Source organism: Humulus lupulus, chromosome 6, assembly GCF_963169125.1.
Source record: "Humulus lupulus chromosome 6, drHumLupu1.1, whole genome shotgun sequence".
Taxonomy (NCBI): Eukaryota; Viridiplantae; Streptophyta; class Magnoliopsida; order Rosales; family Cannabaceae; genus Humulus; species Humulus lupulus.
In genome coordinates, this window is record NC_084798.1 from 209,316,882 (window position 1) to 209,388,970 (window position 72,089).

Sequence of the window (72,089 nt, forward strand, 5' to 3'; positions counted from 1 at the left end):
TCCTAGGAGGCCAAGGAGAATGCATCCTAGGAGAGCTAAGGAGAGTGCCTCCTAGGAGAGCTAAGGAGAGTGCATCCGAGGAGAACTCAAGAGAGTGGTCCTAGGAGACCCCAAGAGACCAAGGGACCTTGGACCGAGGAGAAGTCCAAGGAGATTGCCTCGGACCTATCCGAGGTGAGATGCCAAGGAGGTTGCCTCGAATCTATCCGAGGTGAGATGCCAAGGAGGTTGCCTCGGACCACCTTGGTCCGAGGAGAGCCATGCATGCATAACCTTGAGCCAAGGAAAGCCTAGAGGAGTGCATGTCCTACCACCATGCATGTCCTACCACCATGCACGTCCGACCAACAAATGTTTGTCCTACCACCATGCACATGTTCGACCAGCACTTGCATGGGTGGTTAGTAGGAGATGGATCAACTAGCTAGAGGAGACTAAGTCAAGATCCCCAGAGACAACTTCAACAAGATATGCGGGAATCTCTCATTCTTCCCACAAATGGGGGGTTTGTTACATTTTGAATTTTGAATGTTTCTTTGTAATTTAAATGTAATAAATATAATAAAATATCCCGATTCTAAGGGATATCAGTTGTATGACCCTAAGCCTATAAATAGAGAGCTTATGGGATGAGAGAGGGGCTTCTTCTGCTTCTTCTTTCTAGAGAGAGAAATTTGGGTCTGTGTATTCTAGAGAGAGAAAGTGCTGGCATTTGAGAAAATTCTTGTATTTTTGCAATCTGTACTGAAGAAACTCAGTTGGCTCAGTCCATCTAATCTTGAGTACGGATCTATAAATCACAACTCTAAGTGGATTAGGCTATTACCGACAATCGGGGCTGAACCACTATAAAAATCTTGTGTGTTCTTTATTTTCTTTATTAAAACTGTCTGTTGTCGTTTACATTCTCTTGAAGGCTTGTCGTTATTGACGTTCTCACGTCGTTGGCTAAAAACGTAGTCAACAATAACAAATGATCATTATGCATGCTAGAGTTCTTAAATAAACAAAAGATAGAACTCATTCACAAGTAAGAACAATCTATTAAGCATTATAACAAAATACTTGAATTTACTATCTAGAGGATAGACAAATTGTGGTTCATAAAATTCAATAGATTTTCTTCACCATATTAAGCATCCTTACCAAATAATTATTATCGATAGGATAATTAATTACTCATATGGACCTTAATGTAACTTTGGAGGAAAAAATACAAAATTTAAATAAATAATTATTTAAATGTTCCTCTTCACTAAACAATTTACATGCTTATTCTTACGACAAGCAAGAAAATAAGCAATAATTGTTGACAATATATAATTAGATTTATGCCACAAAAGGTTAAATATAAATACAATTATGAATAAAAATTCATGGATTAATCTTGTGCATAATTATATACAAAATAGGGTATTAAAAGTTGAGTGAAATTGTAAAAATTAGCCCAAAGAGGACCAATCACGCGCTCCCACACACCCAAAATGGTCTCTGTTTTTTTTTTTTACATTTTTTTAATGTCCATACGACATGTCGTTTGTTGAAAACGACAGCCCATTATATTGAAGAAACGACACGTCATTTTTTGTCTGAAAGAGACAAAACGACATGTCATTTGTGCCATCCTTGTCCTCCAAACGGGTCACGATTGACCTGGTTCAATCCGCGGGTCCGATTCGCCTGAAACCATCGTCTCCGGCCATCATTTTGGCTCCGTCACTTGGGTTTTCTTTCCCTCTCCGTCGCCGCCGACCCTAGCATCTCCTATCCACGCATCTCCCATCCAAAAAGGTCAAAATAACATGAAACTCGAAATGGGTTTCCTCTATTTTTGAGCTTCAAAAAACTCGGTTTTCACAACAGCATACATGAAATTTTTTTTGCTCAAAAAATAGTTAAAACCCAATACTCATTATCAAACCCGATTTCCTACATTAACATAGCATGATTTCGAAAAATTTGTGAAAAAGATCAGATTTTGAAAAATTGGGTTTATGTCAAAATATCAAGCCCTAAAATCAAATGAACCTAGCTCTTGATACCAATTGTTAGATTGTAAACATAATGTAAGCATCATTAATGCTCAAAACAGATTTCACAATCAATTAATGCTTACAATCAATCCAAGAACACATTTTATTTAGGGCATTGATTGGGAATCACTACAAGAAATTCCAGTATTAGCGGCGGGGGACTCTGCCGCTAATAATGTCGATATCCGCCGCTAATACGCCGCGCCTAAAAAGTTGTCGCTAATAATGATTATTAGCGGCGGAACCCGCTGCTAATACCTATGTCCGAGGCATTATTATTAGCCGCGGGGTTCGCCGCTAATATTGTTTTTATAATTCTTTTTAAATTAAATTTTAAATAAATTAATATTTATTAAATTTAATTATTTTTAAAAATAATTTATAATATAATTTAACAAAAATAAACATTTAATTAATTTAAACATAACTAACATTAAAATTAATATAAATAGTTTTAATATTTATCAACCTAGTAAATATCACTATAGTCATTAAAAATAAATAAAGTATTAATTCAGTCCAAATATATAAACTAGTAACTAAAGAAAGTCATTAAGATTAATATTAAAATTGTCCTCATCTTCAACATTTTGGTTTGGCTGTGAGGACGACGGCTGTGACAGTGGCGGTGGCGGTGGCTGTGGCGGTGAAGGAATATAAGGTGGTTGTGATGATCGTCCGAGCGTGAGGTCCCCAAACAGATCTCGAGGCTGTGGTTGTGGCTGCGACCCGCCTCTAACCTCCCAATATCTAACATTAGGTGGCAGAGGCTGCATCGATCCTCCTGGAAAAACGGTAAAACTAAAATATTGTGGAGGAGACTGGGAAGAGGGTCCAAAAGTGTATTGGTTTTGATACTGAGGAGGTTGTTGCAATGACACATGTGGCGGATACATTGGGTGAGGCTGGTACATCTGATATGGCGGATACTGTGAAGGAGGTTGGAACTGCTGCTGTGAAGGAGGTCGGTGCTGCTGTTGTGGCGGTGTATGAAGGTCAGGATTGGCAGTGTTACTCTGAGAAGACGAACCACCTTCGGATTGTGGTGGCAAATGCCTCTGCAGAAAACTGTCAAACATTGGGTCATACAGTTTACTGGGATGCACAGTTGTCGAAGTCTCAAACGTCTCACGAATTGCCTTCATCAGCAAAGCCATAACTCTCATATCTTCATTAGGCGAAGCAGCAGTATTTGCTTGGGACTGACTTCGATCTGCAGAGCTAGAGGATGTCTTTTTTGCCTTCCCTTTCGCCCTATAACCCACTCCTCTTTGGTAGTCAGATCTCTCCACGAGTACTTTACTTAGTATCTCGTATTGATCGACCGGGGACGAATCAACACCAGATACATTTAGAGATGCCTCACTTTGCTGTTGACTTTGCCTCTCATGCTGTGACCTCTCAACCTCAACCGCCATTTTTTCCTGTATAAAGATAACATTATAAACAAAAATTAGAAACATTAGAAACATTATAAACATTAGAAACAAGAAAACAATACTATTAACTTAAATAATCTTGTTGAGCTGCCTCATTGACAAAAGGTTTTGTCGATTTTCTCATATGAGCATCCCTCCAAGTATCAACAACATGCGCATACGGGTTCTCCTATACAAATGTAAACAAAATGTTTCAGAATGTGTTATTTTATAAAATTAAATTAACATCTTCACTTACATATTGGTGACGCTTAGCTGCCAACGACTTTGTGCCTTGTGTTGTTACATACTTCATTTGTCTTCTGTTTGCTTGATTTTTAGCGGAACGAGCCAAAAATCCTTCGCTCAAGAACATTTCACAAATAAGCTGCCAAGCCTCCTTAGTGCATTGGTCAGGTGGCTTAGAGAGGACATTCTCCAAATCTTCTGGTCCAGCATAATGATTTTTGAAGTGTCTATGTCTATAGTTCTTTTTCTCGCAATATCTTTCCCCTATCTCCTTGTCGAGAGTTGCCAGAACTGACTCACGTTGTGGATGACCGTCTATATTATAGTAATACTGCATTAAGAAAAAAATATATTAGATAACTTGTAAATAATGGAATTAAATAATGAAAAGTACAAGATTTGTAATTTTTTTACCTTCATACGATCAAGCACTTGATCCTTAAACTGTTGAGGTACATCAGCAAAATCCAAATACTGCCCCGGACACAAAATGGAAACTAGAGTGCCCAACATGCGAATAAAAGCTTGATCCTCCTACCCAACCACTTTGTTGGTCACAGGATCAAGCTCTAGATCCAATGGTTTCCCAGCTTTTTTCCTTCGTTCTTCAAGAACATTATTACTAGCAGGGCCACGACCTTTTCTTCTCGTCGGCGGGGCTTTAAAATTTATTAACAATAATCAGTATTAGTATTGATGTTATATTTATCTAACAATATAATTTCTAAAAATAATTTTGATATGCAATATTTAACCTGACTCGCAAGATGTTGGTACCCTAGAAGGATCAGGCGGGTCTTGACCCCCACCATCTCCGCCGTGATAAGTAGCTATATTAGCTGACATTATTCTTCAGTTTAAAATTTATTAGTTAGTAATTAGCATTAAAATAGAAGTATATTACATTGAATTCATAATAATAATAATTACAAAATAAAACTTTATTATATTTAAATATATAGTTCTGTTACACAAATAGAAAAAACTAAACAGAATAATCACTATCATTTCCATCAGTAATCGGAGATACATTTTCATCTTCACAAAACTCAAATATCTTATATTATAATTACAAAAAAAAAAAACTTCATTATATTTAAATACATAGTTCTGTCACACAAATAGAAAAAACTAAACAGAATAATCACTATCATTTCCATCAGTAATCGGAGATACATTTTCATCTTCACAAAGCTCAAATATCTTATATTATAATTACAAAAAAAAACTTCATTATATTTAAATACATAGTTCTTTCACACAAATAGAAAAAACTAAACAGAATAATCACTATCATTTCCATCAGTAATCGGAGATACATTTTCATCTTCACAAAGCTCAAATATCTTATATTATAATTACAAAAAAAAACTTCATTATATTTAAATACATAGTTCTGTCACACAAATAGAAAAAACTAAACAGAGTAATCACTATCATTTCCATCAGTAATTGGAGACACATTTTCATCTTCACAAAGCTCTACAACCAATTCATCTTCTGCATCTGCAACGTCCTCATGTTCTGACATATCAATTTCGTCGTCACCATCTTCATCAGCTCCAACATATGCAGCAAGTTGATCAGACTGCATAATCAACTCTCCGAGGTCCACAGTCAACACAAAATTTGATGAACTTGTTTCATGTACAACATCAATAACATCATTAACATCATCAGAATTGTCCTTAATGTCCTAAATCTGTCGATGATTCACATCTTCTACAACTTTCCAATCACGACCTCTAAGTAAATCATCGAGATAGAAAACTTGCTTAGCTTGAGTAGCAAGTATGTACGGCTCATCTTTGTACCATTCACCATTGACGTTTATACTGATGATATTATTTTCAATGACTGTTTTCTTCATTCTTGGATTTGTATTAAACCATTTGCACCGAAATAATGCCACTGAATATGCACCAGTGAAAGAAAGTATTACTACTTCTTCAAGCGTGTCGTAATAATTAAAATCTTCTGTTCCGGCAACAGACACTCCACTATTCTGTGTGGTGTGCTTTTTGTCTCGATCGTGTGCAATAAATCGAACACCATTGACTATACAACCTTGGTAAAAGGTTGACAAATGATCTGACCCAGATGCTAAAGCTAACAGTTCATCACCGTTTTCCAAAGACCCAAGCTTGTGCAAGTCATATATCTAAATACATAGAATGATATTAGATTCACAAAATATATCATTAATAAAATCACTGTTCAAAGTTCAAAGTTCAAAGCTACCTTTTTATGAAACCACGAACGAAAATTTTTCCTATGCAAACGAACGTGATCACCATCTGGGTATTTTTGTTTAATCTCTTGTAGGTGTTCACTGTTAATTAGAATAGTGTTACGATTCTTGATAACAAAAAACTGATAATAACCACACATGTTCTAATTTATAAGAGAATAAACTTACTCTAAATAAGGCTCAATTTCAGAAGAATTCTCAAGTATGAACCACTCAGCTATTTCACGAGTATTATGATCGAGAGTCTTCAAAGTTCCCTTTGTGAGTGGACGACATTGAGATTGGAAAACTGCAAGATTTCGTGGGATATAAGTTGCATCTTCATTTCGATCAAGACGGTTAAATCTTGTTTCAATGCCTTTGAAATACATTGAACAAAAGGTCAAAGCCTCCTCTGCAACATAGCCTTCGACGATCGACCCTTCAGGGTGAGCTTTATTTCCCACATAATTCTTTAATTTTTTCATGTATCTTTCAAAAGGATACATCCACCTCATAAATACCGGGCCACCCAATATTGCTTCTTCTGGCAAATGTAATACCAAATGAATCATTATGTCAAAAAAAGCTGGAGGAAAAATCAACTCCATCTTGCACAATATCTGAATAAGATCATTTTGTACTTCCTCCATATCTTTAACATTTAAAGTCCTCGAACATATTTTCCTGAAGAAATAGCACAATTCTGCAATAGTGGTCGATATAGATTTTGGAAGAAACTTGCGAACACCGAGAGAAAGTAATCGTTGCATTATCACATGACAATCGTGTGACTTCAACCCAAGAATATTTGTATCATTCTCGGAGACTTTCTTCTTCAAATTTGAACAAAATCCATATGGAAATCTAACTCCTTTTATAAACTGACAAAACTGTTGCCTTTGCGCCGGAGTTAACACATAAGGAGCGTGCGGCTTCATCAGCTTCCCATTCTCATCTTCATAAATCCACAATGATTCTCTCACACCCATCTTTTTCAAATCATGTCTGGCATTAGTGGTGTCCTTAGATTTATCACTGTCTAAGATGGTGCCAAGGAGACTATCACACACATTCTTCTCAACATGCATGACATCTATATTGTGTTTTAATTTGTTTGTACACCAATACTCAAGCTCATAAAAAATACTTTTTTTCCTCCAATTACCTTCATCTAATCCTCTTTTACGTTTCACACCCCCAAACTGGACATGTTTTCCTGGAACTTGCGCTGCAAGAGCATTAACTTGTTCTAGTATATCCTCACAAGTAAACCGTCTTGGAGGACGTCTTCTCTCAACTTCTCCATCGAACTCTTTGTCTCTTCTCATTCGACGAGTACTTGGCAAGAATCTTCTGTGACCAACGTAAGATGTCTTACCGATCATTCAGATGGAAGTTGTGTCCTCATTACACGTAGGACAAGCTTTGTATCCCTGACCACTCCATCCAGACAAACTACTGCGAGCTGGAAAATTGTTCACTGTCCACAAAAGGGCTGCTCGCATCTTGAACATCCTGTTGGCCGTACTATCTTTTGTATCAACTCCGTTAACCCACAGATCCTTCAACTCATCCACCAATGGTCTTAGAAATACATCCATGTCCTTACCGGGTGATTTTGGCCCAGGAATAAGGAGGGTCAACATGAAATAATTGTCTTTCATGCACAACCAAGGTGGCAGATTATAGTTTTCCAATACCACAGGCCACATGCTGTATGCAAGGTTCATGTTGCCAAATGGATTAAATCCATCAACAGCTAAGCCCAGACGAACATTTCTGGGATCCCTTGAAAAATCAGGATGCTTAGCATCAAAGTCCTTCCACGCAGAGCCGTCCACCGGGTATCGCATCTATTATAATTTAATATAATGTTTGATTGATTAAATAAGTGTTACAAAAAGTGATTATTTAATCTAGTGGGGGAATGTTATATTATTTCATATAATATAATATTAGATTAAATAATGTGACAAAATGTGATTTGTCACACCTTGTAACATATTATTGAGAGTCACAAAATTGGACTAATGTGTGTGCCCAAATGTGACATATTTTAGAGTTACAAAATCAGTTACAAATTTGTAACTCCCAAATATTACCCAATAATGTGTATATTATATGTTACACATTTGAGATTGGATTTCATAAAGTCATGATGATATATGACTGTTGGAGTCATGTTTTTAACTCCCAATAGGTGTTTGGAGGTTACAAAATCATGTGGGAAAGGATTTGGGACGTTTGGAAAAATGAATTTTTTGTGTTGAAAATGGCTTGTGGCCGCGGCCTAGGGGAGAGAAGCCAGTGGCCGTGGCCACTGAAAAGTCTTGGCCGCAGCCAGTGAGGCTGACAGCCCATGTGAATTTTCAGTTTTTTCCAAATTGAACGGTTCTAACATCCCAAATAACTCCTAAATCTCCATTTTAATTCCATAAACATCTAATTAAACATTGGTAACAACCATGAGGGTTGGTGGAATTTGAAATTCAAAGGGGTATCTCAAACTCTATAAATAGGAGCCTAATGCTCACTTGTAAGACACCATTTTTTCATCCACAAAGCACTTGGCTGAAAAATACACCATAGAGGCTTGATAATTCCAGAGAGCTATTTCCTTGAGAGATCCCTTAGTGCTTAGAGAATAGGGGGAAATAAGCTTTTGGACAAAGGTCTTGAACCTTGTTCAAGTTGGTGATCCCCACTACTCTACACTTTGGTTGTGTGAGAGTTTGTGTTTTCATTCTTTTGTTCTTCTTATTTACTTGTATTATTATAGTATTGAGTTTGTAATCTTCTTCTTCTACATCTTTTTATTTACTTGTATTATTATAGTATTGAGTTTGTAATCTTCTTCTTCTACATCTTTCTATTTACTTGTATTTTGAGCAATTGAGTTGTAATATTTATTTAATCAATTATCTTGTCCATTGTATCTTTGCATAGAGTTGTATTTTTTATTTTTCCATATTTCCATTGAGCAATTATAATATATATTCTCTAACAGCATCACCCCTTCATCTTTTGATTTCCCGGAGTGATGCCATATCATGTGTTTTGCTGTAATCCTTGAACTGTATAATCTTTTCAACCGAGGGGTCAACGGAAAGTAACGCATCACCTTGTGTGGCACTTTTTTTCCTTTCGTCATTTCGGAAGTAATCCATCTACTACTTCCGCATACTGGACATGTCTCTTTAGATGCATGCTCATTGTAAAATAAGCAGCAATCATACTGACACACATGAACGGACTCGTATCCCAACCCTAATTTTTTCAATCTCTTTTTAGCCTCGTAGTACGATCCGGGGATTTTGTTTTCCTTAGGAAATGCAAGCTTCAACAACTTTAGCAATTCATCAAATATGTTGTTAGGCATCTTCCCTCTAACTTTTAGATGCAATAACTTTGCTAAAAAGTTCAGGGATGAAATCCAATCACATCCAGGATACAACTCCGCTTCAATCTCCTCAAATAACTCGTCATAATACTGACTCCCACCGGGATCCCTTTCTACTTCCTCAATTGTCGGTAAAAGGAAGTCTTCCACAACGTGAATCATCTCATCGTCTTCATTCTCATCAACCACCTCATTAGCAACAATTTCTTCCACCTCACCATGAAAAATCCACTTATCATAAGCTTGATGAAAACCCCTATCGAATACGTGTGCCCGAACTACATCCAAAGATTCAAATCTATTATTATTGGATCTCACACACGGGCACCTAATTCTTTCATCAGAATCTTTATGTTCCGACGCCATCCTCAAAAAAGCTTGCAAACCATTCCAATATTCTTGACAACCACGATTTTTCAATGTTGTCCAAGTCTTGTCAATCGCCATCTAAAGTGTTATAAGAGTGTGAGTTTTAGTAATGTGAATAGAAATGGATAACAAAGGAGATTTGTTATCATTTTTGAAATCTTATGCAATATTATAATATCTTATGCTATTTTATGATGTTTTATTAGATAATGTTATTTAATTAATTAAATTATTAAAAATTAATAAAAAATAAATTATTATTTTTATAATTATTTATTCTTAATTTTTTAAACTTTTATGAAATATAATTATCAATTTCTATATTCATGTAATTTATAACTATTTAATATTAGATAATGTTATTCAATAAACAAATTAAATTAAATTATTTAGTTAGATAATATTATATCAAACTTTTATTATTTAATTAATTAAATTAATAAAAAATAATTAAAAAGAAATTATTATTTATTCATAATTTTTTAAAATTTTATTAAATATAATTATCAATTTCTATATTCATGTAATTAATATTAGATAATGTTATTCAATAAACAAATTAAATTAATTCATTTAATTAGATAATATTATATCAAACTTTTATTATTTAATTAATTAAATTAATAAAAAATAATCAAAAATAAATTATTATGTATTCATAATTTTTTAAAATTTTATTAAATATAATTATCAATTTCTATATTCATGTAATTAATATTAGATAATGTTATTCAATAAACAAATTAAATTAAATTATTTAATTAGATAATATTATATCAAACTTTTATTTTTTAATTAATCAAATTAATAAAAAACAATTAAAAATAAATTATTATTTATTCATAATTTTTTAAAATTTTATTAAATATAATTATCAATTTCTATATTCATGTAATTTATATTAAACAATGTTATTCAATAAAAAAATTAAATTAAATTATTTAATTAAATAATATTATATCAAACTTTTATTATTTAATTAATTAAACTATTAAAAATTAATAAAAAAATAAATTATTATTTATATAATGATTTATTCTTAATTTTTAAAATTTTTATTAAATATAATTATCAATTTCTATATTCATGTAATTTATATTAAATAATGTTATTCAATAAAAAAATTAAATTAAATTATTTAATTAGACAATATTATATCAAACTTTTATTATTTATTTAACTAAATTAATAAAAAATAATTAAAAATAAATTATTATTTATTCATAATTTTTTAAAATTTTATTAAATATAATTATCAATTTCTATATTCATGTAATTAATATTAGATAATGTTATTCAATAAACAAATTAAATTAAATTATTTAATTAGATAATATTATATCAAACTTTTATTATTTAATTAATTAAATTAATAAAAAATAATAAAAAATAAATTATTATGTATTCATAATTTTTTTAAAATTTTATTAAATATAATTATCAATTTCTATATTCATGTAATTAATATTAGATAATGTTATTCAATAAACAAATTAAATTAATTTATTTAATTAGATAATATTATATCAAACTTTTATTATTTAATTAATTAAATTAATAAAAAATAATAAAAAATAAATTATTATGTATTCATAATTTTTTTAAAATTTTATTAAATATAATTATCAATTTCTATATTCATGTAATTAATATTAGATAATGTTATTCAATAAACAAATTAAATTAATTTATTTAGTTAGATAATATTATATCAAACTTTTATTTTTTAATTAATCAAATTAATAAAAAACAATTAAAAATAAATTATTATTTATTCATAATTTTTTAAAATTTTATTAAATATAATTATCAATTTCTATATTCATGTAATTTATATTAAACAATGTTATTCAATAAAAAAATTAAATTAAATTATTTAATTAAATAATATTATATCAAACTTTTATTATTTAATTAATTAAACTATTAAAAATTAATAAAAAAATAAATTATTATTTATATAATGATTTATTCTTAATTTTTAAAATTTTTATTAAATATAATTATCAATTTCTATATTCATGTAATTTATATTAAATAATGTTATTCAATAAAAAAATTAAATTAAATTATTTAATTAGACAATATTATATCAAACTTTTATTATTTATTTAATTAAATTAATAAAAAATAATTAAAAATAAATTATTATTTATTCATAATTTTTTAAAATTTTATTAAATATAATTATCAATTTCTATATTCATGTAATTTATATTAAACAATGTTATTCCATAAACAAATTAAATTAAATTATTTAATTAAATAATATTATATCAAACTTTTATTATTTAATTAATTAAATTAATAAAAAATAATTAAAAATAAATTATTATTTATTCATAATTTTTTAATTTGTAATAATAATAATAATTTTACAAATTAATTATTATTTGACTTAAAAACTAATTTATTTTTTTAAATAATTAGATAAATTTTATTAATCTTTATCATTCATTATTTTATTAATAATATTTTAAACTTATCATTTCTGTGCCGATATCCCTGTAATTGATGGTTGTAGTCAACAACCATTAATCACAAGTATACCGGGACATAGAAAATAAATTAACCAAAATAATCCTATAGTTATTTATATATTCCTATATATTTTAATTTTCATCTCTCTTACTAATTTTCACTCCATGGACAAGAAAAATAGCAGGAAAGAAAGCAATTAAAAAATAAAGTAAGAACAAATATATATCTTAATGATAAATGTCAAGATTTACATACCAATGATACTAATTAAAGGACTTAAAACTCAAATATTGTGCACTATACAAATACAAAATAAATTATTCAGAAAAACATGTCCAGATAAAGGAAATATTAAATACAAAAAATATGTCCAAACCTGTCGAGGGTGTGCCAAGGTCGTGTGTGTGTCGGGATCGTGGGTGTGTCGCTGTCCTGATAAAGAAAAAAATTAAGACCAAAAGATACACGAAAAAAAATTCAAACCAAAATAATATAAAACTAAGTATAAAAAAAATGCAATGTATTGGTTAGGCATTACATTGCAAATAAGTATAAAATACACCATTATTCACCATTGAAGATGATTAAAGCAGAGAGCATAATTAGAAAATTTTAGCCAATTGTTATATCAGTAAATCTTAACAATATTAACTCAATGCTCGATTCTCTAAAGGAACGAACCAACACATTTGTGTGTATAAAACTGGAAAATTTTGCTCCACAAAGCAAATCATATCATTCTTGAAGCATAAACATAAACAGTAGAAAAAAATGGAACAATGGATAATTCAAAGATTAAAACTTACGCCTGAGAGGTGTGGGTCAGTGGTAGAGGTGGCCAATCAGCGTGGGTCACTAGTTTTCGTTGCCTGAAAGAAGTATAAAAACATTATAAGAATGACAACTATTACTCTAAATTGTAAAGAAAGGAGCATATATCTCTGTTACAAAAGAACTCATCAAATAAGCTTAGGCTGTTACAAAAGGGTTCAAAATGCACTAATAAAAATCACATATCTCTAAATTTGGTATCTCTGCCTATCCCATCTTCCCATATGACAAATTATTTTATTTCTGACTATTAATATTTTTATTTATTTAAAAATAAAAATTTAAGATGTCATTCAAAAAAAAAAAAATAGAACAATCCAACCGAGTACAAACAAAACAGAGTTCTCTGATTAAAACACAAACAAATGACAACAACATTCAATAAAATTGGTGGCTAAACATATGATAATTAAAGATTCTCGCATTAGCAAAATCCAAAACATTAACCAAAAATCCAAACAAACAATATAATATCTTTTATTTTTATCACTCTAGTTTCGATTTGATAATTTAACTGAAAATTGGTTTTTTGTTTTTGTTTGAAGCAACTGAAAGTCGGTTATTATTTTTAGTAAATATAACAAAAAATAGTACATTTAAAAAAAGAAGTACTTTTAAGAATTGAAAATATAAAAAGAAAAAGAAAAAAATTCTCAATAAACACATCCTGAATCATCGAAACAACCAATTAACTGAGCCTCACAATTTCCAAAATACTTAAAAAGATCCATAAATGACGATCAATATGTATAACAGTATAAGAATATCAATATGTATAAGAATATGGATCATCCTTCTGGAGAGAACACATTCTGCTTATTATAAATATCATAAGGCCAATAGAGAGAAAACGAATTATCAAACGATTTTGGCACAAGAAAAAGACTCAGAACAAAAAATAGAAATAAAAAAGATTCAGAAAAATACAGCAATTTGGAGTCAGCCGCGGGTGGGTTGTGCAGGTGACTGGCTGGGTGGCTCAAGTGGAGTTGGTGTGGCTGGGGTAGGGAACCGATCGACGAACTTGGTCGGTGTCACTGAGAAAGAAGAGACCTTGAACTTGGCAGAGTGGTGTATGGTGATATGTTATGCGAGAGAGTGGTTTGTTATGAGAGAATAGAAGAGAAGAACAAAATTTAGTTGTGAAAATTATAAACGCTAAATGTATTAGCGACGGGCCCCCCTGCTATTTAATATGGTCTGCGGCTAATAATTTTATTAGCGGCGGGTAGTCTGCGGCTAATAAAAGAGATTACCCGCCGCTACTAGTATTACCGGTGGGTTGTCCACTGCTAATACAGGTAATTGCCCGCCGCTAATAAAAGTTAAAAACTTTTCCCGGGCTTTTAATTTATTATATTAGCGGCGGAAGCTCCACGGCTAATAGTGGTAAGGTCTGCTGCTAGTATATATTTTTTAAAAACTCACTTATTATTAGTGGTGGACCCCCAAGTCCACCGCTAATATACTGAACAATACAGGCGGACTTAGTCCGCCGCTAATAGCCTTTATTCTTGTAGTGAATGTAGAGAACATATCTCCCATATTGCTCATCATATCTTGAGCCGTTTGCACACTCCAAAATCTGCCAAAATCACATAATAAACAAGATCAAGTGCAATGGTTATAGAAGAACAATGGAGAGCAACCCTTACCAAGATACCACCACATTCACATACTTACAACTGTATATGCCATCTTCCCTTAAGGGGTATTAGTGGGTTAATTGGGTTTATAATGATAGTGGTGTTTGGGCTATAGTTTAATGGGCCAACATATAATCATTAGGGTGCCACCATGTACCTCTAATGCAATTAATATATGTGAACCATCCCATTATGATTTATGGTAATTAATAAGTACTTTAATTAATGATTGTGATTATGAAATAATATTTATGATATTAGTCCATAATAATAATTCCAACATCTATATCATATCAAAATACATTTGACTTTTATCTTAAATTCCTATTCTAATCCATTGACAGCTCCGTGATATTGGGAATTTTATTAAAAACATTACTTCTTTTGTTAGAATTTTGGTTATGTGCTTAGGGTTATCCTAAAATTATTTAAAATAATTAGAATTAATCTTATATCCAAATTCGATATAGAATTACAAAGTAAATTAACATTTTTTTTTGGATTAATAATAATTTTTTGGTCTCTTGAATTATTTATTCTCCCGACTTTTTACAAATTAGTGTCTCCCTTAATAATTGTTAACTTATGAAAAGTACACATTTTAAAATAAGAACAAAAGTTATGACAAAACGATTTGAGTATCTTTATACTAAACTTATTTAATAAAAAGTAAATAAAAAAATCCATCCTATAGTAAACATATGTTTCATTTAGATAAATAACTAGTTTATTAGTCTCTCAAATTATTGAATGATCCGACTTTTGCTCTCTATTGTTTTTATTTTATTTTATTTTATTTTTGTGTTGCTAATATCTCTCTCAAGAAATTTCAATTGTTGAAAATACTTTCATCCAAAATAAAAAACATAACTATCACGTGTTACAAAACATAAATGCAAATGATAAAAGTTGAATCAATAATTGGAAGAAAAGAAACAATTAACCATCAAGTCACAATTTTGTTTATATATCTTTATTTTTTTGGAAAGAAAACTCATAGTTATAAGGGTGATGATACTTTTCTTTAATATATATACATATTAGAAAGATATGTTTAGCGTGAAAATAAAATAGTAAAACGTAGCGTAATAATCTAAAAATTTGCAAATCTTCATAATAATATATAAAAATAACTTAAAGTTTGCCTATTGGACTTGGCCACATGCAGAAGCTATAGAAAATAAATAATCAATTTTTAACATATATGTCAGGGTGTGTTTGTTATTGCAAAACAAGAGAAAAAAAATAGCATGCTATATAGTTTAATATAAATATTAAGAAAAAGTTAATCAACGGTAATTAATTTTGGACAAACCCAACAAACTCAACTTGTATTTGATTTTGAGAAAGACATGTGACACGTTAATTGCCACCTCAAATTTAGTATAATTACTATTTCTTTATTATATAAATAAGATTCCTATCTTTTTTAAATTGAATGAAACACAGTTATTAAATTAGGGTTACTCAATTTAATCAAATTCTACATATTCAATTTGATTTGGAGTGTCAGCAAAATTATGACCTATTTAACAATATTTGAAGGAAATAATTATCAACTTAAATTAGCCTTACTAATTCTTTCGAAGGTTTTTGAATGAAGTGTCGTTAAGTTAGGGGTGAGGCATTTATTTAATAAGTCAAAGTATTTTGTTGAGGATTGATTAATTAGCAATAACTTAATATTGTATATACTATATATATATATATCACAACAATTCACAACCAAGCAATATTATATTATGCCATCTAAATAATAATTGGCATACCATGCAAATTATTCTCCTATTTTTACCAAATAAAATCAGTCAACACGCATCTCACCACACAATCAAATCAAGTACCATGCATACAAAAATCATCCCAAACACACCTATATATATCATTAGGACACTAATATTTCAATATTGTCTCTCGATCACAATCCCACAATCCCCAAAAAAAAAAAAAAAAAAAAATAATGGCGAAACCCCATTTCGTATCAATGTTGTTGCTCTTCATTCTGTGCACAATAAAATACTCCAATTCTCTTGACCTGCCCAAACCAGGTAAAATATTGGATAGTCTTAAAAATACGACAAATGGGGTTTCGAACAAAACATGCTTGCATTGCATTGGTGAATCGTCAAAGTTTTTTGCTGCGCATAATTTGGCTCGAGCCAAGAAAGGGTTGCTACCTCTCTTGTGGGACTCTAAGCTCGCCAAGTACGCGCGAGGTTGGGCCTTGCAAAGGAAAGCTGACTGTGCACCAAAGCATTCTTTCTCGGATGGTCAGTTCACGCTCGGTGAGAACATATTTTGGGGCAATGGCTCTGATTGGACGCCAACCGACATTGTTAACATATGGATGGAAGAGGAAAAGAACTACTCGTACGAGAGTAATAGTTGTGTCGAGGGAAAAATGTGCGGCCACTACACACAAATTGTGTGGCGGAGTACCAAGAAAGTGGGTTGTGCTAGGGTTGTTTGTGACAATAAAGACACATTTATGATTTGTAACTATGATCCACCGGGTAATGCTTTCGGTGAGAAACCGTACTGATCTTCTTGAATTAACTAAGTGTGTCATGGTACATGTATTAATTACATGTAACGATTAGTAAGGCAAATGTTGGAGTAGTTTCCAAGTCATGCTACCGAGTTGATCAAGTAGTAATTTTTTTTATTGAATATTTTATTTATTTTTCCTATACAAATTTGATAATCTATTATCGATATTTTGTTAAATATTTTATTTATTTCCCTATACAAATTTGATAATCTATTATCAATTTTTTGTTGTAAATGGGAATAACTGTGGCCAGAAGAAACGTTGCTAAGAAATATTATATATTAACTCGAGAATATATATTTCTTCCCATTCCTTTGGAGGAGTAGGCAGTTTATTTGAAATGAGAAATTTGAGGAACTACCATTAAAAATGATATCTTTCACTTAAACACATTTATAAAGTATATTTTTTAACAGTTTAAAAATCTCATTAAGCTTAATACAAGCATAACTGGCTTTCTCAATATTATAGGGCAACTTAAGTTTTCGGGAACTTAGGGAAAATCTAAGGCATTTTTTTAACAAAGAAAACTCAAAATTTGTAACATTAATATATCATCCAAAATTAAGCTAAAACTTTACATCCATTTGATTAACTTGAGAAATCTCAGAGAGAGAAAACAAGAGAAAAGAGAGAAAATAGACTATGAACTGTTTGAGAAAAGTATGAACTAATGCTATGTATTGATGATGAGCATTAGGCAATGTATTGAGTATTTATAGAGTGTTACAGACCTAGAATAGTTGTTACAAATGGTTGTTACAAGAATTCAACTATCTAACTAGAATCTGTTACAACTGAAATAACTAACACTTAATCACAACTGTCATAACAAACAATTGTTTTATTATTCTCAATATCTCCCCTCAAGCTGAGTGGGATCTCATCCAAAGTCAGCTTGTTGCACAAAAAATTGAACTTTGGTAGTGTCAGTGGTTTGGTGAGAATATCAGCTGGTTGCAGCTCCGTGGGAATGTAGTTGACTTGAAGTCGATTGTTGGGGACAAGTTCACGGATGTAGTGAACATCAACCTCAATATGTTTGGTCCTCGAGTGAAAAACTGGGTTGGAGGCTAACATTTGAGCACTTTGGTTGTCACACCATATAACAGGGATGAGAGGAAGCTTAATGCCCAGCTCAGTAAGCAAAGAGTGAACCCAAACAACCTCTGTAGCAGTGGTAGATAAGGATCTATACTCAGATTCTGTACTAGACCGTGCCACTGCCTTCTACTTCCTAGATGCCCAAGAAATTAAATTGCCACCAAGTTTTACATAGAAGCCAGTAGTAGACTTCATATCATCAAGACTGCAGGCCCAATCTGCATATGAAAACCCCTCCAAAGGATAGGAGGCTGGTGTAAATACTAGGCCACGGTTGAGAGTATCCGAACATATCTTAGAACCCTTTTGCAAGCACACCAATGTGCAATTGTTGGTGCTTGCATAAACTGACTAAGTTTATTGACAACATAGGAGAGGTCAGGCCTAGTAAGGGTCAAGTACTGTAATGCTCCAATGGTACTTCTGTAGAGGGTAGGATCAGTCATTAGCTCACTATCTTGATTGAATAGCTCGTAGCCAGGTCACATGGGAGTGGCACAAGGCTTAGAGTCTGTCATCTTTGTACGAGCTAGGATGTCCTAAGAATATTTTGTTTGTGTTAGAAACAACTTGTTAGTAGTTCGTAGTGCCTCAAATCCAAGAAAGTAGCTGACAGTACCTAGAGTTTTCAATGCGAACTGCTGATGTAGAGCATCAATAACCATCTTGATATCTGAGGAGTAAGTCCCTGTTAATAGAATATCATCTACATAAACTAAAACCAACATGAAATGACCATTGTGATTTCTAAAAAATAGAGAGGTATCCGAGATTGAGTTCTGAAATCCCCATGACAAGAGAGCTTGTTTGAGCTTATCAAACCAAGCTCGAGGAGCTTGCTTCAATCCATATAGGGCCTTGTGTAACTTACACACATGTGTAGGAAACTGAGCACTTTCAAACTAAGCTCAAGGCTTGTGTTAGAGACATGTCTGATTATGGGAGTTATTGGTTATTCATTGATTTTCATTGGGGTTTTGATTGTAGTTTCTGAGATTTTGATTTTGAGATCATATAGTTAATTAATCTAATTTGTTGTTTGGTTTGGAATCATTAAATCTGGGTGGAATTGGATGTGAACTTGAACTTGATAAACACATTTGAAAATTCCGGGGTTGAAAAACTCAAAAACAGAATTACATCTTAATTGACTTGGTTAAATCATTAGATAGTTAATCTTAATTAATACAAATATATGAATACGATTATTGGGGCATATATGAAGAGTGGTGATTATTTTTTATTTAGGGGTTTTGATTTGTTTTTATCTTTACTAATATTTTTTTTGTTTTAATTCTAATAAGATTAAGGTTTAACATTTATTTTTTTAAAATAGATTTCTAAATGATTTATTATAATATTAATGTTTAAATTAATATTAATTTTTTTTGATATTTTAATGAATTTTTTAAAGTAATTAAATGTGGATCAATTGCAATGTAGGTGCTTATTTGACACTTACTTAATGTCAGGTACCTAGGTTGTCAAGAAATGTTGATGGAAGATATTTATACCGTAAACAAAAGACTAAGATATTTAAGTGCTATTTTTGAAAAAAACTTAAATATTTTCAACGTGAATTATTCTATTATTTAATATATTTTACAACTGTTTTTATATGAATATACATGAGTACTAAATTTATAAACAATACTTACGTTGTGTTTACCCAATATAATTATGACATATTTTATCTAAAAATAATTAACAATATATTAAGGAAATAAATAACTTAAATTAGCCTAACTAATTCTTTTGGCTTAATTAGTCATTACCTTATTCCATATATATCAATACAACCAAGCAATGTGCCATCTAAGTTATAACCGACAACATACCAACCAAATTCTCCTATTTTCACCAATAAAAAATCAGTCAACACATTACAACAACCAATTTAGTCACTCGATTACCTAAAATAGAACTTATATATAATTAGGGCACTAATTAAACTATTTCAATATTGTCTCACGATCACAATCTCACAAACCCTCAAAAAAAGAAAATTATAATTAATAATGACAAAACCCCATTTTGTATCACTGTTGTTATTCGTCATTCTCTGCCCAATCAAATACTCCCAACAAACTTTTGATTATAATTCCCTTAACTTGCCCAAACCTAGTCAACTATTAGATTACCTTAATGATACGACATATGGAGTTTCGCACAAAAAACTATGCTGGCGTTGCATTGGTGATTCGTCGCGGTTTTTGACTGCGCATAACTTGGCTCGGGCCAAGAAAGGGGAGCTACCGCTCTTGTGGGACTCTAAGCTTGCTAGACACGCGCGGCGTTGGGCCTCACAAAGGAGAGCCGACTGTGCCCTAGAGCATTCCTTTCAGGATGGCCAGTTTACGCTTGGAGAGAACATATTTTGGGGTGGTGGCTCTGATTGGACTCCAACCGATGCTGTTAAAATATGGATGGAAGAGGAAAAGAATTACTCATACAAGAGTAATAGTTGTGCCAATGGCAAAATGTGTGGCCACTATACGCAGATTGTGTGGCAAAGTACCAAGAAAGTAGGTTGTGCTAGAGTTATTTGTGACAATAAAGATACCTTTATGATTTGTAACTATGATCCACCAGGTAATTTTGTAGGTGAGAAACCATATTGATCTTAATCTTTTTAATTAATTAATTAATTTACATATGTATTAATTATATTTAAGTAGTTTCTTATGCTACCGAATTAAGGCAGTAATTGCATATTGAATATTTTATTTATTTTCTTAAACAAATAAATGTGATTGTCTATTATCTATATATATTGTTGTAAAGAGGAACTACAAATTGTGGCATACTTTTATTTTTTATTATTTTTATTATTATTAAAAAAACAACAACAAAGAACAAACAAAACAAAAATTAGGGAAAGAAGAAAGTTATTGTGAAATATTAAAAGTTATCTTGATTTCTTCCCATTCTTTTTGAAGAATAGGCAGTTTATTGAGAAATTTGAGGAACTACTTTATAATGATATAAATATTAATATTTATATATTTATCACATTTAAAATATATACATCCATTTTTAAACATTTAGAAAGTATACTTTTGAGATTTAAAATAACATAAGTATCATTCAACTTAAGAACGCACAAATGGCTTTCTCTCCATTTCATTGTCATTTGTTTACTGCAAGAAAAAAATAAAATGATTCTATCATGTTGCATTCTTTGGACTAATAATATAGTTGTTTTATAATACAAGAGTTTAATGTAAATATGCTAATTTGTGTTTTCTTTCTAGGCATAAGAACTTTTTTGTTATATTTTTAGAATTTTTATATAATTGTTTTTTCTTATATGAACGACCGATTTGATGTTGTTTGACGCTTATAGATAGGAATTTTAAATATATTTATCTTATTTATAAATACAAGAGTATTGTTAATTATAGGCCACCTGTGGTGTCCAATATACCTTATGTTGATTGGTGCAATTTCATATCAAGTCTTACATATTCTATTGTAAATTAATATATATATATATGAGACTCGGTAATAAATTATACCAACAATAGTATATTATATAATATGGTATTGGACACCATTAATACTCATAGAAATAATTATAATACAATGATGATAGTTCTAGGAAAATCATTTAGCATATGCATGATCTTGCATTAACGTTATCAAATGAGTTTGTGATCTTATATATTGTGAGATTACTTATGCCAAATCCTAAAAAAGTGGTTCAACTTTTGTCTAATTGAACCCAGATATGCTTAGACAAACTTAATTAGGGATGGCAATATAACTCTTGGTTACTAGTATCTATAATTAAAATTGAAATATGTAGGACTCAATACTAAATCACACCAATGACGATATGTCATGTTCTAAGGTGTTGGGCACCCTAGGGTGCTGCTGGGATATATGCCCTTAAAGCATATTTTAGTATGAATGTTTAGTGTTATTTAAATAAAGTTAATATTTTACACTTGTATTTATTTTTAATTATGCATGCCATTTATTATGAAGATTAAATATAATTAATGTGGTATTGAATTAAGTATATGTATATTGGTATATATATATATATAAAAGATGATTTGATTCAAGATAATAATATAAAATTATCTATTTTCTCTTTAAGACAGAGGAGTTTATAAAAAATGTTGAGTGCAGTGACACAAAAATATAGAGGTGTCGTATAAAATACAAATTTTATAAGACTGGGACATGATAAAAGAAAGAACTTCTGATAATCTCCATTAGAACATAGAAGTTCAACATTCATTAAACAATGGTTATTTAAGACTTGACTTCAATCCTAAAGTGAGTAATGGACTCCTATTTGTGTGTTATGGCTTTTGACTTATCGGGTAAAGCCCTACGGTCGAATTCCTAATATCTTAGAGTTATAGAAATACAAGCTGATGGGAACATACTTTAGAGATATGGAATCCGCTCAGATTAGTTGTTCTTTTTAGTGTGCATTCAGGGCTTGAACATAGAGCGATATTTCTGTTAGAGAATGAGAATTTCATTATGCAATTAGACTTATAGAATAATGTTCATTAGAGGATCAATGGAAGTAATTGATAAAAGCATAATTAGAGAGGTTATTAGACATTATGACCTAGCTCTAATTATGAACAATTAGCGGAGGATCATAACTCATGCAATGACTTAATCAATGGACACCTTTATAATTATACCTTCTAATAATATAAGACTATAGTTTTGAGAGTTCAACTATGAATTTCGATCTAGTGAAGTAAGTTAATAAATTAATTAATGGAACTAAGAGTTAATAAAATTAATTAAATTATTGGAGCTTAGAACTATGAGTCCATATAGTTCCGTATACTAGCTCAATAACACATAGGTAAGATTTTGATATTAAAATGAAATAATTAAAAATAATAAAGTATTATTTTTTATCTCACACAATAATATTATTTAAGGAATAATATTTAAAATATTATTTATGAAATGATATTTACTGGAAAATAAAATTATATTGATAATTTTGTTAAATTAATTTGATTATATTTAAATTTGCAGTATAATTTTATATAACATATAGTAATATGATAAACACGTAACAAATAACATTTTATAAAGATAAAATACTAAAGGGCCCAAAGTCTTCCAATTGGCGCCAGGCTCACACATAAGCCTAATGGAATTAGGGATTAGATCTTCTTTTGGTTGATCTATAATTAGAACATAACACCAAGGAGAGAAGACATATACTTTTCACGTTATTAATTTGCCAAAAGAGAAAAATAAAGAACTTTGTTCACTTTATTTTTTGAGAATAAAACTCTTTCATGTGTTGAGATTTAAAGTGTTTTCTTGAGTATCCTACCAAATACCAAATAAGAGACTAAGACGTCATTTGATCTATATATGTTCTACATCTAAAAAATGTAATTGTAATTTTCTATTTTAATAAGATTCATGTCGCATGAGAAATACCTCATTCTAGTTATGGTTCTTAGAGTGATTCGTTCTTATGCTTTCATTAATAATTGTTGTTATCGCATATACATGTTATCCTATGCTTTTGCTGCACTATCAATTATATGATTAAAAACCATCGGGTGTCTTGTAGCAATGCTTATAGTAAGTCGATCACTACTACAAAAAGGGTTTTTTAGGACTAGCATTGCGAGTCCTAAAAATTTTTTTAGGACTCGCGGGGCGCGAGTCCTCTATTTGAGAGCCTTAAAAACTAAGGTTTTTTAGGACTCGCAAAACGAGTCATAAAAAACTGTTTTAGGACTCGCAACGCGAGTCCTAAATAATCTGGTTGAGTGCCTTTAATTAAGTTTTTAGGACTCGCTTTGCGAGTCCTAAAATAATGTTTTTAGGACTCGAAATGCGAGTCCTAAAAAATCTGGTTGAGTGTCTTTAATTAACTTTTTAGGACTCGCTTTGTGAGTCCTAAAATAATGTTTTTAGGACTCGCATTGCGAGTCCTAAAAAATCTGATTGAGTGCCTTTAAGTAACTTTTTAGGATTCGCAACGCGAGTCCTAAAAAATCGGGTTGAGTGCCTTTAAGTACTTTTTTAGGACTCGCTTTGCATGACCTTAAAAGTAATTTTTAAAAAAAAATAATACAGCTACAATTTTAATTTTGATTTAAAAAAATATATATCCATTTGAGTGTCGAATATCTATCAAAAGAAATTTGAAAAGAAAATACTAAAAAAATGGCAAAAATTTTTTACGAAATATAAATTTAAAATTTCTAAACATGTATTGTAATTAGCTAGCTATAACATCATTCATTTTGCTCTAACCAATTGTAAAAATGACATTGCCCATTCTTCTCTAACTTCATCAATTTCTTGAGTAGTATATGGTTTGTCGGAGGTGAACTGAAAAAAAAAACAAAAATTTAATTATAATTATGTTAGTGGTAATAAATTCAAAGCATATATAAAAATTGTACTAGATTAATACTATGTAGTTGTATATTGTTTATTACCTGTTTCGACAAGAAATGTTTGATATGAGGGGCATTGATAAGTACATTCTTCATCATCCTCATAACGTAATATCCGCAGTCGATATTGTTTGGTTGTTTACGACACTATATAAAGATTGGTAATACATGTACAATCTTAGTATTAAATATCTTACTAGCCTAGCCATCTGTCCCAATCAACACCAATATGTCAAACATGTACAATTCTTAGTATTAAATATCTATAGAAAATCGGGCAGCATATCCCCTAATTTACTAGCCTAGTCATCTGTCCCAATCAACACCAATATATCAAACAAATCAAACAGCACACAGGTTTTCATCCATATATCATCGCAGCACACAAAATTCTCAGAACCTACTTCACTAAGACATGCAAGTTCTCAATCTTCCGTTATCACCACAGCACACAGAATTCCCAGAACCTACTTCACTACGGATGAATATCTAAGATATTCAAACTCCACTAAAGTAGTACAGTTATCATTCAAAATTGTAAAATATTGAATTTTTTAAAAACTAAATCAAATGCAACATACCTCTTGCAATTAGCTACCAATCCAATGCTTTAAAACCATTCAAAATATTAACCTATTCATTTTAATCAACATTATAAAACAAGAAAAAGGTCAGATGTTGACATGCTCTTTTAAAAAAGTTAAAATCAACACAACAAATATATGCATACATACTTGTATATTCTTTTACAAGTCACACTTGTATCAACAGCTATTACTTTGGAACCAACTGGATTATCAGTGTTTCTTGCAATGTTGAGCCCTGAAGTAAAGAAATCATCCGCATTGACTTCCTTTGGATCCTTGCAAAACTTCCCATTCACAAACACTGCTCAAAATGAGTAATGTTCATTAGTAACAGATAGAGGCTAGTAATTAAAAATAGTTACAAATGAAAATTATATAAAAGTGCTGTGCTAGCAGGTAATGTAAAAAAAAGAATGTATACATACAAGCTTTGTGGGGTTCATCTACTGCCACACAGAAGTCTTGAAGAGGACTAGGATCATAGGCAGAGGCAATGGAAGATGCCAAAGTAAATATGGCAAGTGTGAGAAGGAAATGAGCACTCTTCATTTTTTTTTTTGGTAAACTGGTTAATCTCTCTTTAATCTAATCGTTTCTGTAGTCACAAGTGAGAGCTATTGTAATTTAAACTGGCATGAAACCAAGTCTATTTATAGTGTGATTCTCTCTAACCTGAACCTAACTAGTCCATGTTTTCTAATCGAAGCAGCGAGTAAGACTTGGAAAAATGTAGTCTTTGGTTGTTATCTATTTAATAATGAAACAAAGAATCATTCTTCAACCACTGCGAAGAAGTTTATTTCATTTAATTTGAACATCAATTTTTTTTTGCTTCATTCAATGACCAATTGCAAGGAAGTGGTCATCTTTCTCTCTAGTAGTATTACTTAGCTTTAAGTGCATTTTTAGCCACTTGTTTGATTTTAATTAGAGCTGAGAATCTATTTGATTTTATTTGTAATAAATAAGATATCACCTGCCTTTAGAATTTAGATGTGAAAACAAGACTTCTGTTAAGTAGAAACAATTCCATGTCTTGCTTTGGGAGCACTCTATAGATTTTTCACATATCCTAACTAACACATAAAATTCAAAACAACCCTTTTTTTGTCAACACACAAACAGTGCTTTTCTACCATCTCATTAGTTTTTCTCGCCATTTTACTACATTTATTCTCTAAAAGAAATGTGCTAAATTAGTTAAGTTGTTCTTAAAATGTCATTTAGGACCAACAAAAGATGAGCTATAATAGTTCTTTCCTTCATACGAAAACTTGGACTGGTTGAGGATACCCTTTGAGGCTAATTAAGTTGTAGCAAAAAAATTAAAGTAGTGGCATTTAGCATATTCAACTACAGGTTCTCTCATTCCAACCATGATTTGCTTACATATGCAAATTTACTACTTCTAGATCTAGACATGATTAGATATATATATATATATATATAGTAATAAAATATTTAATTTTTTAATAGTTGCAGGCCATGAAATATCTCTATCTTCATTACAAATCTTGCTTTTTATCTATTTATTATATTTATCTGCATTGAATAAACAACCATCATTTTCCTGTGGATAAAAGTCTCAACTGGTTCATATTCAACTGGGAAGTACAAAGAGAAGAATTTATGACCGTTGGTATCTGAATTTGTGAGTTGATTCATGTGTATTTTTCTGTTCATGGGGCTTAGTTTAAAACTACACAAACACTATTTAAATTATTATTGAGTTTCAGGATGTTAATTAAACAATGTTAGTCCTTTGAAAGTTATGTATATAATCTTATTGACATCAATCTTGATCATGGTATATGTTTCAATTAATAACAAATTGATCTATTACTTTCCCTGTTTACGTTTCTGGTCTCAATACTATAATTTTTTCATTTCTACACAACAAGTTCACATCAAGTGTAACCACTAAGCACAGTATTTACATCAAGGAGTGTCATTTCAATAAGATTGATTAAAACCAATCCTCATTGGCATGCATTAGTGTCTCTCATGCCAGCAGTACGTAGTTATACCCTCTTATATTATCACTTTAATCCAGAGAAAAAATAATGACCATTCACTGTTGTCTATGGAATCCAATGATAGAACATAAACAAAAGTCAGATTCCCTGTAAAGTATCAATTTTCATGCTTGTGACCCTCTTTTTTTATCACCCAAATCAACCACAATATTGAAAATAGTGCACTAATAAGCTTTAAAACAATATTTCTTCTTTAGCCCCAACACACACACACATACATGTTCAAAATGATACACTTTATATTGTAACTTATATGCCTTAAATCTCCATCGATCTGTGCGTTTCTTATTCCTTTCACTATAATTTTTTTTTCTTTTTATTCACAAAACTGGATCCCACAGTTTGAGAATGTAACCTCAATGGCATGTTTTCAGGCTCGTTCAGTGCACAACTCTGTTATGGAACTAGTGTACTATACAGTATATATATATACATAACAGGATATATATATATATATATATAAGCAAAGATGTGTGGTGTATATATATATAAAAGCAAAGAAATATATACCTGGAAATCACCGAAGCACGCCGAGAGACGGAACCGTGAGCAGCCAGCACCCCACGCCAAGAAGCACGCCGTCGGCGAGACTGCTGAAGCCGAGAACCCACCTACCGTCGACGCCGTTCACCACCGTCACTGCCGTTCCCCTACAGCCGCCGTTCACCTTTCTACCAGCCCTAAATGTTGTGATTTTGAATAAATCCCCAAATGTATTGCTGATAGTGCTCTATTGTGTTAACCCGAAAATTTCAAAAAATTTGATAGCTTTTTTAAGTGTTTTATATAATAATTTTAAGGACTTGCTTTGGGAGTCCTTAATACTCTTTTAGGACTCGCAGCGAGTCCTAAAAAAGTAGTAAGGACTCCCAAAGCAAGTCCTTAAAATTATTAAGTAGCACACTTATTGTTTAGCTTATATTATTTTAGGACTTGCATATTCTTTTAGGACACTCATTGCGAGTTAAGGACTCTCAAAGCAAGTCCTCAAAATTATTAAATAAAACACTTATTTTTTTAGCCCAGATTTTTTTAGGACTCGCATATTATTTTAGGACACTCATTGCGAGTCCTAAATTGTGTTTTTTTAGGACTCTCAATAAGTGTCCTAAAAACTCTAAAAATATTTTTAAGGACTTGCATTTAGGTGCGTGTCCTAAAAAAGTGTCCCGTAAAGGGTATTTTGTAGTAGTGGATCTAATAAATTGCTAGATGTTAAGTCATAAAAATTTAACTTCAAGTGCTCAATGTCCAAAATATTTGAATCTTATAAAAGTTAAAAAAAATATATTATTTATCACTTTATTATGCGTTTAAAATCTAATAATTAATATTTATACAAATGCCACTAAATCATGTAAAAACTTTAAAAATACCATTATTTATTCTTTAATTAGTCTTTTCCTCCTTTTGTTTTCTTTTAAGTGAAATTATTTTAAAATTTGGTATTGAATATTTTCTCAAAAGTCTAGCGAGGGCAGTTGCCCCACTGGAGCTAATGCAACTTCATTAATTGAGCAACCCACCTTACTATCAACTCCTCTAATTCTTCGCCATTGGAGAAAGTAGAGAGGGATAGGGAACACTGGAGATTTGAAAGAGAATGTATGAGTCTAGAATTTTTGTAATTTATATTCGAGTTTGTGATTTTTTTTTAAATTTATTTTGGCCTCCATTAATAATCGACATCAAAATGGTAAAAATATAGGGTTTTTTTTATGTTAGTTATTGATCGACAACTATAAATTTTCATGTTTCTTTAGCGTTAGGCAATGCTTTTTGACCCATTCTCTCTCCAAAACCAGTCACACCATCCCCTCTAGTTTCGGTTGGCGCAATCCCCTTCAGCTTTAGCGATCCCATCCAGCACTGGCAACCCTCCGTTCGAGAGCCCCAACCGTTCGAGACCCCAGCTCCGCCCAAGTCCCACCATCCGAACCCAGTTGCGATTTCGCACGTCCTTCGCGGTGTAATTCCGAATCCATCTCCACGACAACCCACACCTAGACGCGAACCACCCTCCTCATCTCAATCTCTGTCCTCGATCCCAAGATCCATCGCCACCCCTTTGCAACCCGATCCCGAACCAAACACTCCAAGCTGAGAACCAAGAACTTGAAAGCTTCACCCTAGCCTCATCGCACCCAGGTGAGTCCCATCCCCGAATGTCGGCCATTTTCATATCTGAATTTTTTTTTTCTATTTTCGAGGTGATGCAAGGAGGTGGTCGGAGTGGAGGGTCGACAATGAGAGGCAGGTGACAGCTAGGGTTCTTGGTGAAGGAAGAGAAGAAGATGAGAGAGAGAGAAAGGGGGTGGATCTATTTTTTTCTTTCTATCTTTAAGTTCGTGGTAACTAATTACCTTCCTGTTCTTTGTGTGTATATTTCTGGGAGTAACTGGTTACCTTCCCGTTCTCTGTGTGTATATTTCTAGGGGTAACTAGTTACCTTAACGTTCTGATGTGTGTGTATATTTCTGGGTTATTTATGGTAACTGATTATGGGGGTAACTAGTTACCTTCCCGTTCTCTGTGTGTATATTTCTAGAGGTAACTAGTTACCTTCACGCTCTGATGCGTGTGTATATTTCTGGGTTATTTATGGTAACTGGTTACCTATATTACTAAAATCAAAGTTAATTCTTCTTCCTTTTTTAATGAAGTGTTCTTCCTCTTTTTCCTTCAATATTTTTTTTCATATTTAATATGAATAACTCGTCACCCCTCTTATAGTAACTGGTTACCCCTCTTATGGTAGAAGGTTACTCCTCTAAGGGTAACTGGTTTTCCTTCCTAGTACATGTTGTTTAACCTAGCTCTAGGATTTTATTTACATAGCTGTCAAAGAAAGATTAATAAAGTAACTGGTTACCTTACCCATGATTTGAAAAAAAAACGTACAATCTAAAAAAAAGGGAAAAATGTTTATAATAAATAAAAATAATAATAAACACAATTGATATTACTAAAAAAATAAAAAAATTCAAAACAACCAAAGCAAAATTTAATATAAAATTAGTTATATAAAAAAAAAGCTAAAAAATAATAATAAAATTACAAACATACTCATCCAAATTAATAAAACTTGATTAAGAGATAAACTATGACATAAACCAACTTTTATACAAAAATATGAGAAACTAAACCCATAAAAGTGAAAAGTCTTAAAAAAAAATCATATTTTTGCACACTCTATTAAAAATTTATTTTTTTAATATTGGAAGAGGTAGTTTTGAATTTTGGACCTCTTCTAATGAGAGGTATAAAACCATTATATAGCCTATGTCTGTGACCAGTAGCTTATTGGGGTGAGCCTTAGTACTTGTTTCTTGAATTTTTATGAGAGAAGCATAGGTCGTTTGTCTCTAATCTTCCATCTAATACTTGCATAATACCATGGTAAATATATATAATTGCAAAGTATGTGGATGACTTATTTTTTTATGATAATTATTTGCACTATATACATATTACAATGAGATTGAGTATCATGCATAAAATTTAATGGAAAATAATTAATTTGTATTAATCTTATTTATATAAAAGAAATTAACAAATCTTGTCAAAAAATTAATAATTAGCAAATGAATGAAAAAAGTTATTAACTCAAATTAGCCACTAATTCTTCTAAAAATGGATGAAAAACTGTTATTATTTTTTTTTTGACAAAAATATCCCAATTAGTTGAGAATTATTAATGAGTATAGCTTGACTATGATATATATCACCACATTTCATAACCAAGCAACAAACAACAGACAAAATACCAAACAAATTCTTCAACTTATCACTTTCTCATCACGCACTAATCAAAATCAGCCAAGTTATCACACACACACACACCACAATTCCCACAAGTGTGGTGTTGCATGGACCATGCATTCAAACCACCTATATATATATATATAATATTAGCCATTAAAAGAGGATTAAAACATTTCAACAATCACAAGCCAAAATAATGGCGAAACCCCACTTCATATCAATGCTTCTCTTCATTCTCTACACAATCAAACACACCCACCAAACTTTCGATATTGATGACAACTCCCTCAACGTGCCAAACCCTAGCAAAATCTTCGATCGCCTTACCGAAATGACATATGGGGTTTCGCACAAGCACCTATGCTTTCGCTGCATAGGCGACTCGTCTCGCTTTCTGGCCGCACACAACTTGGCGCGGGCCGAGAAAGGGCAGCTACCGCTCTTGTGGGAAGCCAAGCTCGCCAGGCACGCACGGCGTTGGGCGTCCCAAAGGAAAGCCGACTGTGCGCTGCGGCATTCGTCCCCAATAGACGGGCTCGGAGAGAACATATTTTGGGGCGGCGGGTCCGGGTGGACGCCGACCGACGCCGTTAGGTTGTGGGCGGAAGAGGAAAAGGACTACTCTTACAAGAACAATTCCTGCGCCCATGGCCAAATGTGTGGGCACTACACGCAGATCGTGTGGCGGAGTACTAGGAGGGTTGGTTGCGCTAGGGTTATCTGTGACAGTGGTGATACGTTCATGATTTGTAACTATGATCCGCCTGGTAATTATATTGGTGAGAAACCGTACTGATCGATCTTAAAATCTCAGTTGTGTTTGTGTCATCACATACTATTTTTATATATATATATATACTATATAACGTCAGATGACTTGTATTTATTATATGTAACAAAGTGTTACATCATGTATATGCCGGTGGCCGGCTTAATTTATTATAATATGATTAGAAAATATATATAATATATTTGCAATTTTTAAGTTAGATATAGATGTGGGGGTTTGGTATACATAACTATATGTTATTACTTAAATGTATAAAGATATATATGGGGTTACATATAAAATTAATAGATAAAGGTGTAAAGTACGTAAGTCGTATTGTTTGGCTGTCATTTTGTATTGTTAGCTATAGCTTTTTTAGTGGTATTGGATTAATCGGTTAATTAATTATGATTGGTTATGTAAGCAAATATGAGGTTGTCAAATAAGCAGCTGTATTAGCTACGCGGTTACCTACCTAACGGATTTATATGCGTTTAAAGTAGGAACTCAATCGTGTCTATATATATTTTTTAAAATAAACAAGTAAAAATGACCAAATAATGGTATTGCAAATTTATAAAGAAAATGTAATAGAATTAGAATGAGTAATTGATAACCTAATATATAACATATTTTTGTATGTTCTATACCTAAATCTTCGTATAAATTTGTGCAAGCAGTGGATAGTTATTATCTTATGCATGGTTTACGTACATACGTTATTGCTTTTATATCTTCATATTCAGATAAGAAAAAATAATAGTACTGTATTTATATAGTCATTTGCCAACAATAAAACGGCCTACAACCTAGCTAAGCATGATGTTAGGCTAAACAATGAACTTACGTGTGAATGGATGAGATCATTTCTCCAATTTTTGACATTTTGGCTTTGCATCTTAATTGTGATTTTATCATTTTTAAAAAAAATAACAAAATAGACGCATAATTATTTTTTCTGACCATAAAAATACATTAAGATGGGATTTAATAGGATAAAATTATCTCAAATATTTTAATGGGATTAAGTCATCTCAAATTAGAAGGATTATTTAGGTTGTTGGATTAATTTTTTCAACACATTTTTTCTAATTTAATAACAAATAAAATTACATTGTAAAAATTATTCAATTCAATTCCATTCTCCAAACGTGACCTTGTTTAAGACATTGAATCGGAAAAAGTAGAAGTAGTGTCATTTTGAAGCAAAATATTGTATAAATGTATTATGACATTTAAACAAAACTATAAACGTGAAAATTTTAGAGTTTATATATATATATATATATATATATATATAACTAAGAATAACATACTTATATTATTGCTTCCTGTTTACCTAGTCAAATTAATTCCTCCAAAAGTTTTCACAAAAATGGACAAATATACATATAAATATCCTCCTCCCAAGAAAAGATAGGATGGACCCGGAATCATTGTGATTCACTAGTTCCTAATCTAAAAACAAAAGTTGTCTTCAACAAGAGACTTTTGGGTTCCCCAAAAACATATGCATATATGTAATATGTTTATAGGAATTTTCTTATATTGGGCATCACTTTTACTTTTATTGTATGAACATTTTTTATTTTTGAGAGTTAGAGTAATTATAACTCAATTTTTTTTATATGACATATATTATAGTTATAACAGATATCCTACTAATTTTTGAAAAAATCAGAATAGTTTATGGTGCTGAAATCAAAGTTCAAACAGTCTATTACACGTGCGCTTAATTTTTTATATGCGTGGAAGACAGACTGTTTGAACTCTAATATTGACACGGTAAATTATTCAGAATTTTTTTAAAATTAACGGAATGTCGTACGCTGTCATATAAAAAAAATTAGTATATAATTTCTCCAAATACTGAAAATGGAACACTTCCCTACGATAGGGGCAAAGTGATGTCAAATCTATTTCTATATAAGACATTTGGGTTTATTAATTATTATTCTTTTTAATCATCTTCTATGACAAGATTTGGCTTAAAGTTTCTTGTTTTAAGAAAATGTGTTATTAGCATTACTTATTTTTAGTATTCACTTCCTCCATAATTCTACTAAAAAAATCCACTCACATGAACAAATTGCTTCCATGTATAAGTATATGCAAAAAAAAAATCATCAAAAGACAAAATTTCTTCAACCACAAAAATAAAAATTATACAACTAAGTCATTATATAGAAGCACAGTAAAAAGAAATGATGAAATATCAAAACAATTAAGGCCCCACCCTTATAGTGACCATATATATATTATATATACTTTGCAAACATGAAATTAGAAATCAGAGTACATATAAACTCAAACGTGTCATCAAGTAGAGTGTGTCACACCAAACCACACGTTTCTTTACAATAACTTCTAAATCAATTTTTACTAATTTATTAACTCATAATACATAATAGTAACATCGAGCATTTGCCAAAATAACATTTTTTTTTTAATATCACTTTACAAAACAATATTTTTTTTTAATAATTTTTTGCAAAATAAAAAATCTTTCATTTTATAAAGCGATTTTTTTTTTGACAAATTACTCTAATAGTGATAATGTTTTTTTTTATTAATTGAAGTGTTGCTATGTGGTACTTTAAAGGTGTCCAACATTACATGAAGTAACATTTCATAATTGATTAGTGATACCTTATAATACTTATTAAATTCAAATAAGTGGGACTCAATATTAGATTACACCAATAACAGTACGCCACTTACTTTACTTGTGGTGTTGGACACTAGTAGTGCCCATTAGCAATTATCTTTTAATTAATAGGGTCTTTCGCCATAATAATTGCCAGGAGGGTCATAATTGCAAATCATGAAAACTCCCTTACCACCAACGCAGTCGACCCGGGCACACCCAATCCTCTTCGTCTGTCTCCACACAATTTGAGTATAGTGACCACAGATTTGGCCCCGCGCGCACGAATTGGACCCGTACTTGTACCACTTACGCTCGTCAATCCAAGCCGACACCGCCTGAACCGGGCTCCAACCCCGTCCGCTGCCCCAGAATATGTTCTCGCCGTAGGGTCCGTTCGAGTGCTCCAAAGCACAGTCGGAACGCCTCTTGTTGGCGTACCACTGGGCGTACTTCTCCAGCCTCGAGTCCCACTGCAATGCCTGCATTCGGAGGAGTGCTCTCGCCGTGTTTTGGGGCTTTAGAAACTGCTGCCTCGTCTGGCTTACGTACTTGGCCACATTGTGGACGGTGGCACTTGAGCTTGAGATTGCTATGAAGAGGAGGAGAGCTGTGGTTGTTATGGCTATGGAGCTTCGAAGCTTCGCCATTTTTGGGGCCGGGGGAGATTAGATGATCATGTGTTTGTGAAAATGTCGCAGTGTAATTATATAAGTTTGAGGGAGAAGGGAAGTTTGGACTTTTAGAGTGGTTGGACTTTGGGATTGGTAAAGTGTCAAAGTATGAAGTGGCACCCATGTTCGATAATGATTGTCACATTTGGGTTTTGGATGGGAGACAAAGAATTTCAGGCCTAAATTATGCTTTACCAAAGATTTCATTATTTCAGGGGTGGTACCCAAAAAAATAAAATAAATAAATAATAATAATATACAAATTTGGATTTTGATTAAAATAAACAATAAATATATTTAAGAACAATATTTGTGAATTTGTGATGAGAAAGAACCGTTAAAGTAGGAGCAAACATAGGCTGTCCTGAATTTATGTGTGAGTTGAATGAGGATTAATTAATTAATTTGTTTGTATGAATTTATATAGGGTGAATTGATTAAGAAATAAATTTAATCATTAGAAGACTTTATAAATCGATGTATCTTGACATTAAATTATAAATCAAATCCAGTTATATTGTTTTTTTAGTAGGGCAAGGCAACTGTTTCATTTAAAAAAGAAACTTATATTAGAAATAATTTACATCCAATAATGCCACATTGGATACACAAAGAAAATATCAGTAAAATTAGATTAAAATTCAATAGTGAGAAAAACGATTGCATAATGAAATCTTCTATGATCTCAATTTTGCATCAAGAGTGTGTGGAATCGTGAGGAAAATCACTAATATATATTATTGTGTGCTTTGATAGAGCTCGATCTCTATAATATTTGTTTGTACCCTATATTATTATTATTATTAGTGTCACTCCTTTAAAATTAAAAAAAAAAAAGAAAAAAAAAAAACCTCTAGTCCAAAGACTACTATAATAGCACATCAATAGAAGTATATTATGAATCTCCATATGTATATGGTCATAATATTATGATTTCATTATATAGTATCAATGTTGACAAGCTATTGTGCATTTTTAGATTTAATAATAACTTTAAAAAATAAATTATCATCTTAAATAACTATTTATTTCATTTTAAACGGTTACTTTTTAAAAAGGAGATTTAGAGAATTTATAACTTATATATATATATAATTATGATATAAATTTTTTGTGAATTCTCATATAAAATATCTCTTGTGACAGATTTTACCATATCATCTTGTAACAGCCACTTTTGGTTATAAGTATAGCCTGGTGTATTAATACATTTTTCCTCAAAGAGGAAGCCACATTCAGCCAACTAGATCTGCAGCCCCCACTCCCCCAAAGGGAGAATGAATTGAAATAAAATGTACAACTAGGTGTTCTGTACAAATTTACCATTATTACATATCCTCAATATAATTATATATTGGGAGATTTTAGTATAGGGGTTTCAAAAGAAGCCCCACCGGTGAGGCTTTTGTGTATTCTCGACCAAGTGAACAGTTCTCAATGTGATTTTTTTATGACTGTGTATTTTGTAGTTATTTAGAGCATTCTGCAAATTTTCAGAAAATTCTGAATAATTTACAGTGCCGAATATTAGTTTCAAAACAAATTGTTGCACTCGTGACTAATTTTTTTTTATATTAATAAATATTTATTTTTAATTGATTTTAAAAGTATATTCTGTCAAATATATTCCGTTACAGTTAACAAAAGAAACCGTTAAAACTAAGAATTTATATTATCTACCCACTTTTAATATAGAAAAGATACACCGTCAATGTGATCCTTTGTCTCCGCTATTATTTGTCATTGGTATGGAGTATCTTTCGCGCATTTTGAAGAAAGTTGCCAAGGTTCCTGCTTTCCAATTCCATCCGAGATGTAAAAGTATACGACTTACTCATTTATGTTTTGCGGATGATCTGCTCCTTTTTTGCAAAGGTGATTACAATTCTGCCATCTTGTTATTACAAGGATTCAAATTATTCCCCAACACTTCAGGGCTTCAACCTAATATGGGGAAATCGGCAGTCTATGGGGCAGGTTTGGACACTTTCACACTAAATCGTATTGAACTAACTTCTGGTTTTCAGAGAAGTTGTCTGCCTTTTAAATACCTTGGATTGAAAATTTGCTCTAAAAGATTATCTCCAGCTAATTGTGATTGTTTAGTAGAGCGAATGACTAGCAGGATTAGAACTTGGAGTAGTAGAAATCTGTCTTATGTTGGGCGTATGGTACTCATAAACTCAACTCTTCTTTCCATAAACTCCTTTTGGTCTCAGATTGTTATCCTGCCTAAAGGTGTTGTTCAGAAAATTAATCAAATTTGTCGTGCTTACCTTTGGAAAGGTAATGACAAGTTTAATGGCTCCGGGAATGTCTCTTGGACTGATATTTGTCATCCGAAAAAAGATGGTGGATTGGGATTCAAAGACATTGCTTTATGAAATCTCTGTGCTATGGGAAAACATGTTTGGGCTATCTCTAATAAGAAGGACAATTTGTGGGTGGAATGGGTTAATTCAGTCTACATTAAATAATGTAGTTTGTGGAATTATGAAGCCCCTGCTGTTGCTAGCTAGTATTGGAAAAGAATAGTGCAGACTAAGAACAAACTAAAGCAATTTTTTACTGAATTGGAGTTCCAGACCTTTCACTACAATGTTGCTGAGATTTATTCAAAATTAAGGTTGAAATCAGGTGGGTTGTGGCCCTATGCTCTGATTTGGGATTCTTCTTGTACCCCAAAACATAGAGTCATATCTTGGTTAGTTGTGAGACTCCGACTTCCAACTAAAGATAGACTTATTCGATTTGCAGTGGTGAGCTCTAGTGTTTGCATGATTTATGAAGATTATGATGAAACACACTCTCACCTTTTTCTTTTCCTGTTATAGTAGAAAAGTTAAGGATGAAATAAGCAAATGACTTGGCTGGAATATGAGGAATCAAGATTTGCTTTGTTTAGTTAAAAGGTTAAAGAAGAAGAGAGTGACTCAAGGAAGAAAGAAAGTTTACATGAGTACTATTGCTGTTTTGGTCTACTTTTTCTGGCAAAATAGGAATAGTGTTTTATGGGAGCATAAAACTCCTACGGTCCAAGTTACCGTTCATAATGCTGTGTGTAATAGAATTCAATTTATGAACACAAAAAAATTCAATAGAATAAATAAAGAGTGGGTGGAGTATTTATACAAAGATTATAATTAGTTGGTTGTTCTTCGTTTTAAGTTGTAACGTTGTTTTTGTGTTCATTACAATTTCATCTGACTTTCCAAAAAATTAATAATAATGTAGAACTATAGGTTTTGTATACAAATGTACTATTATTACATATGCTTAATATATATGAATATAAAATCATATAAACAGTAAAAATGATAATCTCAACTAATATAAGATCCAACAATATTTCTTATCTACCCTTATGATTGGCCACCAAAAGAAAACTCCAAGATGAGAGAGAGAGAGAGAGAGAGAGAGAGAGAGTTTGAAAGTCATCATTTGGTCAATCCTATTAGTGTTTTTGATTAAATTTAACCTTGTTAAGTGTGTAAATTCATCTACAAATTAAACTAATATCCTCTCAATCTAGAGAATCCATGATATTACTAAATTAGATCACATATTAAAAATATATCAATTCATCTTCAATTAATAAATGAATCACATCACTTTTATATATCTCAGTCGTAAAGGCATTACTCAATCAATTCAATACGTAGAGAAAACTTTAGTACGTACCCTTTTTCGTTTATAAGCAACATTAGTATACATTATATGCTTCTAATTTTCTACTCTCCTTTCCAAATATAGCCTAGATTTTTAAAGTTTTGGATAAATATGCATATATATAGAATCGAATAGTTCAACAATTTAAGTACACAACATTATTGGGGCAACAATTCAAAATATCATCATAAGGGTAGTAGACATTAAAAAAATCTTGCCACTTAACTTTTTTATTTTTTATTTTTTTAAATGAGTTAGAGTTAGTTATATATGTTAGAAAAATTACACATTTGAACATTGCCTTATCTATTAATTTATACAAAATCCCTTGCCAAAGTCAAGGTTTGCGTTCTAAATATTTTACTTCAAAGTACTCAAAATAATTATGTCCATGTACCCTACATAAAAGAATATTATAGTTTATGGATAAGTTTGTATATAAATATACATATTTATATAATATATATCAACATCAAAAATAACTATAAAGTAAGATTGTTACTTGAAAGCATGGTTGAGCGTTAATCGTGCTACTCTTTTATTGCTACAAAAATCCCGGGAAGGCTTTGAAAATATGGACCCTTAATCAACGGGCACACATGCCAATTTTAATGTGTGATCACCTTAATCAATGGCGTAAGTACCTCCTTCTTTTAAGTATTATTGTATAACCTTTTTTTTTTACTTGTTATTGAAGTTTCTTACTAAAGTTTATCAATGTACATTTGGTAAATGATTTTGCTTGATTTTAATAATTTAGATGGTAGATGGAAATAGTAATGTTTTGTTGTTTAATTATTGGTTGATCTATGAATCTTTGGTGATGATAATTAATTTCATATGAAGAATGAATGATGAAATACAATTATGAAAGAAAAAGGAAGAAAAAAAAAAGAGTAGCATACAAGCAAATGTAACAAATGAGGTTAATTATCGTGGATTAACCACGAAGACAAACGAGAGAGAATCACAAAGAGAAAGTATAAAAAAATCTTAGGGGGCGATGCGAGGAGGATTTAACTATAGGGAAGAGTTGAGGACTCTGTTACGGGGAGGAGGAGGTTGGGTGAGGAAGAAGAAGGATGACGATTAGAATCGACATATGTCGTCACTAAAATTTTTAAAGTCGTGGCTAGAAATATTTACTCAAAAACTAAACATAGTAATATTTCTTGCCTCTCTAAATTATTTTAATGGTGATATTTTTCATGTTGTTACTAGAAATATTGTCGATAGAAATCAATTATTATTATTGTTTTACTATAGTATGTGACGTATAATTTAATATGTTGAGTTACACAAAATTATATATATATATGTAAATAATTAAATAAAGAGTAATTAATAAGAGAAGAAGAAGAAGAAAAAAAAAGACAAAAATAGAACTGCCCAATATTAAAATTATATATATATATATATAAATTCTCTAGAATCTTAAGTTGTTCACTCTACCAAAAAAAAAAAAGTTGCTTTAATAATGTGTAAAATTTGGTACATACTCAAAGTTGTACTAAATTTAACACATAATATAACATGATACATATCGCATCACCATAAATGTTATATTTTTTATTTATTTTTATGTCATTTTTATTATTCTAGTATTATTTTTAATAATTACCATTAAATACTAGACTTTTTACTTTATTATTTTATCTATCAGCAATCAAATATAAAGGAGATTTTTTTTTGTTGTTGTATATTTTCAATATATATAAATTAGTATTAATGAAATATTGATTTTTGTATAACTTTTTATTGTTGTGCATTGAAGCATAATGCTAAAAATAATACCAAATATACTATATGTTAATTTTTTTGTGCTAAATATATTATAATATTTATATCTCTAGTTGGAGATGTTGTCTTCTAAGTTTCTAACACATCTGTTATGCAACACTTGCAGCGTATATTATTATTATGTTCATTATCATAAATAACATTTCTATGAATCAGATGTTGAATAATCGATTTTTTTGTGTAATTCACTAAATATTAACAAATAGAGATTTTTTAATATATACATATATATTTATATATATATATATATGTTCATATGCAGTTAATAATAAACATTTAAAGGAGTGTAATTAGAAAATAAATTTTAGAATTTCGAGACTTATTTAGAAGATGGGGGTCGGTAGAGGGAAAAAAAGTTGCATCCAATTGGAATAACGGTTCCCATTTTTTTTAAGGCATAATGTTTTGGAAGAATAGTCAAACATCCTAATGAAATCAACTTTTGTGTATATTAAAAAATATGTTCTAGTGACTTATATTAATTCATCAACAGATTATTCCATCAAATCAAAAGTCATGTTCTCTTTGAAAAATTACTTGTAACCATTTCTTCACATGCACAATTGACATTTTTGCATAAATATATATATATATATATATTTATATACATTTAAATATATAGTTTGCACGTCTTTCATTGAATAAGTAAAGCGATATTTTAAAATTAAAAAAGAAAAGTTAAACAAAAGAAGCCATAGATAGGTATAGGATTAGACAACTATGCAAAATCCTTAATTAGTTGAGCAAGTTAAGGCCCTTAACGATCGAGATAAGCCCCTCGAGAGCCAGCTTTTGCTTTTGGGTCCATGGCTGTTGATCAAGGCCTGGCTTTTGAGTCCATAGCTATAGATAGGTTTGATTGAAGAAGAAAATGATGATTTTGTATTTCAAATTACTCATAAAATCTCGTGGCACGCTTTGAGCATACACAATTATTTTTTTCGTTAAATTGATGATATTATAAAAAAAAAAAAACTCCAAAAGAAAGCTACCTTTCGACTCACTTATTATACAAGGTATTCCAAGAATTGATACTTTCTGGACTAGTGAAGCATAAGGGCTCCAAGCACACTTGGAAAAAGGAAAAAAGAAAGTTTTTTTTTAGGGGAGAAAAAAGAATGAGTTTGACAGACATTAATTGTAGTTATAATAATAATAAAAACAAAATGTTGACACCCGTAGTGTATAACATTACATATTAATGGAGATAGATATTGCTAGGACACAACTTCCAATCTCTCTAGAATAGGTGCGCGGATTCTAGGTTTCTTCTCCAAAATTGTTGGTCTCCACTACTATGCTCTTCTCTGGATCAGAGCTACTGTTGACGCCATGGGGTGTCTAGTTTGCTCTGGCCGAGAGGGGAGGTTGTATATCTCGTAGCCTTTGTATTTTTTCCTCTTTTTTGGTGTGCTGGATTGATAGAGGAATTGGTCATTTATGTCGATCTACTTCTTAGGCGGCGTCAGATATCGAGCGTGTGAGATGGGGAAAGTCGGACGTTAGGCCTAGAGGGGGCCGGGGGCTGGGGTTTTCGGATCTGGTGGCTCTAGGGGTGAGTTGGGTTCCGTCCAATACTCAGATCTAGCACGTCGAAGGGGAGGCAATTCTAACCTTCTGGCAACCGGACCTGTGGCTCAAGGCAAAGACGTCGGAGGCACTCTGAACAGAAGGGGTGATGGGGGTCAACCTTGCTTGGGTCAGAGAGGAAGAGGCTAGTGTAGTGGATCGGATCTGTGATGGCTCTAGTGTTTTGATGGAGAGGGCATCATTCTGGTACTAATAATGGGAGAAAGGGGATCAAAGCGAAGGCCTGCTTCTATGTTTAGATCTATTATCTTTTTTGTTTTTGTTTTGTGTGTTTTGATTTTTTCATTCTACCTTCAAGAATCTTACTAATAGGGTTCGTGGCTTCCATGATGGTTCTTTCCTACTCGGGATCTTGTTATATTTGGATCAGGATGACTAGGGTATTAGTTTCTGGGTTTTGCACGGATCTAGTGGATCGTTGTTTATTTTTCAGTAATGAAGCCTTTAATGTTATGATTGATTTTGGGTGTTATTTCATTACTGGAGTTGATATGTCATATTGCCATTCGGGAAGAAAGATTTAAACAATCCAGCATAGCTAATTCAACTAGGGAAGCCGAATAAATAGCAGCTTGTGAAGCAGCTAAGGAGGCGGTTTGGTTGAGGAGGTTCTTGTAACGACCCAACTATTCTAGACTTTGGACCATTAATAACTACTATGTAATCATAAGAAAACGTACATATGAAAACAACATACTTTATTTAAAACTATAAAGCCAATGTTGAATACATAAAAATGTAGTTAGGATATGGGATCCCATTGTTTTAAAAATAAAAACATAACATGATCTAAATAAATCGATTACAAAACTAAGTGTGGAAAAATACATAGAAAATATGATTTGAAGACTTAAAGACTTCATCCTCAAATCGAACGCTCGGTCCATCGATTCCGTCCTGCCTCAATACACATCCCCAAGCTACCAAGAACCTTTCCCGCTGCCATAGCTAATTTCCTGCACATATAAACATAAAGGAATGAGCCTAATGCCCAGCAAGGAAAATCTACAACATAAATCATACACATAAAATTATATCACAAACATACACTATATCATAAACATATGTCATACTACTACAATGGCCATTATACTACTTGGGTCTTGTTAACTAATCAAGTCCTATACCCATTAGATTTGTGGGGCTTGCTAGTTAAGCAAGTCATATGCCCATAAATTTATTAGGGCTTGTTAGCTATACAAGTCATATGCCCAAGTCTATCAACATACATAATATAACATTTCATAACACAACATAACATAACATAACATAAGATAACATATAACATATAAAATCCTATCCTATTTTCCTTACCAATATACCGGGATATAAGAACAGGATCGGGACTTTGGAACACTCCTAAAAACCATCATAGAAAGGTGAGTATACTAAAGAAAAAGGATGAAAAGAATGAATCACACCATCGGAAGGATACTTACCAACAACAATCTTACGTTCAAGATCTTAGATTCCTAACCAAGAATAGAGAATACGAGTTAGGATTTTGAGCAGAAAAACTATAAGAATAACACAGAAAGGAACTAGAATAAGGAATACCTTGAATGCTTCTATAACCGAACTGCACCTCGAACCGAAATATACTATGAACCTTACTTCCAGAGTGTTTATTAAGCTTATAAGGATAAAGCTTATAACCCCAAACCAAGTGTTTATCACTCTAAAATAACCTGGCAGCTTGCAGATTCTGAACTTAGCTTGAAGAATGAACAAATGGTTGGGTACCAGGTCCTATTTATAGAGTTCAAGAATGAAAAGATCTTCATTTAACTTGAATAAAATAATGGCTTTTTAATTGAAAAATATTTGAATAATCATTCAGCAGAGGCTGAAGACTCGGTCAAAAAGATTTTGGACTTATCAAGAGGTTAAAGAATAAAATAAGATCGGTTTCAAAAACGTTCAAAAATCATGCACATGGGCCGATATATCGCCCCTGATAGGCGATATATCGCCTGGGCTAATATGCCTGAGGCTCGTCAAGGTGGTCGTGCAAAGTTACGTGTTTTTCATATCCCCGTATGGCGATATATCGCCCCTTAGTGCTGCGATATATCAGCATACATTGAAATATTATACACATAATTGCACATTTTCAGCCTAATTTAAATTGAGTAAATAGCCTTGACTAAGTCCTCTAACGATTTCAAAGCTGCTGACAGACCCTAGGATATTCAAATATTACTCTTATTAAATTTATTCCTCAAAATACTTAATTATTCATTAAACATACACATGACAAGTGTCATTTCCTTATTGGGTTTATCTAAACCTTATATTATAATAAATATCACCTTCATAATCAGTCATATTAATTAAACCTTAGGTTATAATTAATATTCTTAAACTATCGGTTAAACTTATAAAATCTACAAGTGTTACTACGAGTGTCCAACTAAATCCCAGTATGAACCAAAATCCACAGTCATAAAAATACTACAACTATTACTATTGCTACTACTATATAACTAGCTAAGTAAAGTTCTTGGACTCTACAATTCTCCCCTACTAAAAAGAATTTCGTTCTCAAAATTTACTTACCAAATAACTTCTGATACCGGCCTTGCATGTGCTCCTCCAACTCCCACGTTGCCTCCTGTTCATAACCATTACTCCATAGGACTTTAACTATAGGAATACTCTTGGACCGTAACTGCTTCACCCCTCTATCTAGGATGTTAACCGGTCGTTCCTCGTAACTCAAGTCTTTCTGGAGTGCTATCGTATCATACTTGAGGATGTGAGAGGAGTCTGACACATACTTGCGTAGCATCAAGATGTGGAACACGTTGTGACTATCTGCTAGAGCTGGCGGTAGGGCTAGTCTATACGCAACTGCTCCTACTTTGTCCAATATCTCAAAAGGACCTATAAATTGGGGACTAAGCTTGCCTTTCTTCCCAAACCGCTTCACACCGTTCATAAGAGATATCTTCAAGAAGACTTGATCTCCGACTTGGAATTCCACATCGCGTCTCTTGGCATCCGCAAGCAATGTCGTATGATGGTATTATTCCATGTGAGTATGAAATAAACGGCCTAAGAGTGCCAGAATTAATATTGGCGCACAAGGACACGACTCAACCACTGGTAGCTAAGGTTAATTATTACCTGGATGAATGATTATTGGAATGCAGATTGATATCACTGATTATGTGAACAATGTGGTCAGTTGAGTATCTGATTGATGATTTATGAATTGCCTAACTGTTGATTATTGATTATGCTCTGTTATATGGTTTTCTTGTTGGGCCTTGGCTCACGGGTGTTGTGTGGTGCATGTAAAGGCAGGGGTAAGATGGATCAACCATGAGTTGGAGAGCTCTGGGGGCGAGGTGTACATTGTCAGCTGCTCTGCCGCCACGATCGAGGGATTATACAGGGACGAAAACCTAAAAATTTTATTTTTCCATTAGAGTGGCCTTAATTGTTTGTAACTTTTGGAAATTTTGTAAATATGTTCTTTAAACTCTGTTTTTGGGATCCTATGTACTAAACGTTCATTTTAATGAAAATTATCCGTTTATGACCAAAATATTTTAAACCTAACGTGTTTATGTTTTTAGGATCACATTTTCATTTAAATGACTTGATTAGCAAGTCATGCACTATTTTAAACACACAGTGTAAAAGTCTTGGTTATCCAAGGCGATACACCTAATGTACACCACTCATTGGTAAGCTATTGAGAGAATTATTGGTTATCTTAAGGGTACCAAAGAGTATAGTCTTCACCATACAAATTTTCCAAAGATACTTGAAGGATATTCCGATGCTAATTGGATATCGGAAGTTGGAGATAATATCTCCACCGCCGGTTGGGTGTTTACTCTTGGAGGAGGTGCAATCTCATGAGGCTCCAAGAAGCAAACGTGTATATCACACTCAACCATGAAAGCAGAGTTTATAGCCTTAGCGGCAACCGGAAAAGAGGTCGAGTGGCGTAGGAATCTCATGATGGATATTCCTTTAACCACGAATATGATATCAAAAATTTGAATACACTATGATAGCCAATCCGCACTTGCTAGAGCATATAATAGTGCGTATAATGGAAAGTCTAGACACATTAGTCTAAGACATGAATATGTGAGAAAAATGATTTAAGGTGGAATCATATCAATCTCATATGTTAAGACAAGTGAGAACTTAGCAGATCCATTTACAAAAGCTCTTGTGAGAAGGTTAGTGAGTTTTACTTCAAAAGGGATGGGATTGAAACTCCTAGAACAATAGATTCACCAATGATGGAAACCCATCTCTCAACTTGTACAAATCAAGGGAAATAGTTCAATGGGTAAGAACAAGTCATTGAAAAGTGAATAGTTTCAACACTAAAATTTATGATATGTTCTGTCCGAGATGGTTAGTTTTTGTTGCTACCAAGTTAGGGTTAAGCCTAGGGATTTTAATGAAGTTCAGTTGAGTGCAACAAGCATCTATAAAGGTAGCAAAAATGTTATACGAGCTTCACCTATGTGGACTTAGAGGCGGTGCCGCCTCTCATGGGAGTTTGAGTTTCTCCCCGAAAGTCCATGTAGAGATGAGCACATGGCCATGATAGTGCTAAACGAGAAAGATGGAAAACAAAAGATGTGGTGGAGGTGTGTGAGGTATCACCAATTTTATCATATGGAATACTGGGTTAAAGCTTTAAGCAACTAATGATTTCGATAAGACTTTGTGGTATCTTCACTAAGGTAAAGTTCAAACTGAAAGACACTTTATTTTATGCACCAAAATTGTTTAAGCTAGAGAGTGAGGCTTGTATTTAACCAAGTGGAGGATTGTTATGATTGGTTAAATACAAATGATAAGTGTTAAAATACAAGCAAGGTATAAACACTTAGTAAAATTCACGTAATAAAGATGTGAAATTTGAGCTTCAATTGTAGGCACTTATAAAATGCAATTTTGGGTCCAAAGTGATACATGAGAGTATCTAAGGGTTCCCAAAAAGTTTGGTAGAATTTAGAGCATTTTTAGTGCCTTTGGAAGTGTCCAAAGTCAGAGAGGGTGGCGATACATCGCCATCCAAGTGGCAAGACATCGCCTGAAGTCTAGGGTTTCAAGAAACCCTAACAGGCGATGCATCGCCTGCATGCAGGCAACGCCACGCCTACTGTATTCGTGAAATATCGTAAAATGCTCATAATGACGTGTTTTTCAAGTCTAATCCTATTGGTTAGACCTAATGACAATGCATACTATATATAAGGGTCAAAATAGTATTTTGAAAGACTTGATCACTCTCTCCAATCTCTCTTTTTATCTCTCTCTAGCTCTAAGAATATCTAGTTTTCTCCAAGAACTCTCCAAGAAAGTGCATGACTTTGAGAGTTGAAGGCTTGTTCATTCTCAATCCTCATTTCCTCAAGAGAAGGCATCAAGCATCCATGGTAGCTGGGAAATAGAGTATTAGGACAACATTTTGCAACGTGTATAAGCCTTGGTTTGTGTTTGGTTTGCTTAAAGGATTTGCTCAAAGTGGTGGTCTTGCCTAGGGTTTTGACTCTTCATCAAAGTTGAAGAACATCATTGATCTATTTAGGTTTGCATGTTCTTTCTCAATCTTTTTTTAAGTCTCTGTCATTCCAAATTTTGTGTAGATTATATGTTGAGGTGGTGTTATCTCACTCCCCCCTAACACATCCTATCAAAATTTTCTATAAGCAACTCAATTAATTCCACTGATAATCCTCTAGTAGCAATAATCTGACCCATCTTCTGGAAACTACAATTTCCCAGTAGGCAATAGGGTCCTAAACCCCATAATGTGATAATCACATAATCTATACATTCTTTCTATGCCTCTTCTAAATACAAGGAAATACATAGTACCAATAAACACAGTGTAAAAGATCAAAAACTAGAAAGTTGACCTATCACTACTGATGGATTAGCCTCAGACTTTGACTGCATCAAGGCGAACAATTGAGTGGGAGTCAAGTTATCTGCCCTTTTTGGTTCTTCCATCTTCGATCTCAGGCAATCATTCTTAAAGTGCCCAACTATTCCACATAGAAAACATGCATTTGCTCGACATTCTCCCAGATGGCGTCTCATGCATCAGCCACTTTTTGAATAAATCCTCCAAATCTCATTGCCACCCTGACAGCTCATGTGAACACCTCGAGCCCTCCTGCCTAGGCATGAAACTATAATAATATATATGGGGTCTTTATTTTCTAGTCACCAGGGCCTTTACCCCTACCAGATCCCGCAAATGGAGGTACCATTGTCTGAGCTTCATACCTTACGTCGCTCTACCTCCATATCTCATCCCATGCACCCTCAATAGCAAGGGCCCTCCCTACCAACTGAGCATAGGTAGAAATCTCATGTACTGGGGCGATCCTGAAGCCCTGGGCTACCCCAGAATTCAATCCTCAAATGAAACTCTCCTTTTCAGCCGCATCTGTGGGTACCAAATAAAAAGCGAATTTGGCTAATCCATCAATTTTATTGACATAATATGTCACTGTCATACTACCCTAAACTAGGTTCATAAACTCATTCTTCTTCCCAGCCCATCCGAGTCTGGGATATCGCTCCCCACCAAGTCCGTGCATCATCCCGTTACATATACGTGGCACATATCACTCTATCGTTGCCTACCACCCCCATATAGTTGAGGATGGCGCTAATCATGCCCATCCACTGATCAACTCTGAATGGATCTAGGCCTCCCTCAAAAACTAGAAGGTGATGTTTCTGAAATCTCTCATACAGTAGTTCCCATCTGTTCTCAACCCTAGGTTGAGCCGATATTGATGCCACCCCTGGTAGAACTAATAAAGCAGTGTTCCCTGGCATAGCCTACTATCTCAACCACCTTATCTCATCCTCTTGCCTCTACAATCTTGCTTGCATATCTACAAACACCATCTGACAATTCCAAGGGACAGGCGGAGGGTTTTGGCCCTGATTATCATTTCTGGCCTCAATATAAACATCGCTCGGTCCAACTGACTGCCTTGGGTAAATAACCTCCAAGTTTTTCCACAGTCAATGACTTGACATATCAAGCATGATAATCATGTCTAAAAGCAACCATGAGCAAAACCAAACAGCACAACATCCACATATAGCAATAATGCTAGAACACATGCCCATATTAATCATAGATAAATTAATAAGCCCTGCTATTAACAATATAGACTAACAAGTTAAACACATAATCACATCAATGATTACCAAAACCTAAGTCGAGCTTATCTTTAGATGTGAGTGTACATGCCCAGCCAGTCTTTTGGAACCCTTAAACCTTAACAGCTCTGATACGAAGTTGTAACGCCCTACAAATCCAGGACCGTTATCTTGTGTATTTTAAAATAGTGCTTATCTCGCTAAATGAGTCATTTGGACTTAAAATGTGTAATCCTTTTATTAAAAAGGTTTAACTTTGTACACGTGATCCCAAAATGAGTTTATAAACTGATACATAAAAAAAACAAGTACAAAGGGCCGGCCTAGGCGGCAAAATTAAGGTTCAACCCAAGTTCCAGCAACTGATTTCGACCGAGGTGGTCGAGCAGGCCGTATATGTACACAACGCCCTCGAAGCCCTCCAACTCATGGCTGGTCTAGCTATTCATTACCCTTACCTGCACCATAGAGCACTCGTGAGCCAAGGCTCAGTAAGAAAACCTCACAAAGTATAACAATAATCAAAATATTAAAAGTAGTAAACACATTTTTGATAAATAACAAATGCCTTCATTCCACTCATATAACTTGTAAACACATTCTATAGTTTACAAAAAGAATACCTATCTTAATCATATAATCAATTAAGCGGCCCAAGAAAAATATCCTTGCCGAGCGGCTCAATTGAGCGAGGTGTGAGCTCAGGCATTTAGCTCATGGTTCATGCCAAGCAAGTGGGGACCGCACCTTCAAATTGAACTTGCCATTCGACCTATGTTCCACAAGCTTTGCTAAGCGGCCCAACCGAGCGAGACGCGTACTTAAGCACTTCATCCTTGGTTCATGCCAAACAAGTAGAGAATGCACCCTCAAACTGAACTCGCCTTCATGACCTGTGTTTCACACGCTTTGCTGATGAGCCCCATGCTCAATGCGATGGTCGTCCGGCCCCACGTTCCACACGATGGCAGAGTATTAGTCATACAATACATTCACATGTAGTTCAAGGCTAATAAGCATATCAACCAATAACTCTATGTGCATATACTGGTTTTCTGACCTCAGGTCCTATGCAGAAGAACTAGTATGGCCCTGAGCATGATCCTTTTCCCCCTAAGCCTAGCGGTGAACCTAGTCACAGCCAAAAACGGTACTCCCGTTAAGATCCGTCTCCAAAAACAAACTACGGGACCAATCTCGTGCTCACAGATGCTCAAATTCCACCAAACAGGGTAGTGGAACCGTCCCCCGAGCCAATGCCCTAAAAACTACAAAACTAAGGCCATGAAAATGGCCTGGCGCCGTGGCATAGCCTAACACGCACCGCAGGGCCCAACAACTGCCCTTCGCCCTAAACTGCCCCAGCGCGAACCCATAAAATTTGGGTTTTTCTTGCATTTTCTCCAATCCCAATTCATTCCAATGGGTCCCCAAACTTGCCTCAAACATAGAAACAGTTTTAAAAAAAATAGCTATAATACTTCAAATACAACCTAGAGCACCAAAGAAACAACACAAAATAACCCAAGATTTCACTTGAAGATTTTAGAGTTCTAAACCCCTTTCAAGCTCAATCTGAAATTACCCAACCAAAACTTAATTCCCAACTGCAACAAGAGCCCCCAAACCATTACTAACAAGATTCTAGCATTCAAACTCTTAATTAAACTACCTAGAGTTCCAAAAAAAAATTGAAAATCACAACATAGATCAAACTTCCCAAGAACATGATGAAAACTATGAAAAATCAAGTAATTCCATACATTCTTGCCAGAAATTCAAAAATCAAAAGGGTAGAAGATGTCTCTTAGCTGCTGCCAACACCTTTCTAGAGCCAATTCCTTTCCAAGAACCCCAAGATCCAAGCTGAGATTAAGAAAGGACTTAGTGTTTCCTTTGTACTTCCAAAGGCATATCCAACGAAGAGAAAGAGAGAAAGAGTATGTGATGTGTAGGTTGGGAAGAACTTTGCTAAACTTTGTCTACTATAATGGTCAAAAAACCATTTTTCCCCCACCTCCTAAACACTTCAAAGCTAGACGCTAGACGCAAGGGCGTTTTGGTCATTTTCCCCATAAAACCTGCTAATCCTCAAGCTACACAATAAATTGCCAATTAAATCCATTAAACCCAAATACTCACCAACTAAATTCCCATTACCCAATAGATCCCGTTAATGTGCCAAATTACCAAAATACCCCTATGCTCACTCCGAGCCGGGTATTTAACCCCATTGTGACTTTTCCGCTAAATTGCTCACTAGGATCGCCTTGTGCCAAGTAACTCAAATATATCCACACAATAATGTGGTCTCAATCATAAAGTATATAATATTATAGATATACCATCGCGAGTCAAAATTACAAAAATGCCATTTTTAACAGAAACAAGACTATCAGCATATTTAATACACTTAAAAATGCATACACAGTCATATCATAAATATAACTCATATGTTTCCACATAACCACATATGTATTCAATAATATCACATATAATTCTATTATGCCCTCCCGACACCCTAACCAAGGCACTAAGCCTTATTAGGGATTTTGGGATGTTACCCGACAGTCCCTTGGTTCTTACCATATACCAAGTTAAAAGAATATGTATTACCTTGCTCATTCCACATATGTTATATTCATCATAACATATTCAAAGAATGATATAACCAAATCTCATAAAGTCAATGTGAACATGCATCAATACACATAAACCTGCAATAATCGTATTCGTCATCACATATATGACAAAGCATAGTCATCCACATAACATGAACAATCATAACAATTACACCACACATGCAAAATATTTGTGCACTCAAATGTACACAATGTGTTACAGTGACCCTTGTCTTACCTTAGGTCCAACAGTGACACAATCACTGTAACGACCCAAATTAGCTAATAAGGCTTAAGGGCCTTGATTAGCGTGCCAGGAGGGCATGATGGGATTTATGTGTGATTTGATGAGTTAAATGCATGGTTATGATTTAAAGCATGTTATATGACTATTTGTTTATCTGAGATGCATGACTATATATATTAGTATGCATGTAGGCCCGGATCGTGTTAGAAGGGCATAATTGTAATTTTGGCCATGATTGGGCATAACTGTCTTGATATGTGTTGATTGTTGAGACCCCAGTGGTATGTGGGTGTATCTGTGCTTTGTGACTCGAGGCGATCCCAGTGAGCAGGCTAGCGGAAAGTGATGACGGGAATTTATACCCGGCTCGGGGCGAGCCTTGGGGTATGAACAGGAATTCAGAGAATAGATTGAGATTTATTTTGATGATGTGGAATATTTATTTGGTGGTTTATCAAGTGTTGGAAAGCAACGGGAAGATATTAGAGACACTTGAGGATTAGCGGGAATTGGGTAAAATGACTAAAACGGCCCTATTTGGACAAAAGGATTTAGAGTTAATAGGAAGGGCATTTTGGTCATTTGGCTTTTAAAGATAGGTTTTTATGAGGCTTTACACTTAGTGGGATTTATAGAGAGTGTTGGCTGTGGAGAGAAAGAAAGGAAAGAAAGAAAAAGGAAAGAAAGAAAAGAGGGAAAACAGAGGGGTTTTCACAAGGGTCGGTTTGTGCATTTTTGCACCATTCCGCTCCATTTTTCTTGGAGAAAATCTTAGTGGAGAGCAACGGTAGGCTGAGCATCAAGGATCTTGGGTTAGACTTGAAGATTTGGCAAGAACACATCAATGTTTGAGGTAAGTTTTAGAGATTTTCGGTTTTAAGGGTTTTGATGTTTTGAGCTATGTTTTGAGCTGAGTGGATGGGAATTTTAGGGATTTCTGGGCAAGCTTTGAGGGAGAGCAAGCTAAGGAGGTCTAGGGTTGAATCAAGGTCGAAAGTTGCATTAATGGTATGATTTCTAAGACTCTATCTTTGTGGTTTGCATGAATTTCTGGTTTAGGGTTGTTCATGGTAGATTTTGAGATTTGAGTTGAATGTGATTGGGTTTTGAGTTCTTGGGATGTTTGGGATGAGTGTGAGGTGAGTATAAGCTTGATTTTGGGTTTGGAAAAGGTTTGGACAAGTTTGGATTGAGATTGGTTGAAAGAAATCGCAGAAATGCGATTTTGGGTTTTCTGGGCTGCAACTAGCGCTGCAGCGCTAGTCAGTGGGCGCTGTAGCGCTAGCCCCTGTTCTGGGGAGGTGCATTCTGCTTGTAGCGCTACAGCGCCCTCCTTAGAGCGCTGTAGTGCTGCACTGTTCACAGAAGGGAATTTTTGGGTTTTTGATGAGGGATTTTGACCTAGGGTTCGGGGTTCGATTCCGCCACTTTGTTTTGGGGATTTAGGAATTCCCGGGGGCTCGGGATTGGTCCCGAGGCTAGGTATTCGGACTTGGGGTTCAGTGTTGACTTTGACCTATGTTTGTGCCTAGGTGTGCGCTAAGGCTCGTGTGGAATCGTGCTCAAGGAGTCAGGTGATCTAAGCTATTGAAGGGAAAGGTAAGAAAACTATAACACCCGTAGGATAGGGCATGGGCCCATAGTGTGATTGCGGGGCACGGCCCTATATTGCATGTTGCATGATGAGATGATTGCCGGGCATGGCCCTATATTGCATTACTTGTTAGGGTGTAGACTTAAATGTATTGATAATTGTTTGAATGTTGTTTGATTTATGCTATATGTGATTATAGTGAAATGAACGGCTATGGCCGAGGGCGGCAAGGCCGAGAACGGCAGTGGAGCCGGAAGTAATACCTAGCACATGGGATGCTATGGTCAGGGTAGGACCCAGGGGATACGGGTGGTATCCCTACGGTGAAGACTGAGACCCCAGGCTTCGGTAAGGCTTCGGGGGCGGCATGGCCGTATTTGTTTAGTCTAATGGTTGACTTGTTTATATGTGGGTTATCTGTTATGATTAACTGTATAGATTGCATATGTTATGTTCTGCATGAGTTTTCTTGCTGGGCTTCGGCTCACGGGTGCTCTGTGTTGCAGGTAAGGGCAATGACTGAGTCAACCAACCATGAGTACGGAGAGCGTGAAGCGACGCGTACATGTTTGGCCTGCCCGACTGCTTTGGTTGGGGGTTTATTTGAAAATGGCTGTAATAATCTATGATTTTTATGATCAATCAACTGTAAACTTATTTCAAGATGTAATTAGTTTTCAAACCTTATTTTGGGATCCCAAATGTTTAATAATAGAAGTTTTAATGAAACGACGCATTTTCAAAGATTACAGCCTTAACTTTTAATTAGTCACACTTTTGTTTCAAAATCTCGGCTAGCGAGTTCATTGCACACTGTTTTGTCTTAAAAACTCACTTAGTAACGGCTCTAAGGAAGTAGGGCGTTACAATCACCTCCCTTTAAGTGCATTGTTGAGTCCTAAATCCAAAACATACAACATATATCATTTAGAGACTCATAACTTGACCAAAGGTCATGAACCAAATCTTAAAATTCCTAAGACCCAATCAACCTTTAATTTTCTTTAGGAAAGTCCTAAAAAATGTCCTTAAGAATTCAGGGAGGAAGTCCCCAACGAACCCCACTTGAAATAGCCTCAAAACGACCCTAAAATCCCAAAAAATATGTGCTTGTCACTGCCAAGCATTGCAGCGCTAATATTTGGGGTGATATTTAAACCTAGAATTCTACAGTGTTGGGAACTAGGGCGCCAATTCAAAACCTGCTCACCGACTCAACTTTGAACATCCATAACTTTCTCAATTTAAATATGTTTTGGATGATTCTTTTAGGGTTTTTCTTGTCTTGAATCTCTCTATATCATCATACAATTCTTAGAGATCAATATAATACAAAAAATTCATGAGCAACTCCTAACTTTATAACTCTAACAATCTCTTACAACAAAACTTCTTCTCCCCCAAGCTATGAATATATATTACAAAACTAGACCATATATCTTTATTAATTCTTTCCTAACATGTTTATAACCATTATTAAACAATATTCTAGTCTCTAACATGCATATACAAGTAATCACCCCAACCTATCATGCTTTCTAATCAAAACCACCATTAACATAACCCAAACCTTCAAGAACAATCAAAGAAACTTAAAAAGTGTGAAAAGTTCTTACCAAGATCCTGTATAGCAGCCTAAAATCTTCTCTCAAAGCATCCTTAATGAGCCCCCACACGAGTTCCTAGTGATCGATATGTATATGGAGAAATCATTCTTCTCATTCTTCCTTAGATCTTTAACCTTAGTTTAGAGAGTGTGTGTGTGAGAAAGAGAGTTCTCTTCTTTGATCATGTGTAAAGCAGCTAGCAAATTCAAATTGTGAGTCTAACCCTAACCCTAATGTTTCACTTTCTATTTATAATGACTTATTATCACCAAATTACCATCATACCCTTGTTCTAAGCCATCTAACAATTTCACTAAACCCATTTTAGTAATTCCCCACTATATATTAGTTTCCATAATCCATAATAAACTTATTCCCCATAAGTTATCTTTATTCTATTATGACCCTTATTTCAACAATTCTTGACAATAAAGCCCCTAACACTTGAAGGAAACCGTGATTCCTCACTTTTACTTATAACCCGAGCACCCTCGGTATTTTCCAACATAAAATATCCTTCACAAATATTAATATCACATTAACGTATTCATATAATAACATAACACGTAATTTCATAAAATTATAAAAATACCCCTCAAGAGTATTAATTGCCAAATTGCCCACACATGCCAAAATTACGAAAATACCCATGAAACAAAAAGGTAGATATTGCAACTATCTCCTCTTTAAAAGGAATTTTGTCATCAAAATTCATTGTACCATACCATCAATGTTCTCTCCTCCTCGAGAGTCGTTAACAATTCAACATCTCCTTATCACCCACTTCTTCTGATCATCATGAAGCATCTTGGCTAAGCATTATAGCCATATCCCATAAACAATATATACACGTATAAATTTTGGGTTTACACCACCCTCAAACTTAATTCTAACCATTTTTACCCTTATTTTACCTTCAACTATTTGCCACATAATATTCCTACCACTTTTCTCTTTGTACTAGTAGTAACCCATCTTTACCGGTTCTACTTCATAGTCCATAACATCGCCATGTATTCAATTTTTCATATTCTAGGTAGCTTTCTCCATAGCTACCAAAACACACTATAAGTGTAGGGTGATAAAGGATTACGACCATCTTCAAGCCATTTCAGTCAACTGGGGAACTAGTGGCTTAACCATATGAATACCCATGCCTAACTTTCCCATAACGTCATCTGACACAATTTTTTCATCAAATACTCACAAGTATGGAATTAGCGCTAACTCCCAAGCCAAAGACAATGAGTTACTATAACAAGTATTTTTCTATTCTTCCATCCCCAGTGAACTATATTGAAATACCTTAGGCTATCCCACTCAATAACCACCAAACTAGTTGCCTAGTTTAACATATAAACTTTTCTTGTCATTCCTTATGTACATAATCAAACTTAATCTCGTAACCAATTCAAATCCATATCCTTAGTATAAGCTCGTAATGTCTAACAACTCACATACACTTACTACCCATCACCGTATCATGAAAACACATCATCATTTTGACACTATACTTTTATCCTTATATCGTTTTTAATTTTAGCTTAACTATAACATCCCAGCTATAGATCATAACTACTCATCTCACTAACCTAATACAAACGTCTCTCTATCAAATCATCAAACCATTACGGTTTTGCATAAAAAGAAAAGATAAACGCAACACGATTGGTTAAATGCAACATAGCGCGCTAAACGCAATGCAGAGCGCTAAACGTAGCGCGACACATTAAACACAATTCCATTCAACTCTATTCCACCGATCATGATACCCATATCTCTCACTTGTAACTTCCAATCATACTAACCCAGATCTTCATATAAACATATAACTTAAGTCTAACATTACTAAGCCTGTGTTAAGATGCAATAAAAAAGCGTAAGAAAACGAAACAAAACAGCTAACTTAAAAACAAAAAATTACAGTGCGATGGGCTGAGTCATTTCTAGTCTTTAAATGTATAATGAGATCTAGACGATAATACAAACTTTGGCTCTGATACCAATTGTAACGTCCCACTATCCTAACTTCGAGAACTCATTATGGTACTAATCATTTCAAATCATTTTAAAGCTTGAAAACCAAATAATAGACTACATAGTGCATAAAACTTTGGTAAAAACATGCAGCATTTGGATATCTGTAATTTCAAATAAAACATTTATATTAAATGCAAGTGATCAAACAAAACTACTTTCTATCTCCATTCATAATAAAACACCTTTAAAGCTGCATGAATAAAAATGTTCAATAAAACTTTGGCATTTACATCCCTTTGATCGTAACAGGGTTGAGCGACTCTCATGATATACAATTCCTTTCTGGATTGGACTTCACCCATCATACAAGACTAACGTATGGCACTTGCTACATAGAGTACCCATGTGCTAACGTCCAACAAGAAGGTCTATGTAGGTCACAAACCCAAAGCATAGTCATAAAACATATACTAGTTCAACTATCACATCTTAAGTCATAACATATCATAATAGAGTCATAGCATAGTATAATATTTTATAGCATATCATAGCATAACATAATAAAATCATAATGCGTGTTACAAGCGTCATTCTGACCATTTATCAATATCATTCTAGGCATTATAACCACAGCATACCACCCTTGCAATACCCACTATCCTTGCGACAGTCCCTTCATTCTTACCATATACCAAGTTAAAAGAATACGTATTCCCTTGCTCTTTCCACATATGTTATATTCATCATAACATACTCCAAGCATGATGTTTACTGAGTTTTTCAAAAACTAGAAATATGTTATGAAATAAGAGCTTGAAAGAAAGGATAAAAGATGGACAATCACAGTTTTTACATGGTTGGGGCGTTAACGAGCCTTAGTCCATGAGTCATTAGTATTAGGCTTTAGAGAGTTTTGACAATGGAGTTTTGCTAAAAGTTTTAGTAGAGTTTTTGCTTACAAGAGAAAATATGGGATCCCCACTATAGTGCAAAACTGATCCTATTTATAGGCAGTCAAGCAACTTGGGTTGGACTAATCCGAGCCCAATAGGGATGTAATTACAATTTTCTCGCTAACGGAGCCATAATACAAAGAATATAACGTAATTAGATGTTGTTAATCTGGGCCCATTGGGCCAGCTTAGGTGTGACCGAGCCTTACAGAGGCCCATTGTACGTTAGCATGGACTAGTCCGCGTGGGCTACTAAGGGGATCCTGGGATATGATCTATCAGAGTAGTGGTAGTATTGTTTCCTAGGAACAATGTACGTTCCGTGCGTACCCCCTTCTGCAGGTTAGTTGAGGAGACCAACTGTTGGATTTATTGGGGACGGGTCAGCATCAGGGAAAACTAGGCTTGCCCTATCTGGATGTCTCGTTCGAGTTCGTTTACTAATGTCCTGGTTCATGTACCAGAGTCCTAGTTCGTTCACCAGGACTCGGGTTCATTTGCCAAGGTGGATATTGTGGTGGTGGAGATCTCCCCTGGATCCTTAATAAGGTCCATCTCCAATGAACTGTTAGTCTGCCACCTTAATTAGCATCTTGAATGATGTAGGTTGGTCATGGCCTGGGAGATGAGTTGGGCTGGCATCTCAATCCTAGTTCCTTCATTATGCTCGCACCCATTGAATGTTGTTGGGCTCGATAGTGTTTGGGCTATCAGGGTTTCATCCTTCCCCGTTCATTGGGCTTAGGATGTACCCGAACCTCTTAAGAGGGCCCACAGACCCATTGGGTCATGCCATGTGTTACAGGTGGAAAACAGGGATAACACATGATATGCCAAAATCTCATAAAGTAAATGTGAACATGCATCAATACACATAAGCATGCAATAATTGTAACCCTAATCACATAAATGACAAAGCATAGTCATACACATAACATGAACAAGCATAACCATTAGATCACACATAAAAAATATTTGTGCACTCAAATGCACACCCTGTGTTACACTGACCATTCTTCTTACCTCAGGTCCAGCAGCGATGCAATCACCTCCCTTCATGTGTCTTGCCGAGTCCTAAATCCAAACATACAACATATATCATTTGGAGAGTCATAACATAACCAAATGTCTAAGACCCAATCAACCTTAAATTTTCTTTAGAAAGTCTTAAAAATTTCATGAAGAAGTCAGGGAGGAAGTCCCCAACGAACCCCACTTGAAACACCCTCAAAACAGCCTTTAAAACCCAAAAAATAGGTCTCTGTCACTGCCAAGCGCTGCGATAGTAATATGTGGGTGCTATTTAAACCCAAAATTTTGCGGCGTCAGGTGTTGCAATGCTCCTAAATGGTACTAGGGTGGTAATTCGAAACCTGCTCACTGACTCACCTTCGAACAACCATAACTCTCTCAATTTAAATCCATTTTGGACAATTATTTTTGGGGTTTTATCATCTTGAATCCCTCTATATCATCATTCAATCATTAGCGATCAATATTTAAAGTTCATTAACTACTCCTACCAATTATCCACTTGAAATAATTACTGAAATTTAGATTCAACAACAAAACATAGTGCAGAAAAATAAAAATAACACAATCATTTTACATGGTTCAGCCATGATTTCCAACAACCTACTCCATGGGACCTTGTCCAGTGGTGAAGCAAATCCACTAAAAAATACTCAAAGATGTTACAAGAACTTATACAGAAAAACAACTCAGAGCTACCTTTTAAATTGAACCAAGCAACATGTAACTAACTTCCTAATTTTAGTGAAAATCTTTAACCAACAAGCCTCCTGCTGATGTAGTGGTTTGCTGGACTCCCTCCAGATTCACCTTAAGCTCCCCTCAATAATTTTCTTGAACTCCCTTCAAGCTTTGAACTATAAAACCAAAGATAGAATGGTGAACTCTCACCAAAACGCCATAGGCAATGAGCAATGAAGTATTGAATGCTTCAAACCTTTTGCAGAGGTTGTTTCTTGTAGAAATGACTTTATAGCTGCTAAAAAAGTAGGGTTAATTCGCACAAGACGATTATATATACTAGGGCACAAAAAGGGAAAGAGAGCTCAGCAAAACATGTGGTGAATTAAAAATCACGTGCTTCTGGGCTTTCAATGTTATAACATGGAATGAATGTCTCAACATCAAGTTCAATGCATGACAAAAGATACACTTACAAAATCCCCATTTGGAATGAATATGAACAATGAACCTTATGACTTTCAATTTAGCACACACAGTAGCCACAGAACAAGAAACATTAAACTAGAAACATCATTTGATCAATATATCAAAGAACAAGACACACCGAAAACATAGTTAACCACCTGCTCAAAATATAACAAAGTAGTATAAAACAAATAGCAGGAAAATAGGTTAGTTTCTTAATTTAAAGACAAAATATAAGCATAACAATAACTACGCCCCTTCAGTGTTCAAACAGCATGACAAAGAACACAAACCAGCTGCCCCCCCCCCCCCCCCCCCCCCCCCCCCGCGAATGGTTGAAACTACTCCCTCTAAATGGTTGGCACCATAGTGACCTCAGTGGGAACAACAGGAGCAACAAAACTGTAGCGCCCCATGTCACTATGGCTGCTTTCTGGAATGACAACTGGCCCTACAAACCAACACGAGTCTTTCCAGCATGCTTTGTCCTCACTAGCATGCTTCCTGGGAAAAACTTCCTAGGAGGTCACCCATCTTGAGATTACTCTAGGTCAAGCACGCTTAACTTTGGAGTTCTCAAGTGATGGGCTACCGAAAATAAGATGCATCTCGTTGATATAGGTAATACCCATCAATCCATTTAAGCCTTCTTCAACTGTGTAGTCTCATACCTACACAGTCTTAGAATCATCATACTTGACCTTCTCCAAGCAGTGTGGGATTGCACAGCTCTACCCGGTCTTTCCCCTTACGAATCACGGAATTCTGACTGTCACATCTATAGCCTTCATTTGACTCATAGACACGACATTAAAGATGGCATGAACTCCTTTGGAGTTCCAATTTACTTTTTCAATTTCAGGCGTGGTCCATTCAAACACATGCTTATTTTTTTCTCTTTACCATCTTTCACAGTGGGAGGAGTCTAGCCATCAATAATTGTATTCCACACACGCTCATTAATAGCTTTGAGAAAAGCTCTCATTCGATCTTTCCAACAAGCATAATTGGTTCCATCAAGCATAGGTGGTCTAGAAGTAGACCCACCTTCTTTGAAACAATCCATCAAACACTAACAAGGTAGCAAGCAAGTAAACAAAAAAAAAAAAAAAAAATTCAACAAGCCAACAAAAACTAACAACACCTAAGTAACCAACACAATGACCAAAAATAAATAGTAGAACCAACAACATCAACCAAGAAAAAGCAAGGATCAACACACAAAGTTGTGATACCAATTGAAAGTTGATTAACTACTCCTACCAGTTACCCACTTGAACTAATTACTAAAATTCAGATTCAACAAAAAAACATAGTGTAGAAAAATAAAAATAACGCAATCATTTTACATGGTTCAGCCATGATTTCTCACAATCTTCTCCATGGGACCTAATGTAATGCCCCAAATTTCCTAATAAGGTTTAGGACCTTGATTAGGAGGCCGGAAGGGACATAATTGATTTATTACGATACTTAATGATTATATGCATGTTTATGTGAGTTATATTATTATATGATGGTAAATGCATGCACATGGGTTCAATTTTAATTATAAGGGCATTTTGGTAATTTGGCATGTTGAGGGCGTGATTGTGTATTTTTATGCATGGGGGTGAATTATAAATAATACCACATGATATGTCGATTGGCTCGAGCCATTCGGCATGAGACGATCATGGAAATGCAAGTTTTCGGTCTAGTCATAACGGGTTTAAGTTCGAGGCTCGGGGTGAGTCTCGGGGTCATTTTGATGACTAGAACATTACCGAGAATAAAAGGGTAATGGGATATGATTTATTGATATTTGAGAATAATGAGAATTGGAGAGTGTTAATTATAATTAACAAGGTAGGTGGGAAAGGACGATTTTACCCTTGGGAGTCTTTAGAAGCCTTTATTTGACCTAGGGGCAAAATGGTCTTTTCACCCCTAATATATATATATATCAGCCTTTGGAGTTTAGAAGGCTGTGGAAGTGTAAAAATAGAGCATCATCATCCTCATCCTTCTCCCTCACCCGTACACCATTTTCCCTCTTTTTCTCTTTGGAATTTTGAGAGCCAACGTGAGGTAACAAGCTAGGAGATCAAAGATGGGAGCTTAAGAACTTGATTCAGCCATTGAAGGGGATTCAAAATCAAGTTTGAGGTAAGTTCCAGCCATTAGTTTTATGGTATACTCTGTTTTGGCTTTAAACTTTCAGCTTGTGATTTCTTGCTAAATAGTTGGAATTAATGGAAGTTTGGTTGATGTTTAACTTGGGTTTTGATGAGGGTGAGTTGTAGATGATGTTTAGGGGTTGAATTGGGTATTTGAATGATGTTTGGGACTGGTTTGAAGGTTTGGTTTCAAGGAAAATGCAGGGGAGAAAAATCTGGTTCTTGCTGTTTTGCTTAATGAGCCGCGACCTGGCTGTGGTGAGCCACGACCTGTGTGGTTTTCTGAGGGAGATGAGCCTCTGTCAGAGAGGTGAGCCGCGGCACAGCTAGGGAGGGTCGCAGCTCAGGGAAGCATTTTTGGCCAGAAATGGGTTTTTGACTCGGGGATGCTAGCTTTAGGCCTCGGGATCGATCCTACTACCCGGTTTAGTGTGGATTGATGTCTCGGAGGCTAGATATTGGTTTTGGAACCTAAGTTGATTATTTTTATTAATGGTGTCCCGTATTTGGTTATGACTAGGTGACTGCCAAAGGACTAAAAGTTGATCGTTCTCAAGGGTCGTTCCTTTATTTATTTTAGCTCGAATCTGAGGTAAGAAAACTGCACCCCATGTGTGACATGCATGGCTATTATTGATGCATGTTGGATGTTTAAATGTAAACATTGATATCATAATGAATGCTTAGCAATCTTGCTCATTTGCATATGATTATTACTGAGGCATGCTGGATGATTAAGTGTGATGCATGTGACGCACGAGAAACATGTGATTAGGGCATGCCATGAATGATGAATATGAGATTGGTCAGAGCTTGAGTCTCTATGTTTGTGCATGATCATTATTATGCTCACAATTGTTAAGTAAGCATGTTGAATGCCTCATCTATGGATGTGTGACATATGATATATGTTTGGTAGCAATGCTTACTTGTGCATGGTACTGACTCATTAGTCGGAATTGGCAAAGGTGTTAGTATCAACTGTGAAGCTGTGACTCATTAGTCAGGTTTGGCAATGGTACTGGGCACTATTAGAGAATATATATTATTGCTCAATGGAATTATGGGGAAAAACCAAATACAACTCTATGCAAAAATACAATGGACAAGATAATATTGATTAAATAAGTATTACAACTCAATTGCTCAAAATACAAGTAAATAAAAAAGATGTGGAGGAAGAAGATTACAAACTCAATACTATAATAATACAAGTAAATAAGAAGAACAAGAGGAACAAAAGAATGAAAACACAAACAAACTCTTACACAACCAAAGTGTAGAGTAGTGGGGATCACCAACTTGAACAAGGTTCAAGACCTTTGTCCAAAAGCTTATTTCCCCCTATTCTCTAAGCACTAAGGGATCTCTCTAGGAAATAGCTCTCTGGAATAATCAAGCCTCAAGGTGTATTTTTCAGCCAAGTGCTTTGTAGATGAAAAATGGTGTATCTTTCAAGTGAGCATTAGGCTCCTATTTATAGAGTTTTGAGACACCCTTTTAATTTCAAATTCCACCAACCCCCATGGCTGTTACCAATGATTAATTGGATGTTTTATGGAATTAGAATAGAGATTTGGGAGTTACTTGGCTGTTGGAAACATTCAAAATTGGATAAAAAACGAAGTTGGAAAATGCTGTCAACCGCTCAGGCCGCGGCCTGAAAAACACGAGCCGCGACCCACAGTGTGTTTTTTTTGCCTATTTTTGCCTCTTGGGCCACTGCCTGAAAAACATAGGCAGCGACCTAAGTCGTTTTTTCAGCAACCAATTTTCCAAATTTGCCAAAACGTTCCAAATTCATTCCCACTTGATTTTGTAACTTCCATACACATTATGGGAGTTAAAATCACATCTCTAACAACCATATTTCACATATGGCTTTAAGAAATTCAAATCAAAATGTGTAATATCAAAACTACACATTATTGGGTAATATTTGGGAGTTACAAACTTGTAACTCCAAAATATGTCACATTTGGACACATACATATGTCCAATTTTGTGACTCTCAATAATATGTTACAAGGTGTGACAAATCACATTTGTGTGACAAATCACATTATGTCACATCATTTAATCTAACATTATATTATTTAAAATAATATAACAGGCACTGGTCACATTGCGCTGACTCATTAGTCAGGACGGCCTTAGCGTGTACCACGCAAGCCAACAAAGATTAGATCTAATCGACATCTGCATTGGATGACTCAAAGAGCATTAATGCCGGACTGATCTCAAGGTCGATGAACACTAAAAAGCGCTTGTCTAGCCAAAGGCTAGCCATTTAAAGCCAGGGCCAGCGAGCCCCGTGACTGTTATGTCACATGGCTATGGGCACTGGCCCCACAGTGACGTGCTTTTCAGTCACTCAGTATGGTTTAATAGGACCTCAAAGTGATATGCACTCATCTGATCAGAGCTATGGGCTCTGTATGATCATTTTGATCATCATATGCATGGCTTTGGGTGCTGAGCCCCCTAATGACTTGTTTGGCAGTCACTCAGCATGGTTTACCAGAACCTGAAGTGTTGAGACACTCATCTGATTAGGATTGACTTGATAGTCTTCCAATCAGAAGGGCAGGATTCCTTATCCTGGATACCCCATCATTGTTTGAACTCATTTGCGTGCCTGAATAGAATTATGTTTGTTAGGCATGCCAGATATGATTTGATATCATGATATGACTGTGTATGAGCATATGGGTTTTCTTGCTGGGCTTCGGCTCATGGGTGCTTTGTGGTGCAGGTAAAGGCAAAAGAAAGCTGGATCATCCTTGAGTTGGAGAACTTAGGTGATGACGTGTACATATGCAGCTGCTCGACCAATACTTGGGCGAGGTTTGAAAGAGGAACTAGGGTTAAACCCTGCTTTTCCGCTTAGAACGACTTGTTGTAAATATTCTCTTGTAATAGACTCTGAAATTATATTTTTGGGACCCCAACGTATACAGTAAACGTTCTAGTGAAACGTTATATCTTAATCAAAAAATTGTATCCCTAAACCGCTAATCATACTTAGTTACACGTTTATGGCCAAATGACTCGATTAGCGGGTTTAGTTTTGTTTGCAATGTGCACTGTAGCGGTCCCTGGAGTTGGGGTGTTACACCTAGTCTAGTGGTGAGGAAAATCCACTAACAAATACTCAGAGTGATTACAAGCACTTATACAGAAAAACAACACAAAACTCCCTTTTGATTTGAATCCAACAACATGCTCCTTATTTTAAGTGAAGATCTTCAAGTAACAAGCCTCCTGCTAGTATAGCGGTTTGCTGGACTCCCTCCAGCTTCACCTCAAGCTCCCCTCGAAGAATCTGCTTGAACTCCTTCAAGCTTTGAACCAGAAAACCATAGATAGAATGGTGAACTCTCACCAATATGCCATAGGCAATGAGCAATGAAGCATTGAATGCTTAAGACCTTTTGTATAGGTTGTTTCAAGAAGAGATTAATTTTTTGCTCCTAGAAAAGGTCGGGTTAATGCACAAAACGATTATATATATTAGAGCACAAAAAGGGAAAGCCAACTCAACAAGACTTGTGCTGAATTAAAAATCACGTGCTTCTGGACTTTCAGTGTTATAACATGGAATGCATGTCTCAACATGAATTTCAATGCATGAAAAAAATACACTTACAAATATAATACCAAAAATTCATGAGCATCCCCTAACTCCATAACTCTAACAATCTCTTACAATAAAACTTCTTCTTCCTCAAGCTTTGAACATATATTACAAAACCAGACCATATATGTTTATTAATTCTTTCCTAACATGTTTAAACAATATCCTAGTCTCTAACATGGATATAAAACTAATCACCCCTGCTTATTATTCTTTCTTATCAAAACCGCCATTAACATAGCCATAACCTTCAAGAACAATCAAAGAAACTTAAAAAGTGTGAAAAGTTCTTACCAAGATCATGTACATCAACCTAAACCTTGAAAATATTCTCCCGAAGCATCCTAAATAAGCCCCCACATGAGTTCCTAGTGATCCATACGTATATCGAGAAATCCTTCTTCTCCTTCTTCGTTAGACATTGAACCTTAGTCTAGAAAGAGTGTGTGTGTGTGTGTGAGAGAGAGAGAGAGAGCTCTTTTTTGATCGTGTGTAAAGCAACCACCAAATTCAAATTGTGAGTCTAACCCTAACCCTAATCTCTTGCTTTCTATTTATGATGACTCATTATAACCAAATTACCATCATACCCTTGTTCTAAGTCATTCTAACAATTTAACTAAACTCTTTTTAGTAATTCCCCACTATATATTAGTTTCCATAATCCATAATTAACTTATTCCCCATAAGTTATCTTTGTTCTATTATGACTCTTATTTAAACAATTATTGACAATAAAGCCCCTAACACTTGAAGGAAACCGTGATTCATCACTTTTACTTATAACCCGAGCACCCTCAGTATTTTTTAACATAAAATATCTTTCACAGATATTAGTATCACATAAACATATTCATATAATCACATAACACGTAATTTCACAAAATTATAAAAATACCCCTCAGGAGTATTAAATTAACAAATTGCCATCACATGCCCAAATTTCCAAAATACACATGAAACGAAAAGGTGGATTTTACAGCGACTCGGGATTTGGGCTCGGGAATTTGAATTTCGAGAAATACTTGTAGTTAGAATTATAAATCACATACATAGATTAAGATTAAATTTTTATTGGGAATAATAATTTTCTAAGTTAAGTTCGGGTTTCTGAGAAGGCTATTTTTGTCATTTTACCCAGAGGACTTGAGTTTGGGTCGGGAGTCGGGAATTTAGGATTTTGTTTCTTAAATCCCTATGTTTATTTTAAGATCTTAGTAAGTCATAAACTAAGTCATATTGTCCCAATATGTTTATAGGATCTTAAAGTGATCAGAAACACTCACCAAGGCACTTTTCACAAAAAGCTAAGGACATGAGGTAAGAAAGTCTACACCAAGAGTAACTTTGTTTTGTGAAATGTTTGCGATGAATGTTTGCATGCTATGAAAGCTGATAGATTAAATGTGTTGTTGTATATCTAAATTATATGGCTAGGAACGTGTTTAATAGTACCCATCTGTCGGGGTTAAATGTACTAGTTATGTTTGAATGTCGTAAGTGCAAATGTTGTGATTTTGTGCTTGCTATGTGAACTATATAAATGTGGTCCCCATACAACTATATAGTGGGTCTAACCACAATAATGGTATCGTCATCATGGAATTAGCAGAGTATGCCCTTTGGTATGAGAGGTACGTATTCTCCGGGCCGCAGAGGTCGCGAGGCTCATGACCTCTATGTTGAACCCGATACCCAGGAAATTATTTATGATGAATGAATATTATTATGATGCAATAATTTACTTGTGAAAGTCTGAGATGTATTGCTAGTTAGTTTAAAGTTTATGCTGCATTGTGCTTATGCCATGAATTCTAGACTTGTGTTCACTAGTATGTACTTATCTTCCTTATTGGGCGTTATAGCTCATCAGTTACTTAGTGTGTATAGGTAAGGGAAAATCTTAGAAGTTGTGCTGGTAACTGAAGGAGATTTTGTCTAAAGTATGCATACTGTGAAACCGACCTGCAGAGTTGATAGGGTTTCCTCAAGTCTTCAGCTAGGTTTCAAGTCAAGTATGTTTATGTTTTATCATAAAGTTTGGGTAAAGAAGGCCCTATGGCCAAATACTATCTTTTAAGTCAATGTTCTACTATGTTTTTTTCTTAAACTATTGAGATCCATTTTAAAATAGATGTGCTTTAGTTCCATATTACTTGGGACTATGCTTTTGTTTCTGTATCTTCTTTGTCAAAAATTGGGATTCTCTATTTTCAATTCATACTTGGAAAGTAGGGGGTCAATTGGCAACGAGAGTGGCTTCGTTCTCAGGCTCATTTATATTTTCAAACTTGTTTTGTCATGTAAACACAATATTCAGTTTCTCAAAGTTACTTAAGGCCTCTAACGACCTGTTCTTACAAAAGTTGACCGCAACGATCGAGTTGACCACTATGATTTTGTTTTCATTTTCCAGTGAGTCTAGTCTTAGAAAATTGTATCGCTACACAACTAGCTAGAAAACCGACACCCAAAGCTAGAAAACCAAAGGTAAAAATTTGTAATTTTATACATAGAGGAGTGTATTAGGAGTAATCTGAGTTTGCATGTATATTTTGTAGTGTTTAATTTCTTTACTATGATGTAATAATGTAGATTTTATGTTTGATTATGCATGCACGATGGTTGTGTTGATTTTAGTAGAGGAATCCAAAGTTCCTCTAAGGTTTGTGTAAAAAGCTTGTTGCCAAAATTTTAGGCTTTAATTCGAAAGGGTCAAGCAAGCCTTGAACATGCCATTTCTTGAATTTGTTATTACCATTGTATTGTTTAGGAAGATTATATGATTTAGACTCTTAAAACATTCAAAAAGGTTATGTATTTAAAAAGTTATGGTCATTTTAAAAATGTAGTGCAATCAGGATAGATTTTGTATTCACAGTTTTAGGTTCGATTTTTGGACTGTAAGTTCACCAAGCAAAACAACTCATTTTTACTTAAATTTTGGCAAGGAAGTTCATGATATACCCTAGATTGAATCTGGAAAGTTTAAAAAAAAAAAAAAAACAAAGGGTTAGAAAATTATGAAATGCACAAGTTTGTAAGAAAATGTAGAGTTTGAAAAATGATCAATTTGACCTCCAATTTTTAGAGACATGTTTCACAAAAAAAAAAAAAGATCTTTTTGACCTAAAAAATTGTGAGAAAATTATTGATATGTCAAAGTGGTAATCTAAAAATTTTGGTAAATAATTGACAAGTAAATTTTAAAATAAGATTTTTGGACACTTAAATTTTAAAATTACCACTTGAAATATTATTAGATTTAATTTAGAAATTAAAGAAATTATTTTTAGCTAATGGATTTATTTTTATTGAAAGCTAAATAGGTCCAAAGCCCAAAAATTTAAAGAAAATAATTTAATCAAATTTTATTCTTTTTAAACCTAAACATTGACTTCTAGAATCAATCACACTTTTAAGGATTATCTTTTAATTATTTTTCCTAATTAAGTAAAATTAACTTATTTTCTAAAAAGAGCTTAAACTTAAGTAAAATTTAGAATTATCGACTTAATAAACATTTATTTTTCCTCAAAAGAAAATTTATAAAATTAATTAGTTTTTCTAATTTGATAAAGTTTTATTAAATTTAGTCGACCAATAAGCATTAGAATTTGACTAAGACTAAAACTTTAGTGGACTATTTGAAAAATTAAATAGCTGAGCCTAAATACTGAGACCATAGGATAGGTCTCCCCGAGACTTAGTATAGTAGTCTCAGGACCGTGAGTTTAAATCCGTATATCAGTCTAAACCAAGTAAGGATTTTATATCCTTATTAATTACTTAATGATGACTTTAATGCCCAAAAGTTATAGAACAAACTATAATTGACATAATTAATCCAAGTATGTTGTATGAATAAATACAATATTGGCTAAGTGGAACAAGAATACAATAAGAAAGGGAAATCCTTCTTTACACTAAGAAATCCAAGTAATTCAACTTTTATTTTCTTGGCTACAACATGAAGTGACTTGTGTAATTTTTTTTTAAAATAGGGACACAAGACGTGTATACACATGATGTAGAAGGTTTACTAAAAGACCATTGATCTAGTGGGTGCTCATTATTATGTGGTTTGATTCTGCTTGTGATTGTGGTTTAATTCCTCTTGTGATTGTGGTTTGAATCCTCTTATTATTTTTTTTATTATGTCTACTTTGAGTCTGTTATGATTGGCCAAAAGATTAGTATACTTGTGATCGCGGATTGAATCCGCTTATTATTATGATGTTCGGTTTGAGTCTAAGATAATTGGCTAAGAGATGAGTAAGTGTATCATGTAGGAGTCTCAACAGAGAACGTTGACCTAGAGGCTGCTCCTGAGCACCCAATATTATCTAGGAGTGTTTGTAAATTGGTGTAATCACACTTACACCCGTGATGGCACTGTTTCCCAAGATGAGTTGTTGTTTTCTCTCATCATGAATGTATGGTTAAAATATTATTATTGAGACTTAGATCTCCGATATTAAATAAGTAGGCATGGTGTGGGAACGATCATATGCTCCACTATTATAAAAAACTCCCAAGGTTGCTTCTAGGTTTTAGTATTGGTTGAACTTTTTGTAGTTAGCCATTTCTCTACAATATTGGTTGCTTCTAGCCACTCCATTTCTGCTGCATTATGGTTCTTCTTGGTTGCATTCCACAAACTACGGGCATCCTTCCTCAACATATATATCGTATGCACTACCTTCTCCCGTTCGGTAACATCTTTGAATTCAAAGATTCGTTCCAAAATACTTATCCACTCTTCTTCCACCATGGGGTCAGTAGTCCTTTCAAAAGCCGATGGATTCTGTTTCCTGAACCTTTTCGAGATAGGCTTTAACAGTTTTGGCTGAACTGCCACTGGTATAGTGGCTGGTAAGTTACCCTATTTGACTTCGGCCTATAGTTTAAGGTTTTGTACTTCAACAGCAGATGGTACTTGGTTGTTTTGAAAATTAACTGGTGTTACTGAAAGTCGTTGCAGTAGAGTATGGAAATATTACACTTAACGAGCCTCAGCATCGGCCTGTCATTTTATATCCTGTTCTCGCATAGTTCTTTGCTCCCCTAGAGCTCTCTATAGTTCCAGTACTTGTTCAACCAATGCAGGTTGAGTTCGTTGTGCCCTAGTTGTAGGCACCAAATTTGTTTGCATGCAAAACTCCCTTTATTAAGGTAATTATGAGGGATTAGTAACGACATAAATAGTTACTTAATATAAAATTTAAGTACTCCAAACATATCCACATAACACAAACATCAACAAATAAAGCATAAATAATATGTTACTACATATAATCTTTACTTTGTACAAGTTTCAAAATTGGGCTCGGTTATCCTACAAGATTTTTAAAAAAAAATTAGCCTTATGGTATAAGTTAGTTGAGCTTAGTTATCCTAATGGATTTATAAAACTTAGCTCTAACACATAGGTTCTATAAATCACTACTCAAAATATACAAATATATATACATATATATGTATAGTCACTATCCAAAAGTACATAGTCTATCTATCTACTCAGACTATGATCTCTATGTTGGAATTAGTTTCCTCATCCATATCGCCCTCCATGTCCTCCTCTGGATCCTCCTCAGGATCCTCGTCCATAACCTCCCCATCTTAAGCCACTATTGTGGCTGCATGCTCGGCTGCCACTTCCTTGGCTGCCTCTTGGATTG

The 72,089-nt window shown here is 33.9% G+C and overlaps 4 protein-coding genes and 1 long non-coding RNA gene across 7 annotated transcripts; 3 read left to right on the plus strand and 2 right to left on the minus strand.

The window, feature by feature from the left end:
* The first annotated feature begins 16,203 nt into the window (after window positions 1–16,203).
* On the plus strand, window positions 16,204–17,202 carry LOC133784442 (pathogenesis-related protein PR-1-like). The gene has a single exon (XM_062223787.1). The coding sequence runs from the start codon at window positions 16,621–16,623 to the stop codon at window positions 17,200–17,202; it is 582 nt and encodes a 193-aa protein (XP_062079771.1). The 5' UTR covers window positions 16,204–16,620.
* Window positions 17,203–20,333: 3,131 nt separating this feature from the next.
* On the plus strand, window positions 20,334–20,936 carry LOC133784443 (pathogenesis-related protein PR-1-like). Its single transcript, XM_062223788.1, has 2 exons — window positions 20,334–20,421; window positions 20,506–20,936. The coding sequence occupies exons 1-2, from the start codon at window positions 20,334–20,336 to the stop codon at window positions 20,934–20,936; spliced, it is 519 nt and encodes a 172-aa protein (XP_062079772.1).
* Window positions 20,937–24,409: 3,473 nt separating this feature from the next.
* On the minus strand, window positions 24,410–28,188 carry LOC133783083 (uncharacterized). Of its 3 annotated transcripts, none has more exons than XR_009870762.1 (6): window positions 27,859–28,188; window positions 25,738–25,784; window positions 25,460–25,613; window positions 25,307–25,358; window positions 24,768–24,872; window positions 24,410–24,657 (listed from the first exon to the last, which is right to left on the minus strand). It is a non-coding gene; the product is annotated as an uncharacterized LOC133783083 (long non-coding RNA). The 3 variants fall into 3 exon arrangements; XR_009870760.1 differs by having other exon boundaries at window positions 25,738–25,907; XR_009870761.1 differs by lacking the exon at window positions 25,738–25,784 and having other exon boundaries at window positions 24,412–24,657.
* Window positions 28,189–31,137: 2,949 nt separating this feature from the next.
* LOC133783082 (pathogenesis-related protein PR-1-like) lies at window positions 31,138–32,166 on the plus strand. Its single transcript, XM_062222616.1, has one exon. The coding sequence runs from the start codon at window positions 31,310–31,312 to the stop codon at window positions 31,907–31,909; it is 600 nt and encodes a 199-aa protein (XP_062078600.1). The 5' UTR covers window positions 31,138–31,309; the 3' UTR covers window positions 31,910–32,166.
* A 2,328-nt stretch (window positions 32,167–34,494) lies between these two features.
* On the minus strand, window positions 34,495–35,415 carry LOC133784444 (pathogenesis-related protein PR-1-like). Its single transcript, XM_062223789.1, has one exon. It carries the CDS (start codon window positions 35,177–35,179, stop codon window positions 34,655–34,657), a length of 525 nt encoding a protein of 174 aa, XP_062079773.1. The 5' UTR covers window positions 35,180–35,415; the 3' UTR covers window positions 34,495–34,654.
* Window positions 35,416–72,089: the final 36,674 nt, after the last annotated feature.

Bases quoted from the DNA above. Each gene is read 5' to 3' on its own strand.
- LOC133784442 (XM_062223787.1), top strand. From the start codon at position 16,621: ATGGCGAAACCCCATTTCGTATCAATGTTGTTGCTCTTCATTCTGTGC.
- LOC133784443 (XM_062223788.1), top strand. From the start codon at position 20,334: ATGACAAAACCCCATTTTGTATCACTGTTGTTATTCGTCATTCTCTGC. The intron at 20,422-20,505 runs TTAACTTGCCCA...TATGCTGGCGTT, and splicing joins AACTTTTGATTATAATTCCC to GCATTGGTGATTCGTCGCGG.
- LOC133783082 (XM_062222616.1), top strand. From the start codon at position 31,310: ATGGCGAAACCCCACTTCATATCAATGCTTCTCTTCATTCTCTACACA.
- LOC133784444 (XM_062223789.1), bottom strand. From the start codon at position 35,179: ATGGCGAAGCTTCGAAGCTCCATAGCCATAACAACCACAGCTCTCCTC.